The 72,089-nt window shown below is 32.3% G+C and overlaps 2 protein-coding genes and 2 pseudogenes across 2 annotated transcripts; 1 reads left to right on the plus strand and 3 right to left on the minus strand.

Annotated features, from left to right (window-relative positions):
• Positions 1–17,006: 17,006 nt before the first annotated feature.
• LOC148764273 (uncharacterized) lies at positions 17,007–20,195 on the minus strand (annotated as a pseudogene).
• An 8,562-nt stretch (positions 20,196–28,757) lies between these two features.
• Positions 28,758–30,750, plus strand: UGT74B1 (UDP-glucosyl transferase 74B1). The gene is made up of 2 exons (XM_007044452.3): positions 28,758–29,569; positions 29,759–30,750. Exons 1-2 carry the CDS (start codon positions 28,928–28,930, stop codon positions 30,503–30,505), a joined length of 1,389 nt encoding a protein of 462 aa, XP_007044514.2. The 5' UTR covers positions 28,758–28,927; the 3' UTR covers positions 30,506–30,750.
• A 2,436-nt stretch (positions 30,751–33,186) lies between these two features.
• EMB3108 (DEA(D/H)-box RNA helicase family protein) lies at positions 33,187–38,584 on the minus strand. Its single transcript, XM_007044453.3, has 8 exons — positions 38,114–38,584; positions 37,217–37,501; positions 36,930–37,043; positions 36,388–36,833; positions 34,844–35,168; positions 33,925–34,077; positions 33,608–33,659; positions 33,187–33,471 (listed from the first exon to the last, which is right to left on the minus strand). The coding sequence occupies exons 1-8, from the start codon at positions 38,447–38,449 to the stop codon at positions 33,425–33,427; spliced, it is 1,758 nt and encodes a 585-aa protein (XP_007044515.2). The 5' UTR covers positions 38,450–38,584; the 3' UTR covers positions 33,187–33,424.
• Positions 38,585–40,640: 2,056 nt separating this feature from the next.
• On the minus strand, positions 40,641–51,822 carry LOC148764274 (uncharacterized; annotated as a pseudogene).
• Positions 51,823–72,089: the final 20,267 nt, after the last annotated feature.

The raw sequence follows: 72,089 nt of genomic DNA on the forward strand, positions 1-72,089 counted from the left end.
AGTGATTAGGTGTTTCAAGAATATTTAAATACCTTTGAGGAAGAATTATACATTATACAAGATGGGTATAAAATGTGTGATTTTAAAACTTGTTGAGGAGCCTAACGACTAAGTCACGAGTTAAGTAATCATCTGTTGTGAGACATAAGTTTAAGATAGATATTTCCAAGGAAATACTTAAGGGAAGTTTTGCTCTGGATCTCGTGAAAGCAAATACTAAGTTATGTGATTATAAAAAGGAATCTGTAAGCTGAAAGTAATATTCATATTAATATTGAAAAATACTTGAGGAGAATCTAGTTTCAAGTTTTACAATTTCAGGTACAATTTGTAAATTGGTTAAGGAAGAATGATGTTATATTTATATGAAAGAATAGAACAAAGGATGATAGAAGTTAACCTTGAAAATGAAGTTAGATAATGAAATTTTCCTAATACATTATGGAAATTGGAATTCGAAAATGCTTGAGGCATATGTGATTCAAATGAGTTTGAGTCTTAAGTGACAAATCAATATCGTAATGCAAGAAAGATACAAGGTAATGTAGAAGTATGACGGATAATTAAGGAAAAATGATGACTTTTAAGAATTATGGTATTGCATATGATGTAATGATCAAGTCAAGATAAATTTTTGAAGCACCAATGGGATTATGAGGCATATACACATGTGTAGAGACTGATATTATGATCAGTTCAAGTGAAAAATGGTTATTGGTGGTTCAAGATTTAAACTTAAGATATGATGAAAAGATAATACCCCTATTAGTTCTTTGAGATTGATAAATGAAATTTTGAGGTCAAAATTTTTATTTTAAGGGGGGTAGTGCTGTAACATCCGACCCTAAATTATCTGTGATATATCATTCACATGCTTTGGATAGCATAATTGTATATTGAATTGCCCCGAAAAACAAGTTAAATGACTGTATTACCCCTAATGGTACGATTCAGTCAAATAAGTCTCGAACTAGTTTAAATAGAGAATCAAGGATGAATTTGAGAAAACTAAAACCCATGCGTTGATTTAAAATGAGGATTCAGAGTTTGAGGTCCGATATGGAGTTAATCCGGACTTTAAGTATTCCAGGGGTAAAATGGTAATTTGCCACCTGAGGACGAATATGAAATTGTTTTTTAATCCCGTTTGATTAAGATTGATTATATTAAACTTATTGGAGTATAATTTGAGGGTTTGGCAGTGAAAAAGGTTAATTTCGGTTATTTCTGGAGTGTAGGGGTAAAATCGTAATTTTTCCATTCACGGACAAAATTTGAGATTTTGAGAGAATTCAGATCAAATTTGACAAATTGGAGAATGGTATGAGTATAAGGGATGAAAAATATGTTTATGGGCAATTTTTTAGTTTTTGGGGCAAAAATGTAATTTTTGATTTTTACAGGGGCAAAAGTGTAAATTTTAAAAAATTTCTCCACCAAGACTTTGGATAAGTCTGAGAATTTTATCTAAACTATGGATATGTGGGACAAGTGTATGGTGAAAATTTAGAAATAAATGGATGGCTAGAATTTAAGGAATTAATAAAACAAAAAAATGAATAAAATAATATTATATTATTTTAGCCTTTAAAAATGTCAAAATTCCAGAATTCTCATCTTCTTCAGCTGTCCAAACCAGGAGAGAAAAAGGGGGAAAAGAAATAAGAACCCTAGATAAAAAATTTTGGGGAAAATCAAGAGAAATCAAGAAATCAAGCATTAAAAAGGTAAATTTCATTGATTTTCCTTGTGATTTTCACTACCCATGCATTTTTTTGTCATTTCCATGCAAAATTAAAAAGTGGGTATAGACACCCATGCTGGCCAAACCTCCATGGATGAGTTTTGAACTTGAGTTTTGGTTGATTTTAATTGAATTAAGTGATTTTAGTTAGGTTATATTGAAATATAGCAAAAATAAGTTAGAGAAATAATTATCTCCCATTGAAACCCATTATGCTGAATTTTCTAGGGGAATATTGGCTGCTGATCTTGATGTTTATTTGAGGAATTATGATGAGTAATGATGAATTATGAGCCTAGAAAAGTAATGGGAATTTTCGGAGCAAAAATACGAATTTTTACCTACTAGGGGTATTTTCGTAATTTGCTATCAGGACTGATAATTTGCACCACATTGAGGAACATTAAGTCAATTTGGGTGCAATTGAGGTATAGAAATTGAAAAAAATTAATTTGGAGTTTAAACGGACGCGTATATTGATTTATCGGGTAAAAGACCGAAATAGGCTAACATCTCGTTTAGGCAAAATTTAGACATTTTACACTTCATATCATGCATTAGTAGTATAAATTAGTTTATTTTGGTTTAGTACCAAAGTAGTGAACCTCTTAATTGTACAATTTGTCAAGGTGGCGAATCCTCTAGCAAGGGCAAAGAAATTGCACTCGAGGAGTAATAGTTGGAGTGCCCGAATTTAGTTTTCAGAAATTGTGAGTAAACTTATTATCGTCTTAATTATCTAGAGTAGTTTTATACAATTGTGTGATTTTATGGAAAATGGGTTTAAATGGTAAATTGTAATGTTTTAAGAGAAATTGTGATTTTATAAAATGATTTTATAAATTTTTTGAAAAATTGAATACTGGTCTTGAAAATAGAGTAATTGGAGACTGCCTGCTTGTGTTGTAAATTTATGGTTTTAAATTGAATGGCTTATGATAATAAATGAGCATGAATGGCTAAACTGATTTTGGTGTTAGAATTATTTGTACTATGTATTTAGCCTTGAGAGGCTAGGTTGCGATAAATTGCCATGGCATGCAGAAAAAGATTTTATAAATCAGGTGGTAGATAAAAGATTAGCTACTGCAGTAGTGGGGGGTTCCGTGGGCCAGCCTATTAGAGGGGCACGGTAAACTCCTTTATATTCTCACCTCGGTCGTAGAGGCGTGTAGGGTATCTCTTGAGGTGGGCTTTTTAAGTGCACTTCACGTGGACCACCGCGTGAGAGTGAGACTCAGCCAACGCCAAGGAACGACTATGTTTCAAAATAAAAATATGATTTATGCGAAATATGAATTTTTAACAGCCTTGGCGGGCTCGGTTGGATACCCCTGGTCCAGGTGTCACCGAGTATCGGATTTGGCATGAGCCAAGTTTTGAGTAATTCACGAGCCATATTGATTATTTGGTTGAAATGAATATTCGTGATGTGAAAAATTTACTAAAGTTAATTATTTTTAATTGTCTCCATTTACTCGCCTTTAGATAGTTTAGGATGGTGTTTGTTTTCTCATTGGGATTTTATAATCTCACCACCCTCAATTCCCCACATTTCAGGTTCGGGATAGCCGGTAGATAGCCGATTGCATCAAGGACTTCAGTTAGCCTTGCATTGACAAAATTATAGGTTCACAGACTCGCATCTTATTGGTTAGTTGGGGGCCCACGTGTCATTGTAAAAGTAATGTTATACTTTCGTTATTTGATTTAAAATATGTATGAACATATTTAGATTTTACACCATGTTTTTGGCGGGTTTTGGAAATTTCAAAGAAAAATAACGAAAATGCCCCTATGAGCCAGAAAATAATATTTTATTGATTTGATTTGGAAATGAATTATGATTTCTTGAAATGCAAGATTTAATAACTGTCGCTCACCGGGGATATGCGAAAGCTGATGCTAAGGCTTACGGGGTTTTGATCGGCATTTGGGGTAATGAGTACCTATCGGGACATCGCGACGATTGTCACGGGCCCGATGGGAGTTTCGGGTCGTGACAGTAATGGTCTAATTGGATATGCTATTACTACCTAGTTAAAAACCTTAAGCCGAAAGAACCTGGTGGGACAAAAATTAGATAAAAGGGAAAAAGAGTACAATGCACTAAGTCGATAATTATTACCCCTTAATTAAGCTATATTGCCACTTCTGGGGACTACCGCTTTTGGGGCTTACTACTTTTTGGGTAATCGATACTTTACCTCTCCAAGAGTAAATCAATCTTTCACCATATTCTAATGTCATATACTAATTTCTCAAATGTTGACGTTGATAATGACTTGGTAAAATGATCTATAAGATTATTGGTGGAGTGAATCTGTTTAACGTCAACTTATCAACTTTCTTGGAGTTCGTGAGTATAGAAAAATTTTGGTAAGATCTGTTTGGTCTTATCATCGTTAATATATCCCCCCTTGACTTGTGCAACACAAGCAGCATTATCTTCATAAATTATGGTGAGAGAATTTGTAAACAGTGTTAAACAACAATAATTATAAATATGCATTATAACGGATTTAAACCAAACACACTCTCTTTTAGCTTCATATAGAGCGCCAAGAAATGGCAATGCTGTTATAACAAAATAAATAATCAATTTAAGAGCGAGCCTTGTGCAAATCATATTTATATTCCACATTAGTGTATTCAACTAAACTAGAGTTAATGGAATCCTTAGAATAATATAATCCCAAATCTAAGGTTTCTCGGAGATAACTAAAGATATGTTTTATCCTATTCCAATGTCTTCGAGTTGGCTCAAAACTAAAACGTGCCAACAAATCTATCACAAAAGTGATATCTGGTCTCGTACATTGTGTCAAGTACATCACAGCCCTAATGGCGTTGACATATAGTACTTAAGAACCAAATATCTCCTCATTAAGTTCTCTAGGACAAAACAAATCCTTTTAGGGATCAAGAGACCTCACAACCATAGGGATGCTCAATGGGTGAGCCTTGTCCATGTTAAAAAGTCTAAGCAATCTCTCAATGTATGATGACTAATGGACAAGTATTCCATTTGCTTTGTGCTTAAGCTCTAAACCAAGACAAAGTTTGGTTTTACCCACATCTTGAACTTCAAACTCCTTTTTCAAATATTCAGTAGTTTTAGATAAATCTTCCGAAGTTCTAATCAAATTCATATCATCGACATAAACTGCTACCATAGCAAATCTAGTTTTCGATTTCTTAATAAACAAACCAAGGCAAATAGGATCATTCTTTTACCCCTCCTTAATTAGGTACTCGCTTAAGTGTTAATACCACATGCAATTGGATTGTTTTAACTGGTATAAAAATCTTGGCAACTTTATTGAGAATAAGTTACGGGGAGTGTATGCTTCAAGCATTTTGAACCCCTTAAGAATTTTCATATAAATATTGGAGTTTAATAAACCATATAGATATACCGTCACAACGTCTATAAAATGCATTTTCAGTTTTTTAGAAATAGCTAGACTAATATGGAAATGAAAGGTAATCGTATCCATCACAGGTGAATACATCTCATCATAATCAATCCCAAGTTTGAAAGAAAAGCGTTGGACTACAAGTCGGGTGTTATACCTCACAACCTCGTTTTTCTCATTTCATTTCTAGACAAAGACCCACTTTTATCCAACATGCTTTAAATTGTTGAGGGGCTCAAGCTATAGGTTCGAAAACCTCTTGTTTATCTAGGGAAGCCAATTTAATCCGAATTGCTTCCTCCCACTTGGGCTAATCTTGCCTTTGATGACATTTGCTAATAAATCACAGTGCATAATCGTTGTTCATAATCTCATGAGCAACTGAGAGTGCAAAAACATCATCAATGATTATCTCATTCTTATCTCAAATCTCATTACAATATGTAATAGAGATCTCAATATTCATGGGGTCAGTGATTTTTTTCATGGGTTCATGCCTCTTCAGAGGCATTTGGCTCTTCTGGAGCAAGCTTAATACCAAGCTCTTCTGTAGTGGATTCTTGATTCCTCTCCCTTCGTTTTTGAGGGGCAGTGTCTTTTGATCTTATTGATCTTCCATGTTTCTAGTATGGGCTATTTTGATCCCTTTCAACTTGTCCTTCAGGAACAATAATCTTAACTGAAGCATTCAAAGCTAAAATATGAGACCTCATGACCTTGCCAATGTCATTAAATGCATCAAAAAGTCATTGGCAATAGCCTGTAAATGGATTATACGTTGCACTGCATTTTCACATTCAAGAAATCTTGGATCTAAATACAATAGATTTTTCTCATTTCAAGAGAAATTCTCAATTGGTTTCTGCTTCTCAACCATGGAAGCCTTAGGTATCTCAATTGATGGAAACACTATCTCATCAAAATGACAATTCGTGAATCTGGCAAGAAAAACATCACCATCGTTGGTTCCAATAACTTAATAATGGACGGTGAATCAAACCCAATGTAAATGCCCAAACGACGTTTGGGACTTATTTAGTCCTTTTTGGCGGTGCTACAGGCACTTGTACAATGTAACCAAAGGTGCGTAAATGTGTAATGTTTGATTCATAGCCTAAAATCAACTGCATGAGAGATTACAAGAGGTTAACAATGGGGTGTAATCTAATTAATGCCGCCACATGCAAAACAGCATGGCCCCACGCTGAAGAGTTGAGCTTTATCCTCAATAAAAGAGTACGAGTGATAATTTGGATGTGTTTAATCAAGGATTCTGCCAATCTGTTCTAAGTATGAATATGTGGAAGCGGGTGCTCAACCTTAATTCTTAGTGAAGCATAATACATATCAAAGCTCTTTGATGTAAATTTACCAAGATCATCCATCCTTATGCTTTTAATTGGATAATCAGGGAAGTGTGGCCGTAGCTATATAATCTGCGCAAGTAAATGTGCAAAGGCGACGTTACGTGTAGATAACAAGTAAACATGGGACCATCTGCAAGATGCATCCACTAATATCGTAAAATATCAGAATGACCCACTTGTCGGTTGTATTGGTCCACAAATATCACATTGAATTCTTTTCAAGAATGAAAGGGATTCAAGATCAACCTTTGTTCTAGAAGGTTTAGCAATGAGCTTTCCTTATGAACAAGTTTCACAAATATAATCCCTAGGCAATAAAACCTTTTTAACATTTAAAGCGTGTCTTCTAGTATTTTGGATTATCCAACCCATCATTGTAGCTCCCAAGTGACCTAGGCGATATGCCAAAGTCTGAACTCATAGGGATTTACTAGTTTCCAAGACATGGTAGCGTAGGATTCAATAGCTCTAATAGTGACACAATACAATCTTATAGTTGAATCTTCCAACTTCTCATGGATGGTCTTTTGGCCTATCTTATAAGAGGTAATGCAAATACATTCCTTATTTTGCTCATAAATTGTCTCAATATGGTACCCATTATGGCGTACATCTTTGAAGCTAAGTAAATTCCTTTTCGATCTACTACTTAGCAATGCATCCTCGATATGCAAGGTGGTGCCATTTGGCAAAACAACTGTGGCATTCCCAAAACCATCAATAATCTCAATGGGACCTAATATTATATGGACATTTGCCTTATGCAATGTCACACTCGAGGAAAAGTGATTGCCATAAAGTATGGTATGTGTCATTAAACTATCAAGCAAATAGACATCTTCTTTTTTCTCGATGGCTCCCATGTACACTTGTATTAATAACTTCAAGTGTCAAGTATCATAAAATTTTACAAATTAGTCATTGGATTGAAAATTTTCAAATAATAAATATGGAATGAATTTCAAAATAATGATATTAAATGACCATATTGTTCTTCCTTGAGAATAATCAACCAAGGGTAATATTTTCAAAAAAAGAGAAAAAAACAAAGAAAACAATAAAATCCTTAGATCCTAATTATAGGTTGTCCTCCACTATTCTGATGCCTTATCTTAGTTATCAGGGTCTTTGAAGAAATGAGAGACTTTTAAAGATGTTCTTGCTTCTACAAGAGTAAGAGGAGTTATCTTAATTGAGGCATAGTTAGCTTCAACGTTGGTTATAGTAGTAGAATTCTCAATGGCGTGAGTTTCAACACGCTTGCCTTTGTCCTTCAAGGATGCCTTGTATAGATCAACAAAGTGTTTTGGTGTACAACAGGTATGCAACTAGTGTCTAGCCATGCCACAGTGATGGTAGATACTTTCATCATGCTTCTTCATGAGCTTTTTGTCCTTGCCATGATTTGGGCCAAGGTTGGATTGCTTAAGATAGCTAAATTTTTCGCCACCCTTATGTAGGTTATGCCTTTGCCTGTGTTCACAACCGTTAAATCAACCTATACTCTTACTAGAGCTAGAATTTGCTTTAGACATTACTTTCGATCCAACAGGTTTAAGATCCTGGTTCTTGAGCAGCAGTTCATTAATCTACTTTGTAGTCAAGAAGATAGAAATTAACTCCGAGTACATCTTAAATTAACACCGTCGGTATTGCTATTGCAATACAATATTTAAAGCATGAAAGGTGAAAAAAGTTTTCTCTAATAGCTCTGATTCAATGAGCTTAACACCACATAACTCCAATTGAGAAACAATACCAAATAAGGCTGAGTTGTAGTCAGACATTGATTTGAAGTTTTGCACCTTAAGATGCTACTAGTTATTCTATGCTTGAGGAAGGATAATTGTCTTGATATGATCATACACCTCTCTCAACCTTATCCATAGGATCTTAAGGTCTTGAACGAATAAATATTGCGTCTTCAGGCTCTTATGAAAATGGCGGCGAATGAAGATCAATGCATTCACCTTCTTATCTTGGCCATTTGCTTTCTGGTCTATAATAATTGCATTAGCAAGACCTTGCCCTTGGAGATGTACCCCACATCAAGGTACCAGTATAGATAATTGCTTTTCACTCACTTCTAGGATGTGGAACTTTAGGCTTTTCGATATTTGCCATAACTGAATCTAGGAGTCATATAAGTGATGTGATCAATCAGCTAAGTTATCCACCTAACTAGACTTACCATGGCTTTTTGAGCAAACTCAAGGTCATGGTAGGTTGAACGAGGTCCTAGCCCACTAGAGAAATCCTAGTAAAAACTTTCTAAAATGACTTATAGGGTTGTCATTTTGAATAAAATAGTAAGAGAGCTATTTAAAATATTAAATTCTTGTTTTCAATAGTCTATGCATAATATTTACAAATCTCTTATTTAGACTTAATTATATACATTGCTATGGCTAACAACCTATTACACCAGAGCATCTTGGATGCAAAACAAACCCACTAGATCAAACCTACTGGAAAGTTACTAAGACTTGAGAATTGTTTTCAAGAAAAAGGTTGTCTATATATAGTAAACTTTGCCATAAGCCTATGTTGAGGTCAATGGAAATGAAGCATGGGATGCTCTTTATACTTATTAAGCCACATATATGATATTGGCTTCTATGACTCCTAAGCTTCAAAAACAGCATAAGAACATGTATGTTAAATGTATGACTTTTTAGGCAAAAGAATTGTTCTATAAGCAAGGTCATACATAAAGGTATGAGATAACATAGAAATTGTGAAAAAGACAAAAGATAGTTCTGTTAGAACTATGATTTGAGGTTTCTAAGCTTTGTAGCAAAGTTAGAGCAATGAGATTTGGTCATGTGTAATGAACTAATTTTCGACTTAGTTCTATAATCTCTATCAAATCTATTCATAGTTAAGAATGAATTTCCATTTAATGGAACTCTCATTACCTTAATTATTGAATATGAAAGACAACTACAATAAAAACACAAGCTTGGGAAATATTTTCAAGTGTCTTTATGGTAAAGATGGACAAATGAGGAACTAAAGATGTTTCCTTGATAAAGTTAAAGAAAAACAAACTTATGGAAGTTTCTAATTTAACCAAATTTATGAGCTGTTACTATTATACCAACATCATAAGTATTTAATACTTAATGTGGGATGCATTTAAGTAATGACTAAAGCACTAAACAATAGTAGTAAATCAATGCTTAATATAAATGTTAAGAAAAACTTATAATTGCATGTGATCTCGATTATGGTATTGGAGTCTTTGTCATTAAAGTAAGAATTAAAGTATGAAGATATTTAGATCCTTTCTATTTGGAATCACAAAGGAGCTAGTATTTCTTATATACATGACTAAATCATTTTTCCTATAAAAGTGAATGACTTGATATGTTTTAAAGGTCTCATACATATAGCTGTATATGAACCATTAAACATAAAATGCTATGGGAAATGTTCCTACTTCATTAAGTTTACATGACAAGACCAAATTAAGATTTTGTCTTGTATATTTAAAGAAATATAATTTGGATATGATGAAATGTTCATAAAATTTAAATATAAGATCATATGAACTATATAGTATGAAGTACTCTTATTAAGATATGATCTTAATGAAGTCTACTCTTACTTGTAGTTAATTGATTGATCAAGGATGAATATAGATTCATAATAGATGGAACGTTCTTATGAATAGAACACAAAGATGTTAGTTCAAAGAAGAAAGTGAATTCATATAGAGATATGATTTGGTCCATACTTCTCTAATACATAAAGCTCATTATAACATTCCAAACCAATAGGATTCCAAGCATACATTAAGATGTATATATATGTAACTTCATGGAATATTCAAGATGTTTTTAATGTTACTCTCACTAGGAATCTTGGATTTGATGGGAACATGATGATACTTAGAAAAAGTTTCTAAAGTATCACTTGGTTACAAAGGAATCTAACATTTAAGATTTTACATAAAGATGTATAATCTAGACGCTTTTGATGTATAAGAACTCCATGGATTTTGTAGGACACATTGAAGATATGTTATTCATATTAGATGAATTTACTAAAAATGACTTTGTCATTAGAATTATACACTTCATTCTGTTAAAAAGAATCTAAAAGAGTTGGATTTAAAAGAATGTTCAAATGTATTTGTCTCAAACACATAAAGGGATTAGTGGAAGTGAATCTAATTATTTGATAAGACAATTGCATGGGATGCAATCTGTATACAAAGAAACTGTCAAAATCTACAAGGATTGAGTGGCACAACGCAAAGTGACATATGCATATGATGCATATAGCATAGTCCAATTAGAATAGTTTCAGGGTATTAAAGGGACTGTACATGTATATAAAGTCATATACATCCTATTCCAAAAGGCTCTAATAGAAAGATATTTAAATCATTATTAGTGTAACAATAGAGCCATTTTAATAAAACCAAAGTCTCATTAGATCTAAATATAGTAACGTGACAAGATACTCAGGCATTGACTAGATGGATAAAAGCGATTAGCCACATTAAATGGAATAAGTAAGTCTCCATAGAGACAAGATTGCTAGATGGATTGGATCCACATACGGTGAGCTAGTGATTAGCTTTATGCTAGTGGAAGATGCTAAAATAAGCCTTGTAGCCAATCGGATTGGTTAAGACTTAGATATAATAATGCAATCATATCATTTATGCTAAATGATTAGAAGTTTTTCTTTATCAATATGACTATGCTTATAAGTGTATAAAATGAAGCCCATGAGATTAACATGCCTCACAAGGGAATTGTAAAGTGTTACAATTATGATATCCTTATGCATTAAAGTATAATCTCTAAATAGTTCCTAGTCAATGTATCATTAAGACTGGACATCAATGACGATTAAAGACTAGTACATTCTATGTTCTTTACTTTGGAAGTAAACAATCAATCGCATAGGTTGAAGTATAAGGATACTTGGAATTAAAATGTAGGTGCTTGTTCTAGGAACAAGTTCACTGAACATGACCCGACATAAGGATTCCATTGTATTTCACTCTAGTGTCAATGAAGTATATCCTCATGTGACAGTCGTGCAAGTGATCCTCAAACTTGAGACACCAAGTTGTTTTATGTGTAGAGTATTATGCTTTGACTTCATCTTTCTATGTCCTAACCAAGGATGCCTTAAAAGGATGAACATTTGGTATAACATGAAGTGCATGAAGGCAAATGAGTGGTCAAAATAGGATTCATCACTCCGAGTGATTAAAGAGATGTATATTGATTGTTCATGCCCTAAGTTAGCTTATGTGAAGGCTTTGGCCAAAGCACAAAGGATTTTAGGAAATGAGTTTCATATAATCCATGATAGCTAATCAGTTTTATGATTGAAATTGAAGGTTTAAGAGTTGACACTGCACCATGCTCATAAGCTTTTTGAGATACATGATGAAATGATTGAATTACATTGAGAAACAAATCACTGAAAGATTGAGTCAACCATCTTGACTCTTCTAACATTTGGGTGGCCATGATGGATTGCTAGATCCCACTCATGGTCTATGATAATAAAGTGGTTAATCAAATCAATGATAATTCAAAGTAAGTTTGAATTTATCTAATCCTAAATTTAATTTATGAATTAAATTGTAAGGTCATTGCCAACATGTTGAAAGCCTAATGGGTCACAAACAAGAGGTGAATATTGAGATTAAATTGGCAAAGGTGATTAAGTTGGACTTAATCAAAACTAGAAGTCATGAACTTCTATTGAACTTAATTAAAAGGTTTAGTTAAGTGTAAGGACCAATTAGCAATTACATAGAAAAGTAATTAGGGCTGAAATTGGTTCATGGTATATATACCTTGCTTAAGCTACTCATCTAAGTAACCTAGCCACCACTCCACATCAATGAGTAGTGCAACCACCCCATATGAGGTTGCGAAGAGAAAAATCAATTTTTTTCTTGTTTTTTTAGCTAGGGTGAAAGGAATGAAATAGTGTTTTAGAACACATCCTTCCTAGCACATTGAAGGCTTAGCAATCTCACCCTTTTGTAGGGATTTCTCCATTCACCATGTGGACTTTCGTTAGAAATTGTATAAGAATTTCTTGGACAGTTTTGGTCTGCAACAATCGAGCTTGGTGTGAGGTCTCTTAAAGGGGCTGTTTTGGTAGAGTTTGTACAAGGAATCAAGCTTTCCTTTGTACCCAAGGTAATGACTAGATCACATGTGTGTTTTGTTGCACTACATATCATCCAAAAACCATGAAAGTTACCTTGGGTGGAAAAGTCAGTTTTAATTGTTATTCCACTATGTTTCAAATTTTGGTTTTATTTTTGTTATTTGCATTGTCATGCATGGCCGAGCCTTTCTATATAAATACACACACATACACACACACACACACATATAATGTTAACATATTCTATTGCTATGATTATATTTTGTACACATAAAATAAACTAATATATTTTAAATATTATATATATTAATAAGTTAATTCACTATATATAATAGTCTTCTTAATTTATATTAACTATAGTGTTAGTAACTAAAGTATTATTAGTTTTTGTATAATTATATATTAGATTTTATCATCTATATTTATAAAATTAAAAGTTTATTATCTTATTTTTAAAAACTTTTTATAAATAACATTATTGAATTTGGAACTAGCATATAATAATTTATGATTCTATTATGTTTTCACAATATATAAAAAATAATAAGTAAAAGAAAACATATTTAAATTTTTAATATTACAAAACTCACTATGTATATATTTAATTTTCTTAATATATTTCCTATAAAGGATTAATAAAATTTAAAATAATTATTAATATATTTTGAATAAAAAATTAAAAAAATAGTAATGCCGATGAAATTTTCTTACAAAATATTCTATTAGAAAATTTTCGTTGATAATAGCTTTTTTTATGGAAAATTCCACTGAAAAATTTAACGGGTTTTAATTTTTTTGGCGTCCAAAACTTTGCAATGAATTTCTGATGAAATAATTTTCATTCGAAAATTTTGTGGGAATAAATTTATTTTGTGCTAAAACTATTTTCAACAAATTTCTGATGAAATTTTCTCCGTTGGAAAAATCTGTCAAAAATCCGTCGAAACAAGTTAAAATAAATTTTTGTTGGAATTTTCTAATGAAAAATTTCCAACGGAAAAAGTCAATTTTTTGTAGTGACTACTTATAGAACATGCCCAAGGTTTTATTTCTAAGCAATTTTCTAATCATGTTTGTCAATTGAAGAAAGCATTATATGGTTTAAAACAAGCACTACATGCTTATATGGTAAAGTAGCTCAATACTTCATCTTTTGTGGATTTAAAGTTTCTTATTCAGATTCTAGTTTATTCAAAAATTTAGAATCAAATATAGAATTCTTGATTTTATTATACATGGATGAAACACTACAAAAAATTTGGCTATTTTCAACGGAAAAGTCCGTTGAAAATTCCATCGGTACAAGCCTTGTGGGTAATACTTTCCGTTGAAAATCCATTGAAAATTCATTGAAAATTTTCAACCGAAATTTCGTTGGAAATTTGAAATTTTGCCCACTTTTTTTAGAAATCCGTTGGAAATTTCCAAGGGATTTCCAACGGAAATTCCGTTGGAAAATAATTCTATTGAAAATTTCCAACGGAATTTTCATTGGAAAAGGCAATTCCAACGGAAAATTCCATTGGAAAGCCTATTTCCAACGGAAAAAACAATTGGAACAATTCCCGTTGGAAATCCTATTTCCAACGGAAAAATCAGTTGGAATTTTTTCCTTCAGAAAAATTATTTCCAACGGAAAAACATTTAGCATTTCCAACGGAAATTTCCGTTGGAAATATTTTGACTTATTATTTTTATAATAAATTTTTAGAAAAAATTACCAGTTTTCATTCCGATACTAAATTTAATTCCGCATTTGAACTGTAAAATATATAAAAGAAATACACATTACAAAATTGAGATTCAAGTCCTAACATCTAATTAAAAATTATCCTTAACACACAATATATAAAATAGTTTGATACATATGAATATTAAACATAACTAAATTAAAAAGTATCTAAGTGTTTGCACTGAAAATTATACATCATGTAAGGGAATTTTTTTTTCTTACTTGTCAAGTCTTGAAGGTCCCGCATCGCCAAGGGTTGAACGTGCATTACTCATGAACATGGTTTTCATACGTGCCATAAATTCACTCATGCCTTCTGCCATCACATTTCTCATTTCTTCATGTATTTCCCCACGTATTTTCTCACGTATCTTATTCAAGTGTTGTGCAAGATTTTCCACTTTTTATTCCAATGCATTTGCAAAACTGTTAAAGTTTGAGTTGATAGGGCCACACGCAGACTCAAATGTTGCTACATTGGATTGTGTTCCAGTAAGTAAATTTGTAGCTGGGACACGAGTGCCAAACCCATACACGTGAGTGCATGTAGTCTCTTTCCCTCCAATTGCTTCAGTCCAAGCATGCTGATCGAATTTTGGCTAAGAAGATGACTCATCGCCATACTTTTGCGATAGTATAGAATTATACATTTTCTACATAAAAATCATAATTAATTATTAATATTGAAGTAGAACATCAACTTAGAAGAAATAGTAAAAATTAAAGAATTTTTCCTTGCACTCGTAGACTTAGACTTGTTATCAATAAAATCACCATGACCCCCTGAGCGCTTATGAGTACTATTGAATACTTCCAAGAAGGTAACATCTCGTTTCAGCTCAATTGCCTGAATTTATTAACAATTATATTTAGTCAATCATAATCGATATATATATATATATATATATATATATATATATATATATATATCCTGATATATATAACATGTAAAGCAAAACCGAAATCCAACTACTAAACTTACAATTTAAATGAAATTGATGGGAAAATATACATATTAATTCTGAGTAACATTAATTCATATCATCCTTTTGCATGAACCACAAATGCAACTGAACAACCAGTGTGCTTTGGAATGCTTCTTTTTTTTGGCGTTAAAAGATTTTGCCTTACTTTTTGCGATTTGTTTTGCCACTCTTTTGTACCCTATACTGTATCAATCAGGGTGTCCCATATTTCATTTGTGATCCATTCCCTCGACATACCTCTGCATTCTGTAATGTTGTTAGTTTTGACTTCAGTCATTGCTTTATGCCTTTCTTCTGAAAGCATGTCTCTTAATCGATCGGAACAAATTTTTTTCCATATGCGTCGAATTAAAACATCTTGATGTGCAGACCAAACACATTTTTCCTATAACATAATGTAATACAATAATTTAACAAAGTTATACAAATTAATGGAAAAGAAAACGCTTAATAAATAAATAACAAACATAGTACTTGAAATTTTTGAAACATTAAGTCTTTGATATCATTAGGGACTTTCCTCCATGTTGACCATGGACCATGAAAGTGATTTTTGATGATCCTTGTTATTGTAGATGTGACCCCTCTCTCAAAAAAAGTACTTGTAAAATATTTCAAATAATTGTATATATTAAAATTAAAAAAATTAAAAATTTCGTTGAAAAATATAACAAGTTTAACAAGATAACATACATATCCCCAATAGAAGTTATACACAATCTGTCTGATGGATCTATAGGAGTTTGTAATCCTACACTAGGTCCCTTACCTCTTGATCTTGACGATGCCTCATTTGCATTTACACCTAAATCAATAGATGGGGATCTTGTAATATCATGTGTAGATGTCTCATTTTCTACTTGCTCTGCAAATGCATCGTACAAAGACTGTGTCTCAAATGGCACATCATTATTCTCCTGCTGCACCTGTTGTGGAATGGATATATCATTACACGCTTGGGAACTTGTAGGCATAGCCATACTTGCAGATGCATATGAAGACCTAGGTCTCAATTTTGATTGTTTTCCTTTAACCATCGTTCCTACAATATTGTATTGTTAAAATCCCATTAGCAATTATTATTAATATGATTATTATTATAACAGAATAAAACACATCAATTCATAGTAATGACACATATAATTCTTAATTATTAGAAGCAAAGCAGCAATTATATATTAACTAATTTCAACATTTATATATTGATTTTAACTCAAACGTTATAATTTTACATCATGTCAAAATACTTTAATATTATAAATTAAAGTTAAACAATACCGTAAAAAGAAAATATGAAACCAATATCGTACGTGCCTACCGTCATCATTCATTTCCTGAATAATCAAACTCATGTTCTGCATCATTATCATTATCATCATTATAAGTTTCACAATCGTCGTGCTCCACATGATCTTCATCTTCATCTTCATCTTTATCTTCATCTTCATCTTTATCTTCATCTTCATCATCATCTTCATTATCTTCTCCTTCCATGTCATCTTCTTCATCTTCATCTTTATCGATATCATCTTCTTCATCCTCAATCGATAGATTAACCTTTTCATAATCACCACTCGCTAACTCTGTTAAATCAACTTCTTCTAATTAAGTACTAGTAATTGAATTGGACACATCTTCTTGGTATACTCCTTCATTCAAATCATTTTCATTTTCTTTATCACCACTAATAGGAATTTGAAATTTAATCTTAGCTTTTGTTTTAAATACTGCCCACCTATCACGTCGATCTCTTCTTCTTGATGGATAACTACTATAATAAACTTGGTGAGCTTGGGCAGCTAAAACAAATGGTTCATTACTGGCCAGTATTGAGTTGTAGTTCACATCAATAAGACCATGCAATCGATATACCTTTATTCCTTTTTCAGTATTAAACCAAAGACACTTGAATAGAACAACTCTGTTTCCTATACCAAAATACTCTAACTCGATTATATCCACTAAGATGCCATAAAAGTCACGCTCATGATCATTGTAAAAACTCCCTTTTATGCAAACCCCACTATTCATTGTCTTACGATTTTTATTGTAATCTAAGGTGTGAAACTTGAAACCATTTACGAAATATCCACTGTAACACCTTATCATACGTCCGGGACCATAAGAGATTTCAATTATACGTTGGTCTATTTCCTTATTATGCTTTGCAACCTACGAACATGAGATACAAGAGAATAAAATAATAAATTACATAATTTATTCGTCAATGATTAATTAAAAGTTCACTTGTAGGTTAAGGAAACTTACATAATTTTTAAGCCATTTAACGAATCTCGCATCACGTACTTTCTCCAATTCATCTTTCGAAATTTTCACAACATCTCCTTTCACAATTTCATCAAATATCCTATCATAATATCCACGACTACGTGATTAACTTCAATCTTATTATAGGGTATTAACAAGTTAAAAAAGTAATGGTACTTACTTTATATATGGGAGCATCTTTTCACAATTCATTAAAACATATAACTCAGCAGCATAAAACTCATCCTCATCTAAAAATCGAGATTTATCACATAAACCAAAAGCTCACCCTAGGTGAGTGAAAATTGAAAGACGACCCATAGAGTCCACCTCTCCCCCATCATCATTATGTGGCACTCTATTTACTCGTGTTCGCACAACAGGTTCAAAATACCATGAGCAGAACGAGGAAACTTCCTCGATAACATAAGCCTCACATATAGATCCTTCAACAGAGGCACGATTTTTTACTTCTTCAGCTGTTGCAAAAACCTAACAACCACAATATTCATCAATCTTATGATGTACTTTAAACTCTTCAAAAGAAATATATGAAAACAAATAACAATTATTTTACCTTTCAAATGGATACATCCATCGATACTAGATGGGTCTACCAACCTTGGCCTCGTAAGGTAAATAATTGGCCAATGCTTCATAGAGTCAAAGAAACCCGGAGGAAATATCTTCTCTAGTTTGCATATAGTTTCACATATTTTTCCTTGCAACGTTTCCATATGATCAATAGGTATTTCAGTTGTGCACAAATCCCTAAAAAAATTGAGATATCTCAGTAATTGCATCCCAAATTGTTTGAGGCAGCATATCACGGAATACAATTGGGAGCAATCGTTGCATAAAAACATGACAATCATGACTTTTCATCCCATAAAAGTTTCCATCAATCTCATTAACACACTGAGAAATGTTCGACGCAAAACCATCTAGTAATCTCAATTGTTTAACCCAAGCACAGACATTTCTTATTTCCTCCTTATTAATGTGTACGCAACCTTAGGCTTGTACAATTTTCCATTATTTTCCACTAATTCCAATTCTGGCCGCTTGCAATACACCTTTAAATCTTGTCATGCCTTTATGTTGTCTTTTGTCCTTCCTTTAACATCCATCACTGTGTTGAGTATATTCTCAAAAAAATTATGCTCAATATGCATAACATCTAAATTGTGACGAAGAAGAAGCGTATGCCAATAAGGCAAAGCCCAAAATATACTCTTCTTCACCCAATTATGACAAACACCATATCCTGAACTCTTTTGCTCACCACATTTTGTTCTGAATGGGAGATGTGGAAGCAAATTCAAACGTGTCAATATTTCTTCACTTGATAATCGAGGAAATGGTAAGTCATGTTCAACTTTTTTTTTAATAAATTTGTCTCTCTGCCTCCTAAAAGGATGATTAGTTGGCAAAAATTGCCGATTACAATAAAAAAAACAAGGTTTCTTACCATGTTCCAATATGAAAGATTTAGAATGTTCCATGCAATATGGACATGATAATCATCCATGTACTCCACCCTGACAACATACCATAAGCAGGAAAATCATTAATTCTCCACAATGATGCTGCCCTCATATGAAAATTTTGTTTCCTATATGCATCATAGGTCACAACACCTTCTCTCCATAATAAAGTCAACTCATCTATCAAAGGCCTCAAGAAAACATCTATATTTTGACTTGGACTTTTCTTACCCGGAATAACCATGTTAAGAAATATATATTGTTGTTTCATACACATCCATGGGGGTAAATTATACACACAAAGCATTACTGGCCAAATAGAATAAGGCTTGGCAGTCAATCCAAAAGGGTTAAAACCATCAGCACATAACCTGAGTCTTACATTTCGAGGTTCCATTGCAAAGAATTCATGTGTGCAGTTGAAGTGTTGCCAAGCCTCACCATCAATAGGGTGTCTAAGGAGTCCATCATCACTTTGGTGTTGCGCATGCCACGTCATATGTTCAACAATTTTACATGACATATAAAGCCTTTGAAGCCTTGGTATAAGTGGCAAGTAACACAAAATCTTGTAAGGAATTTTCTTCTGCCTTCTCACACTTGAATTCCTTTGTTTATACCGAGGATGTCCACATACCTGACAATGCGCAAATGTAGCAAATCGCTCATAAAATAACATGCAATTGTTCTTGCAAGCATCAATTTTGATATATCCCAAACCAAGCTTTGCTACCTTCTTTTTCATCCTATAAAAGTCGATAGGTAAATTCTCATCAGATGGCAACATATTCTTTATTATCTCCACCAGTCTATCAAAACATGATTCACTCAAATTGTACTCTGCCTTAACATTTAAAAGTTGAGACACAGCTGAAAGCGTTGTGCGCTTTGTGCAACCTACCCACAAAGGTTCCTCTGCATTGCTTAACAAAGAGTAAAAGGTAGATGTGTTTGGATTGGGATCTTCTTCCACAAAGCTCGACTCATTTTTAGAACCATGGTTGAAAGCAACTTCGGGACGCATAGCATCCTTAACCATTCTAATATATGGATTTTCTATTTCATCTTCATATGTAGGTTCTCGAAAAGCAGCATCTCCCTCAAATCTAAGGGATGGTTCAACTCTAAATCTACTTCTTGATGATTGTCCAACATCATCTTCCCCATGTAAACTCCAAATTGTGTAAGCCCTAGTAAAACCTCAGTTTAGGATGTGTTCTGTGACTTTATCTTTATCCAAGAACTTGTTGTTACTACATCATGTGCAAGGGCATCTAATTTTATTCTTCCACATAAATGTAGTCTTCGAACATGCAAAATTAATAAATTCAGTAACTCCATTTACAAATTCAGCTGTAATGAATCCATTCTGTAATCGACAGTACATCCAAGAACGATCTCCCGACATTCTGTAATCCTAAGTGTCATAGAATATCATTATCAAGACTAATTTGTATTGATGGTAACAAAACAATTTGTTAAACCCTACATTCCAATATGTATTTTATATATATTATATTGAAAATTACATTGTAAGATGCAAAGTAACCCTTATAGTATAAATTATTGCATACATGAATTATCAAAACACCTAGGAAGATGGTTTATATTTATTAGGATAAAATCAGATTGAACAGCATGAGTATTGTCGACGGGTCAAAATATATGTACTATTATCTGTTGGAAAGGCTAGTATCATTATTTATAAAATTGAATAAAAACAGGGGTGGTCAATTCTCAAATACCAACATTTAATTGCTTGTGTGTTTCTCTTACTCACCTACAAAATTAGACCAAAACCCAATCTCGTTTTGAAACAGACCGAACACTACTTTGATGCTTCCAGAGCTAACCTTAGCCTTCGACTGAAATTAAAGCAATGAAACGTTTAAGCTTGTCACCCTAAATCAAATAATTAAAACACAATAACATCATTAAAAATACCTAGGGTGCATCAATTGATAAAAATCAAATAAACAAGATATACAAATTAACCCCTAGGGCTAGATTTGTGGAAAGGATCGGACGGTGAGTAAGGCAGCACTAGGGGAACTAAGGCGATGGGGACAGATTCATTCAAAGAGTCTTTTGGTCACGATAGGAAAGGTTCAAACCGAAGAATATGGCAGTACGACGATGGGGCCAAAAGCGACGGAGGGAGATCAATTGCTGTTAAAATAGGACAACGCTCGAACCGGAGTCAAGCCACCGAAAACGCCGTGGAAGTCGGGCAAAGGTTTTAGAGAGAGGGGAGAGAGCCGCGGGTAGAGAGAGAAAATGGCATCTCAAAAGTCGAGTTTGGGGAGAAATTTGGGACTTTATAGTTAGGGTTTAATAATCAAAACTACGTTGTTTTGACGTAGGGTTAAGGGAACCGAACATGGCAGAATGACGACGTTTTGCATCATGCAACTAATATTCATTTTGATTTAATAATAAATTAAGTTTGGGAGATTTCATTCAAGTTTGGGTTGGTGGAAGAAATGGTTATCTTTTAACTCTTTTAACATGTGGGCAAAGGTTCAAGTCTTGATAATAACAGTACTTTTAGATATTTTTTATTTTCGTACAACAAGTTTTTTTTTTAATATTACTTAATATAAACCATAGTGAGATATGACTAAATTTTTTATATACATATATAATGACCACAACTTATAGGTTATACATTGATATGTATTAACCAAATTTGTATAATTAATTATCAATATGATTTTTATAAAATGTATGATTTGGATCCTATTACATTAATAATTATAATCATCTAAATGAAATTTACTATAATCTTACATAAATTATATATTAATATATATATGTAGACTCTTATTTAATATATCTCATATATATATATATATATATTCAGTTATAAAGTTATATCAATTAAAAAATATAACTTGTACTTTAATTTTGATACAATTATATATTAATTTTTTTCTTAAATCATACTTGTTTATATATATATATATATATTTTTCTATAGCTCTCGATCAAATTTGCATGAATGCATAGGTATAATAAAATGATATTTTTTAAGCACAAATATTAATAAGTTTATTATAAAACTTCAATCTTAATTTACATATATTAGCTAATTACAATTAAAACATAAATAAAGTAATATATATATTTTTATATGATTTTTATATCTTATCATGGTTTTTTATAAAATATAAAATTTTACATAGTTATTTTTTTCAATTTTGGAATAATATAACATTACCCTAATTTGGTATTATTAATCAATATTGTATGATTCATTAAAGTTAAAAAAATTATACAAAATTACTCAAAGGAAAACATATTTAAACTTTAAAAAAATTTTACTTCAATAACTATGTATTTGCTTTTAGTAATATCTAATTTTTTAAAAATAATTAATAAAATTTTAAATTTTATTATTGAAAAAATTATGATTATTTCAAACGAAAAATTCCGTTGAAAAGTTTAAATAGTCATAAACACTTTGATGCATTAAAAAGTTACTTTTCAACGGATTTTCAACGGAAAATTTCGTTAGAAATTCCGTTGGAAAGTTGCTTTTTTCAATACATCATTGACTCTTTACATTTTTCAACGGATTTTCAACGGAATTTTTCGTTGAAAATAATAAACAGTAAAAAGTGTGTTCTGAAAATGAAATTTCCAACGAAAAATTTCGTTGAAAATTTTATAAATTACACTCGGTTAGTTTGATGAGTTTACGGTTCCAACGAAAAATTCCGTTGGAAATATTAAACAGTACATAGTGTTCTGAAAACTGTCAAGATTACACCTGCTTTTTTTTTTTAAGTTTAAAGTTTCAACGGATTTCCAACGAAATTTTCCATTGGAAATCCGTTGGAAATATTAAACAGTAATATGTGTGTATTGTACAAGTCAAATTTTCAACAAAATTTCCAACAAAATTTTTCGTTGAAAATCCGTCGGAACAAATATTTAAAAATTTTAATTAAATTTTATTGAAAATCCGTTGCAAATCCGTTGGAAATTCATTAGAAATACAATGATTTTTTGTAGTGAAATGATCATTACTAAAGATAATGAAGATGAAATTTCTTGTCTGGAAAATGATTTGTTAGTTTGATTTGAGATGAAAATATGAGGGAAAATGGATGTTTTCTTAGTCTAGAAGTGGAAAAATCATATCAAGGATATTTTATACCTCAAAGAGGATATGCAAAGGGTCTCTTAGAGCGTTTTGGCATTGGGAGTCAAAAGAAATGGCCACTCCATGGAGCCATATTTTAAATTAAAGAAAGATGGAGGGAATTAGTTGAAGGATGCCCGAAAGTTTCGACAACTTGTATTTAGTTCAATTTATTTAACTATCACAAGAGTAGATATTGCATTTTTTGTTTTTGTTTCCCAGTTCATGCAAAATCCAAGAACTCTTCATTTAGATGCAGCAAAAAGAATTTTGCATTATATAAAGGGATCTCCAAATCATGGTCTTAAGTAAAAGAGATGTGATGAATTTCAGTTGAGTGGATTTACTGACGTAGATTGGGTAGGCGATGCAAATGATCGATGATCAACTTAAGGTTACTGTTTTAGCACGGGTTCAGTTGTGATTTCCAGTAGCAAAAAGCAACCTATCGTTGCCATATCCAACATTGAGCTGAATACGTGGCAGCGACAATAGCTGCACAAGAATGCAAATGGTTGAAACGTTTAATAGGAGATATATAATGCAAAGTCAAGTATGCTGTCCAGATCAAATCTGACAATAAAAGTGTTATTAGACTTGCATCAAATCCAATTTTTCAAAGACGGACAAAACATATCGAAGTTCGTCACCATTATGTTTGAGAGAATGGTGCTGAATCAAGAAATTGAGCTCAAGGGAGTTCATACAAATGATCACGTTGCGGACATATTTACGAAAGCTCTTGCAAAGTCAAAGTTTGAGTGTTTTAGAGTTTCTCTTGGTGTCATTGATCGTAAGCATGCGCTTAAAGGGAGTATTACAAATTACATCATCTTACAATGCATATTTCTTTTTAGTTTATTTATTATTTGCTGAGTCAATATTTAGTTTCTTCTTGATTTGGTTAGATTAAGTCAAAGATTAGGTGTCAATGAAATAATGTTTTACTTGATTATTGATATGATTTTATGGAAGTAGGTTGATATATTTTAAGAGAGTGACGTTATCCTACTACTTTGAATGCAAGCAATCTAACGTAATTTTGTCAAGCGACACACATGCCAAAGCAATGCACAAAGTTCATTTCTCTAGAATCTTCTTTGCTTCCTACTTTGAATAAGTATTTTCTTCCTCTCTATTTTGTTTTGCTTACAATGTTTTGTTATCATGATATTCTCAGGCCAAAAATTCCCCCATAGTGGTAACCAAATGAACCAGAAATGCAAACAAGTATTTACAATGAATGCTAGTTTTTGGTGGTTTTTATGTGATGCTGATGTGATGATGTGATGTCGGCAAGGTGGATCTAGAGTTAGGGGAGACTCTTACTTACTTGGGAATTACCAACGGCGAGAACCAATTGCGATGGGGCTTTATCCGAAAGGTTTACGGCATCTTGGCGACATAGTTGGTTCTCACCACCATGGTCTTCACCTTCGTGGTGTTGTTGGCTTCGGTCGACGAGCTCATCGATGGAAATTCTAACCTCATAATCTTCCTCTATTTAATCCCCTTCATCTGTTATTTCCTATCCTTTATTTCGTAGCAACTATTGAATGGCGGCTTAGTGTTGCCCAAAAACGTTACAATCAAAGGCAAGATCATTTTGAAGGGTGAGGAGTTCAATAACAAAGAGTTTCCAATAAAAGGACTTTTCCTTGCTACCAATGAATAGATATTTCATTTTGAATTTAATTTGTACTAACAATATCAATATTCGAGAAGAATATAATTGATTCGATGACAAGGAAAAGATTTGAGATATAAGACAAGGGCATTTCTCTGGATTTTATTTAAGTTTCCTATCTTTATATTCTTAATTACTACCAAAACTAACATTCATGATATGTTAATTGCAAAAACCTCCATGTTAGTAACATATTACTGCCACATTAACATCACGTCATCATTTAAAATTTTTTTATGTTTGATCGATACCGTGTCAATATAGTAATTATATTATTTTAAAATATCACATCATTAAATTTAACATCACATCAATAAAAATATGTCACATTAATATCTCATGAATATAAATAATAAAAAAATTTAACATATTAATGATTAAATTGACATTATGAAGTTTGAAAAGTATAAGGATTTTATTTTTATAAATTATTATATAAGAATTAATTAAATTCATCACTTTGATGGATATAGAGACTAATTACATAATTTAATCAAAACTACAAGACCATAATTAAAAGATATTGTGATCAAAGACTCCAAAGTTCTATATTTAGTTGGACGAGGAACGTTAATTGATAGTTTATATTTTAAAATTCTACTATGGTTCATGTCCCTGTTCTATATATTCCCACTGAAATTAAGAAATTAAACAACTGCAAACAAAAAGTAATTATTTTAAGATGTGGTCAAACTTCTGCTCTTGCTGGACAGAAATTGAAAAGGTCTTGGATTTCATTTGCCTTTTACTTGTACAATCTCGTTTTTGATTCTATACAGCCAAAGCATCAATCCCACATGGTACCAATATGTACGAAGCATTATGGAACCATTAGCAGAAAAGGGCGAGCTCTGATGGGGAATCGATGCTATTCCCTGCATTGTCAGTTTACTTTTTTTTTTTATTTGGAATTTGTGCCCGTCATATCGTGTTTATATTTGGAAGAAAATCAGAAGATTCACACTCAAACTTTTAAATAAAAAATAAAAAAATAAAGTTTATATTTATTGTATTTATTATCACATTTATAAAAAGTGTTATTTCATAAAATATAAAAAATAAAAATTCAAAAAAAATTTAAATAAAGATTTTTAAAAATTATGATTACTTTTTTTTAAATTAATTAATTTATTAATAAGAAGATAACAGTTAATTAATTAACTGATAAATATAAATATTATATATGAATAATATATCAAATATAAATTTCAGAACATATACAAATTTGTCGATGAACAAAATATTTGCAAATAAATTTACAACCGTATGTGTCACGCATTCAACTTTATTTTGGAGATATTCGTCTCTCACGTGTAAAAGGATACGTATTCCCCCACCGTCTGCTTTTCCTCCACATGCTTTATGCTTAATGATAGTGTTGAAGGCTTAGATACGTCTTCAATCACAGTTCATGGATAACTATATGCCGCCTCTCACCTTCTCATTCGTCAGCTTGTACCATTGCCATTATTGCTTTCGAGGAAGATTAATTTTGGTTAAATACTTAAATAAGTTATTGAATTATATCAAAATAAATCAATTCAACCTCTATCTTTTTATTACGTTTAAATAAATCTTTAAATTATTTTTCAAATCAAATAAATCTTCTTCCCTGATCATTGACTAATTTTCATTAGTCAACGATACATGTGACACTTTTACACTATATCATCTGTCACGTGACAAATAACGTTATATTAAATATTATTGATTAAGATTTGTATGATTAGTTTTTTACTCATTTACTCAATCTTAATCAATAATATTTAGTACCGCATCATCTATCACGTGACAGGTGATATGATATAAAAATACCACATGTACCATTGATTAATAAAAGTTAATTAATAATTAAGGAGAATGACTTATTTGACTTGAAATAACAGTTCAGTGATTTATTTGAATGTAATAAAAAAGATTAAATTGATTTTTTTACATAATTCGAGAACTTATTTGAATATTTAATCATTAATTTTCTATCATATTACATTTCAAGCGATCTTGAATCATCGAAAAGAGTGTTTGATCTGTTGACCACGTATATACATATATATAATAAATATATAAAGTTGAAAACAGGTGTTGCAAGGTATTTGCTATACCAAACTTTATTCATTCTTTGCGATCACATGCACTTGATGATTGCTATTTAGTTTGATGACAATAAAAATGCATGAGAGTTGAGAAACATATCTAAGTTTGTTTTTTAGAGCTCTTATTTACGCACCTTAACTGGTAAATAAATTAATTATTATATATATTGACAATTTCATTTTAATTACATGTCAGAAGAACTCATAATCTTAATTAGGCGTCCAAGATTTCATAAGCTAGACATTTGGGATAAAATAAAAGTAGAAGTATCACTCGTATTTTCCATGTGTTATGAGGGAAGATCTTGACATGGGACCCAGGTTGAGTTATCAACTCTTGCCGGCATGAGAATATGTTGTTTTTTTAAGTGCTGTTGATCATGCAGAAATATTTTAAAGTCCATCTTATAGAATATAGAAGAAATTAAAGATAAAAGTATATATTCCCTCCCATTTTCGAATAAAAGGTCAAATTAACGCTTGCTTTTCGCTTCTCGGTTCAACTAATTTTTAGTAGTTTTTCTTTGATTTATATAATCTAAAATTAGAGGAATGGAAATAAAGAAAATTGAATAATATATATATATATATAGTGGGCCTAATGGTTGCCATTGGCCGACATGAACTCTCCAAACTCCAGACTTAAAAGGGCAAACAGACAGGTAGCCAAACTACTAGTCTCCTTTCCAGCATGGTTCTTAGACTTCGTGCAAAAAGGAAAACAAATAATATTTGGCAACTTTTACTGACTCATAGTATTTGCGAGGGACATCGAGTGTGGGGCCAATAGATGTAAATTAATCATGGCATGGCCTGGCACCTATGTTGATGGGACAAATTTTGTGGTGGTGGTAACGATGCCAGCAGCGAGCAGATAAGGGAAGAGAAGGAACCATGTGCGTAAGCCATTAGCGAATCATGTTGACGTTGCATTGCTTAGCTAATAGCTTTATCACATCCAATATTTCATCATTCTCATATCTTGGATTAAAGATCAATAAAAACAAGTAAAGAAACCCAACCCTCCCCAAATCAGTTACTACTAAAATTTCAAACTTTTACGTTTCTTTTCTATCACCGATTATTACGGGGTAATTGTCTTCACGACTCAACTTTTTGTTTTGAATTTGAAAAAAAAAATCAAAATTTATTCTCTAAATAAGAGATCATGCATTAATAATGTTCAAATGTAAACAATTTAAAATTTTAATGAAAACAATTTTTTTGGGGTGAATAAAAACAATTATTTATTCTCCCAAAATTTAAAATATTAAATTTTTTATAATGAGAATAATACTTTTACCCCTTGAGAATATGCCTTTCTTAAGATAACCATCCGATAAAGTTAGACTTTAATTATTGTATAAAACATTCAAAGCAAAGAAGTATAATATAATTAGGTATGTGGATGCTAGAGAACTGTAGCATTTCATCAGAATTTGGAAGGATTCACTTTCATAAACTAATTACACTTTTAGGAAATAGTAATTTTGCCCTCTCTTTGATTGGAAACCAAATTCGAAATTCAATACCATTGTTTCAACTTACGAAATCACAAACCTAAACATAAACATACAATAGTTTTATTTATCTAGTCAAAAACATTTTACACCAGAAAGTCAGCGTCGGACACAAAAGGCCTTTGTCTTTATTTTTCCCGGTGCTGCGCCAGTAGAATTATGATCCACTTGACCTGTCAAAATACCTCTGTTCACACTAGATCCTTCTCTACCGACATAGATTTTGCTTCCTCTGGCCTATAAAAGACACCATCACTAGCACCCTTGAACACATCATCACAAAGAGTCCTTAAGAGAGAAAAAGAAAAAGAAAAGAAAGAAGAAATGGAAGACAAAGAGATTAAAGGGCACGTAGTAGTGCTGCCATACCCAAGCCAAGGCCACATAAACCCTCTTCTCCAATTTGCAAAACGCCTAGCCTCTAAAGGTGTCAAGGCAACACTAGCCACAACCCATTACACTGTCGAGTCCATATGTGCAGCTCACATTGGTGTCGAGCCAATCTCTGATGGGTTCGATCAAGGTGGGTTTTCTCAAGCAGGGAATGTAGACTTTTACCTTAAGTCATTCAGGGAGAATGGCTCCCGAACTCTGTCTCAACTCATCCAAAAGTTCCAAAACTCTACCACCCCAGTTAATTGTGTTGTGTATGACTCGTTTCTGCCATGGGCTCTCGATGTGGGAAAGCAGCATGGGATTTATGGAGCTCCATTCTTTACTAACTCTGCCACGGTGTGTAGCATCTTTTCTCATATTCACCGTGGCCTGCTTCCTCTGCCACTGATGCCCGAAAGCACACCCGTAAAGTTACCAGGGCTTCCTCCACTGAACTATCCTGACTTGCCCACTTTTCTTAGGTTTCCAGATAGTTATCCCGCATACTTGGCCATGAAATTAAGTCAATATTCAAATTTGGATGAAGCCGATTGGATTTTTGATAACACCTTTGAAGACTTGGAAGGGAAGGTATGTAAATAGAGTTCTAACTACTTACAAGCATCAGCATCATCCAAGCTGCTTAATTTTGTTATATCTTATGCATTTGAAAAGATTGTAGAACAATTATATTAACGGTGGTCGAAGTTAAATTGATTTGATTCTCAATAGGCTCACTGCAAATTTTGTGCTGATATTTTACGTTACATGTTCTTATAGGAAGCAAGAGGCGTATCAGAAATCTGGCCAGCGAAGTTGATTGGTCCCATGGTACCATCTGCTTACTTGGATGAAAGAATCAAGGGTGACAGAGGCTATGGCTCAAGTTTATGGAAGCCACTTAGCGAAGAGTGCATGGAATGGCTTGAAACAAAGCCGTTTCAGTCTGTGGTCTATGCTTCTTTTGGAAGCATGGTTTCATTAACAGAAGAACAAATGGAAGAGATTGCATGGGGCTTAAAGGAAAGCAATTTGCATTTCCTGTGGGTGGTCAGAGAGTCAGAACAGAAAAAACTGCCCAAATGGTTGGTAGACTCAACTAAAGAAAAGGGCATGGTCGTGACATGGTGTAACCAACTAGAAATGCTGGCACATCCAGCCGTAGGCTGCTTTGTGACGCACTGTGGGTGGAACTCAACGCTGGAAGGGCTGAGCCTTGGAGTGCCAATGATTGGTGTGCCCAAATGGACTGATCAACTGACCGATGCAAAGTTTGTTGAGGAGATTTGGGAGATAGGAGTGAGAGCCAAAGAGGATGAGGAGGGAGTTGTGAGAAGAGAAGAACTAATGAAGTGCTTGAAGGAAGTAATGGAAGGGAAGAAAGGCAAAAAGATGAGGAAAAACGCTAAGAAATGGAGGGAATCGGCTAAGAAAGCAATCAGTGAAGGAGGGAGCTCAGATGATTGTATTAATGAGTTTGTGGAACATTTGATGGCTTCTTATAAAAGCTTGAACGGACATTATTAAAGAAATTACTCATTAAGATTGTGCTAGTTGATTTCTCTAGTGTTGTAGAGATTGAGATTCCAGGGTGCATGGTTTATTGGTAGTTGTGGTGGGATCTTTTATTTTTTTTTTTTTGATGTGTCCATTTAAGAAAAACATTGTGTTGTTTGCACCATCTCATTTGTGATGGTCTAGCATTTATTCTGGTTGAAAAGCAGTGTTTAATTGTTTAATAAAAAGTTGTATTCATTTAGCTTTTTAATTAATCAATGGAACTGAATATATATTTATATATATATATATATATATATATATATATATATATCAGTATGCAATGATTTTATTCTATATATATTGTTAATGTTTATAAATGTTTTGAAATTATATTTTTATAATAATTAATTAATATCAAGAGAATTTCAAGTTAAAATATCTATGTAAATCAAAGATTTTAAAGTTGGACTGCGTCTCTCTTGAGTTGTTGTCATTTGCAACTTACTATATCAAACTTAGAGGCCCTTCTTTTTCAGAAACGTAAAACAATATCCAGTTGATGGGATGGGACGGCACGGCGAGGCGAAAGATAAATGCAAATGCAAGTACAAATGCATGGACAACTAATAAATTAATTTAACTATGGTTTTTCTTCTCAATCATCATCAACTACTCCTCCTATGACGCAATTCTAAAACGTAATTATGTGGCGTCACTACAATCACTAGCATCATGACCTCTAAGCCGGCTCCTCTCAAGTCAATAGTAACTCTTTACACGCAAATTTTGTTTTCTTTAATTTTATCCTTATGTTTACAAAATTGACAAAATGGACCGTAATGTGAAAAAGTTTTTAAATTATTTTTAAAAAATTTTAAATAAGTTACTATTTTTTTTATTATATTTAATCAAATTTTCATATTTTTATTTTATACATTAAATCTTTATATTTAACATTTAATTAATTATTATTAATTTAAATATCACTTATCATTTTATACATATATGACACTTACATAAAGATTGATAATTTTCAATTAATATATCATATCATCTTTTATTATAATATGTCCACATATCATACCAATATCATATAAAATAGAGTGACAAGTAATATTTTAATTAGTAATAATTAGTCAACCATTATAACAACTTATTTGACTTAAAATAAAAATAAAAACATTTGATTTAGTGCAATAACAAAGTAAAAATTTATTTAAATTTTTTTGAATAATTCATAGGTTTTTTTAAGCATTATATCTAAAATCTCAACACATGATTGGGTCTTATACTAAGATTGGTCTAGGTAATATAAACTAAATTTAAAGATATACAATTAACAAAATTATAATATAAACAAAAGTTTTAAAACACAAGATTATAATATATAACCCATTGAAAAGTTTATTTAAAACATTTTATGAAACTAGTGGGGTCAAAAATTTATGGTTGTGTAGAAAACTGGTGAGATAGTCATTTCCTTTTCTCTTATCAATTATTAGTTAGATATTGGCACATGCAAAGCAAAGTGGCAATGGGGAACGGTGATGGGCAGGCTGCCAACGAAGTAGTGACCACAAACTTAGGCAGTCGAGGGAGAGCCGCTTACATTCAGAAGGAAGGTATTATTGGAGACAAACCGCCAGTCGACTTAAAACTTTCGTACCATCACACTCGTATCTCTTGAAATCCTGTCTCACAACAAACAGTGTGAAATGGATGACATGGCTATCGTCTCAATCAAACAACATCTGTTCCTATTTTTGTCTATGCCATGGTCCATGGAGGATTATTAAATGAATAAAAGCAATGTCAAAGATTTTGTTAAAAGGAAATAATAAAAATTTACTGAGTAAGATGTTATGATTACCAGATCTAGTCTTGCCATGCCTTTCCCTCCTTGGTGGTTTCATGGCTGGGTTGTCTCTCTCAACTGAAATTGGCAAAATAATTATTCAAAATTGCAATTTCCATCGCAAATATTAATATCGAAATTACATTTCCCTTTTGAATAATCAACAAATATTTCTGCTTCATAACCTTCCAAGTTACCAGTTATTATGCTCCTTTTAGTCTCCATCTCAGCGAGAATATCAACGCTTGTAGTTGGCTTTGTCAGGTTTGATGGCCACGATTCAAAGAGAGCTCACCATCGTTCTAGAATAAACTCCCACGCGCAGAATTAGATTCTTAATCGACATGTCTTTCAATGCTAGGACTCGCGTACAGAAAAGAAGCTTCCATAACTCACTCTCCAATCCATTCCAACACACTTATTTACAAACCGTCGGTTGCGAGAAATGTTCCAAGTGCAAGTGGCTTTTAACGTCTAAATGTGTCGACATGCACAATTACAAGCCAACTAGGCCAAGACAACATTTGGGACTTTAATACATTCCAATGCAATATCAAAACAAGGGAATTCTCTTTCCAGCACCGAATCAAAAGTGACAACCCAAAAAGATGTTATTCTATGTGTCCCCTAAGGGCAAAAGGCCATGTTTGGTGGATAGAAATCATTAGAGAACGGCTGTATCCACTTTACACCGGATGAATTGAGAGGCATAGTCAGTGATCCTATTTCCTTTAAACAACATCAAACTTAGTATTGGACAAAACTTATCTTTTCCGTTCCATCCAATACGCTACACGCAAATGCACAACAAGATAAACTAGTCCTAACAAAAATTGACAACCAGATAGACTGGTTGTGGAAACAGAGAATGCAATCAGTCTTTTCTTTCTCTCTTTTTGGCTTGTGTGTGTGTGAACAGAGAGATGGGGAAGGCGGTAGAAGGGATCTTTCGGATATTGCATGTATTTACTACAATATCTAATACTACTTAAGGAGACCATAATTCACGTTGATGATAATGCTACAAGCTAAGTGAGTGCAATAATTTAAAAAATCAATGGCTATCTATTCTCCATAATGTACCATGTTTCTTACACCATCAATTCACAAGTTGATCCATCTCTGGCATTGTTTGAACCTGTTAAAATTAAGACAATTTTATCAACATTTTAATATTTCATATGTAACATATAAAGTGAAAATTTTGGCAAGTAGATATCCAAAGAAAAGACAAAACTAAATTATTGGCAAGTATTTTCAAACAATAACTCTACCTCTCTTCTTAAGCTTGTTTCGGAAACTTCTTTTCCTGCTAAAGGCCGCTTCCTGTAACCAACCAAAAACATTTGTCATTGCTCAAGAAAGTACAACTCACTAATCTATATACAAGCACATGCAATTTATTTGTATAACAACATTTTAAGTCCTAAGACTTCCTAATCAATGAATCACTGTCTTACACATTCATTCAAGGAAAAGAAAGAGAATGCTAAAGGGGGGAGCCAGAGGAGAGATATTATCTCTTCATCTGGGATTAAGGAATGTAAAACTGTCAACTCAGCTAATGGAAACTGCAAGCTTTTGGAATTACCACAGGCTGACCCAGCTTCCCAGCTGTACGAATTGCATTAACAAGATCCCGGTTGGATTCAGTGTAGAGGTTTGTAACAACTCCAAATTGACCAGCCCGTGCTGTGCGACCAACCCTATGCAAGAAATCTACAGCAGAAGTGGCAAAGTCTGCCTGAAAGAACACAATACTTCAGATGATTAGCTCCCCTATATAATTTTAGATAATTTGCTAGTCATAAACTTGTAACAATATCAGAGCTCAATGATCAACAAACAGAAACAGAAATAATTTACAATGTATCATGAATTAAGAGTTCAAGACTATAGATACTTGACTCAGATTATTCTCTACAAATATTTATATATGTACTTCTCTTCTAACTGGACTTACTTTCTAATGGTCTATATCATTCCTCAGAGGTGATTGCACAGAAGTATGAAGAAATTAACAATGCTTTTTTCTTCCTCATCTTCCATTTTACCAGACTGCTTCAAAATTTATATTTATGGATTGCTGATGCTCATATGACATATTTGTATGCTTATATACATTTAGATTTTTGTTGGCATTGTCTGTTCCAGAAAGTCTAACCAGGAAAGAACAGTATATTGATAACAAACTTGAAAAAGGCAGAGTTGCCAAATTCAGGACTGCAGCCAGATCATCCATCTAGGAACCTGCTTTGGGAAACCAAAACTTAATAACGGTGTTATTATCTACAATACATATACAAAAGTGATCTTTTTTATCAATCTTTTATCCTATAAATCTATATCAGTTATTAGCTACTAGCTTTAGTGAAATTATTATTCTCTGGGCACTTTAATTATTATTGCTACAGAGTTTACATATAGCAAGACCCACATTTTACAAGATTATCAATATATCTTGAGCAACTTTTTCCCACTATAAAATTGATTTAGTAAAAAAGAAGCACCTGGATGACATGCGAGACATTTGGAATGTCAACACCACGTGCAGCAGCATCTGTGCACACAAAAATTCCACCTTTCTCTCGGAAATCATCTAAGGTCTCAGCACGCTCTTCCAAAGAGAGGTCCTTATGGTAACAGTAACACTCAATCCCAGCCCTCTGGAGTATATTAGCCACTGCTTGAACAGCCTCAACAGTGTTACCAAAAACCATGGTTCGACTAACACCAGTACCATGATCCAATGCTTTTGAGTTAAATTGCTTTACAGCCTCTATTAGTGCATCGACCTGTGTATCAGTTGTGACTTCAATCCATTTCTCCTTCAATCTGAAATTGAAAAAGGAAAACAAATTACCAACAAAGAAGTTGGCACTAAAGACGACATAACTTAAGGGATTGAAATAGCGATCTGTTACACGAGGCAGATACATGATAATTCAAAAGGTGTATGGGAACTGAAATTCATGTCACAGTACAGACCGACTGTGAAGAGGTTGAATTCTGTAAGGCTAACTATTACACCACATATCAAAACATCAAGATATTGGACCATCAAGAATTATTTGGATCAGTATTTTCTTCCCACAACAGATATAGCAATATGACCCATTTTCAAATTAATAAGTTATGTCTTGAACCTTTATTATAAGAAACAATGCAAGCACACCACATCTAAACTAATAAGTCCTGTAAAACTTAACTGTTTCAGCATAGCTTTCCCAAAATTTCTATAACTCCAATCCTCCCCTACCTGCCCCCCCCCCTCCCTCTCCTTCCCCTCTTGAAATAAGAAAAGTAAAAAGACACACAAATTAACTCATCAAGTTAACACATAAATAATTATATTTTTATAGTGGTTCAAAATTAGTCATCTTTAAGCACCAAACAGGTGAAACAGGAGGATGCTAGTTGACTGAGACATTGCTTTAAATGTCTAAGTCTAAGGACTACAATAGATCAAGGAAACATAAAACAATAGCAGTTTGTTTCATCTATATATCCATTATTTGAATTACCAGCATTTCCTGTGTGCAAAGCCAATTAAATGCATCCTGTTGGCAATCAAGATCCAAGCATAAGAAGCCTTTAAATACATGATAAGAGAAATGGAAATAAATGTTTTCTTTTAAATTTTCATAGTGGTTTCTATTGTATGGTTGGACCTTAAACAACTGCACTGTATTCAAGGTAAATTTGTAAAAGATCATCAGTATAGCCATCTAAGTTGAAAAGAAGTATCACAGATATACGAGTTCTTAACATATACTAAATGTTCTTAAAATATCCTAAATCTCTATGCATGATAAACAGGATATCCTAAATCTCCAAGCTTTTTCCTTAGTCATGACAAGCATAGATGATTTTGGAACAAAATGGATCGCCATGAGCAGCAACAAGCTTAAAAAGTAAATTATCCGCAAGAGATATACCTTAGCCTCTAAACAATTTTAATGACAATGACTAAATGCAGCACCATTTATCCATGGAAGAGAGGTTGAAAAAAAAAAGAAGAAAAAGAAAAGAAAAGAGTGAAAGAATTTGGCACCTAGGGTTGTGATAATGTAGGTAGTTTCCACTAACCCAGTTGGCATCTGGAAACATCTTTTTCAACACTGCACCAGCAGTTTTCTTTCCATTAACTGGAAGGGTGGCAGCAACAAATATGTACTGCTTACTGCGTTCATAATTTTTTCTCACTCTCCTCCAGTCTTTTTTCTTGACAGGCCAAGTTTTAGTTTCATCCTTCAAGTCCTCAGCATCAACATCATCCTCAGAAATTTCCTCTGCTTCGGAGAAAGATTCGTTTTGTATGTCTTTCTCACCCTCAAAGTCAAAGTGTGACAGAGAATCAGAATTCAGTTCTGCAGGGTTCTCAGATCCAGATTTATTCATCCGAGACAAAAGCTTTTCATCAAAACGGAGCATGTGCATAAGACGGATAACATGATTATGAAAGCCCCCAGAGAGAAGCATATCTGCCTCATCAAAAACCTGCCAATTATTGTAAAAAAATTAAAATAAAATAAAAAAGCCTCATGTTTTATCAATAACCAAAATGAATATAAAGTCATGGGTAAGAAAACATACCACGTATTTTATACCACGAATAAAATCCGAACGATGAATTTCTTTGGGGTCTATATTGTTCAGAAGAGCAGCTGGGGTTGACACAATAATATCTGGTTTGTTCACTGGCCAACCCTGTAGTCAAGGATCTTATTTGAGACAACCAGATTTTATCAATGTAAAAGGAACAATACAAAATATATACATGCATGACAAAATGCAAAAGCACCCTTTCAAGATCCAATAACATAGAAAACCATGAATGCTACCAATCCCAAAGAGATATATTTGGTTGTTCATAAATATACCTGACGACCACAGACCGCTGCAACTCTGAGAAGTGGTTCACCATTATCTCCAGAAAGACCATTAGCCATTCGAACCACTTGTTCGCAAAGCAATACATTTGGGCAAAGAACAATAGAAAAGCTATGTGAAGAAGCAGATGCTGCCTTGGAATCATTATTCCCATTGTGGCGAGCACAGCAGAGCTTATCAATCAGGGGAACTAGATAACCATGTGTTTTACCACTACCAGTTTCTGCTGCAATTACCACATCTTTTCCAGAGAGTATAGATGGTACACAGGCAGCCTATAATGCAAATGGAAAACTCTTCAACAAACATCAAAACCCATTAACAGCAAGCACACATGATGGAAGAATAAAAAAAAATTCAAGAGTTGATAAACTAACTATTTACCTCAATCTAATAAAAAAATCCATCTTGAATTCAAAATAATGGGTACCAATTGATATATGCATTTGCTTGTTGCTTTTGGTAATATCTTTGGAATAGTTGAAAATTGGTAAATTTCTTGTTCTATTGGTTGTCGATTTTGCTCTTTGCTTTTTGGTACTAGTTTTTTTTTTCTTTTTTGCTTCCTAAAAAGTTGTTAAAAATTAAAGGTAAATAACAGACAACATAATCATAATTGATTAAGCATTAACAAATGAATAAAGCACCACACCAATTCGAAAATAATTGTTCTATATTGAAGTAAGATCATCATTGTGTTCTTCAAAAAAAAAAAAGAAAATTCTAATTAGCAATTATTAATTGTTTGATTTGTATACAAGACGCACTTTTTCTTTTATTATTTTTGCTTCCAGAACCCAAAAAATAAAAGTAGAAAAAGTAACAAAGAAACGATGCTTAAATAAAACTACAAATGTAAATGAATTCATCAAAAGAAGGGACAGCACCTGAACGAGAGAGGGTCTGTCGAAACCGGCATTAGAGAGAGCTTGAGAGATCCGATGAGATAACCCTAGAGACTTCCACGAAACACTCTCTTCAGCAAAGAAGGTACCCGTCCCACTTTTCTTCGGAACAGCGAAAGCAACAGCGGCGCTACTGAAGGCCCTGGTTCGGCGCCTGCTGGACTGATTGAGCCAAACTAAACGGATTGGAGGGGACGAAGACAGAGAAGATGGCGAAGAAGTAGAGAGAAAAGAACATTGCCTGAAATGAGAGAGGAGTTTTGGGGTGGTTGATAAACTGTAGAAATGGAGCATTGAAGCTGAGCGGCATATGATCATTGCCTCTGTTAACAGACTTAAGGTTTTCTTCTCTGGGGGTTTGAAACTCTGTTTGGGTTCAAGGGGCAGAAGAAGGAGATGAGGGTTTAGGGTTTAAGCAGATAAAAACCCCCCCACTTGGCGCTATTTTGTGGTCTTCCAATCATCCCTGCTGCTTTTCTATTTTTTGATTGTCCCTTTCTAACAGTGTAGAAGCCGCATTTCAAAACGGCATGTCGTTTTACATGATAAATCTAACACGTATTTAAGGAGTTCTTTTTCCCAAAGTAAGGTATTTATAAATTTTTAGTCCCGTACCATGTTGGGCTTAATTTTTTTTAACTTAAAAATTATTATAAAATTTTTATAAAAATAAATAATTTTTAAAATTAAACTAAAATTATTTGGTTAATTTACATTTTATAAGCTCTTTTTTATAGATAAGTTATTTGACAAAATAATTTATATAAACTATAATTTTAGTTAAAATTATCATAAAAAGTATTTAATAAATAACTTTTTATTAATCACGAATTTTTTGTTTAAAATAAAAATTAATTTTATTTTTTATCTATTTAAAATAAATTTTTAAAAATATTAAAAAGATTTTTATATAACATAAAGTTTATAATTAATAATAAATCATAAAAAAAGAGTTCTATAAATAATTTATAAGTAACACATAATTCATAAATAATTTTTATTGAATAATAATAAATAAATAAAATCAAGAGAAAAAAATTGAATTAAATAAAAAAAAATGAAAGATAAAAGAAAACAGTGAGTCAACTACTATAACTCTTAACCCTAACAATGGAGGAGAATCCAAAAAAGAAGAAGAGAAGTTTAAGGTGGTAATAATAATTCAGAAAAATCACGTTTAGTTATTTATGTCCTTAATAACAAAATTCACCTCCATAAACAATATTATCTCAACAACCATAATTAACAAATATTATCTCAATTTTCATTTAATTTATCTCAACAACTATTGACCTATTTAATTAATTATTTCAATCATAATCGTCAAAAAGAAAAAAAAATAATACCTGAATGCAGATTTAAATTTTGGATCTTCATTTTTCTTTATTTTTGTAAGAACACAAAAAACCTTAAAATGATGATTTACAAAAAGTGAGAGAGGAGAGGAATATCTATAAGGAGAGAGGGAGGGAGTATTTTTTGAGAGGAGGATCTTTTTGGAAAAAAATAGCACTCCTAATAAACTGACGTGTTTTTAATAATAAAAAAGAGAGAAGAGAAAGCTTCTAATTGAAGTTTTTTTTTTAACTTTTTTTTTTCAGATTTTATTTTTTAAAAAAAAGTTACTTTTTTTAAGAGATTTTAAAGAAATCCTATTTGACTCAATTTTTTATTTTAAGCAGTAAATAAGCTAAAAATAAGTTAGGTCAAACGGTTACTAAGATACTTTATATTATATTTTGGCATAATATTCAAAAACTTTTACGAACTATTTAAAAAAATTTAAATAAATTTTTATATTTTTATTAGTTTAATCAATCTTTATGTTAAGTTATTATGATTAATGGTTGATTAATTATTATTAATTAAAATACTATTTATCATTTTATTTTATATTCACATGAAAGGTAAAAATGTCACGTGATTATTTTATTATATCACATCAATATGTCATATCATCATTCATTATGATATGTTAGCATTATATCAACATCAAGGAACATAACATAACAATTGATATTTTGACTAAATCAATAATAAATCATATTTAAAAAAAAACTAATAATAAAATTTATTTGATTTAAAATAAAATTACAAGAACTTATTTAAGGATTTGATTGAATGCAATAAAAAAATAAAAATTTATTTAAATTTTACTAAATATGTTAAGAGGAGATTTTATAGATATTATGCCTTGTATTTTCTTCCAAATTAGGAAGATATCAATTTCTTTTCTTTTCTTTTTTTTTTTCACCCACGTCAGCCTAAAATAGTACTAATTATTTTTTTTCCTTTATTTCAGAAGTATCCTCTACTTTTTCTCTTCATCCCTCTGTGGCTCTATCTTCACCAGCCCAGTATTGTTCCTTTCATTGTGTGATCGGTCAATAGACCGCGACAATGGCCAGACATCAATGCCGCACCCCCTTCCCCCTAATTCACTTTCACATCAGTATATTCTAATAACCGCTTGGTCTCCTTGATCTCAATGTTTCCGTAGAGGAAGCTTTCAGGTTTTGCTCTTCGAAATCGTTTGAACATTGAGATCAAGGAGACCAAACGGGAGCACGTTATCATGCACCTTGCTTAGTCCTCTGGTGTTTGATGGTAACCAGGATATCATTCGATCGTATGGGTACTGAGAATTCTTTGTTTTTGATTTTGAAATCGTCTAATCCATGGTGAACGGTTGTTTATAGACCTTGGTGGAAATTCGCTATTGTTGATGATCTTGACTATTTTCAGTCTCCATGGAAATTTGGGTTAATTGTATCTCAAGATTCAAGCTTTTACTTGCTTCCGAATGTGGTTCTTTGTAGTTCTTAGCTTTCTGCTGATCAAGGAACAACTTCTTACTCTCTATATCCTTTTTCAGTGACTGGTTGCGCTAAGTAAAGTCCATCTCCAATAAGTGTTCTTCCTTCCTTTTAAGACTATTAACAGAGGCTTTTCCTTGGAAGGCGGAGGCTTCTCATCAGATTCACTTGGAGAAAAAGAAAACGGTGTAACGGGACTTGAAGTCAAGAGCTTTTCTACCTGTCTCTCGGTTTCATAGGTAGTCTTTTAAATAATTGGTAATATTTGGGTTTACTAGAAATCTCACATTGGAAGTCAATTAATTATTCAAATGTGATTGTTCAATTTACGACATAACTCTTGAAATAAATAGATTCTTTTTCAAAGTTTTTCAATAGACACAACTGTTGAAACACATTGATTAATTGTTCAATGTTTTCAATAGACATAATTGTTAAAATGCATTAGTTCAATGTTTATAGAAAAGAACATATTTCTAAAACAAGACTTTCACTTTTAATAGAATTCTTCAATAAGCTTGTTGATCTTAGAGAGAATTTGTCTGTAAATCCCAATAGTAGGCAACAACCTTTTAAAGATTGTATGTTACAACATGTCTCAAGCTTTCTTTCTTCTTTTCTTAAATTACTTTTCTAGCAATATTAAAGAGTTGTTTTCAATTGAGTCTAATCCAAATTCGAGGTTTCAAATTATGAATCAAGAATTCATCAAACTTGATCGATTTGATGAAAACAATTTCACCCACTAGAGGGATAAGATGGTGTTTTGCTCATAGCCTCGAAGATTTATTATATCCTAGATCCGAGTCTTACTACACTTTTAGAACCAACTGATGAAGATTCTGATGCATGAAAGGCAGAGATAAAAAAAATGAAGAAGATGAATTGATATGTTGTTGACATTATCCTAAACACATTGACAAATCGTTTATATAATCTCTATTCCAATCTGAAGACTCCAAAAGAAATTTAGACAACCTTGGAGACTACCTACAAGAATGAAAAATGAGGTACTAACAAATTTTTGTCTTTAAAATATTTCAAGTTTAAGATAAGTGACAATCTGTCTATCATGGATCAAGTGCATGAACTACAAGTTTTAGTTTCAAAACTAAAAGACCTTGAGGTTAAGGTTCCTGATGCGCTATAAGTAGGTGCAATTCTTTCTAAATTGCCTCAGTCGTGGAATAATTACAAAAAAAAAAAAAAGGATTTTGCATTTTATTGATTCTCTATCATTAGAACAATTCATAACTCAAATGCCTATTTCAGGCCTCTAATTCTAATGTGAATCATATGAGTCAAAATTCCAATAATTTTCAAAAGAATTAAAACTCTAACAATTTTATGAAAATTTTAGTCATTTGCATTTAAGTTTCAAGACAAGCCTTCAAGAAAAATGATAAGAAAAATATAAATTATTTTCATTGTGGAAAGAAAAGTCATATGATTTGTGAGTGTGGGTTAATGAAGGTAGGAAAGAATTTTGATTATGAAAATCTTGTAAAAGCAAACATAGTAGAAGAGGGTATCAAGGAATTGGTTGCTATGGTTTCTACAATGCATATTGAAATGATAATAGAATTGAATATGACTATTGGTTCCAATAAAAGTAAAGATTGGTGAATGCATTCTAATGCTATAATTCATGTATGTAATGACAAAAACTTTTCAAGACTTACATGAAAGTTAATAAACTGTAAGATGTTTTGATGGGAAATCATGTTACAACCAAAGTTGAAGGAAAAAGGATTGTCAAGTTGAATTTCATTTCTGGACAGAAACCGACATTACTCAATGTATTTCATGTTCCTGAAATTCAAAAGAGTTTAGTTTCTGCTAATTTACTTGTAAAGAAAGGGTTTAAAGCTGTAATAGAATTTAATATGTAATAGTATCCAAGGGTGGCTTATTTGTAGAAAAATGATACTTTTGTGATGGCATGTACAAGTTCAGTATTGAAGAAATAAATATTATTTTTTACTTATATTTTTGAGTCTAATTCTTTATTCTGGCATGCTAGACTAAGACATATTTTGGTTTAATGAGATTTATGCCTAACAATGGTTATATTGCACGCAAAAATTAACACTTAAAAAAAATGTGAAATATGCATACAAGCAAAAATGACAAAGAAACCTTTTCGTGGTATAGAAAGAAAGTCACAATTATTAGATCTTGTACATTCTTATATATGTGAATTAAATGGAAAATTAATTAGAGGAGGAAAGAGATATTTTATAACTTTCATAAATAATTATTCTAGATTCACTTATATCTATTTAACTAAAACAAAACATGAAGCTTTTCAAAAATTTAATAAATATAAATTTGTTATGGACAAGGGCAGAGCCCTAAAATTTTTAAAATTTTTATTTAAGATATATATATTTTAATTAAAGGCAGAGGGTAGTATATTTATAGGGTCATGGTCCCTAAAATTTTTAAAATTATTTATTTATTATATATATATATATTTTTAATGGCCCATCAAAATAATTTTTTTAATAATTAATATAAATAAAAAATAATAAAATGACCCCACAAGTCTTACTCAATTTTACCTTAATTCTTAAGTTTCTCCACACCTCTTTCTTCTCTTCTCTTTTGTCCTTTTATGTTTACTTTACTCTCTTCTTTGTAACTCACCACTGAAGCACACTTCATTCTTCAAAAGAAATTTATAAGCTTGTGAGCTTGGACAAGGAAGGATAAAGACCACTCACCATCATTGTGAAAATTAGACAGCAACTATAGAGAGAGTCTTTTTAGCAATGAAAATTGTGAAAACAAGACTTCAGAATAAAATGGATGATGAGTTTCTTGCAGATAATTTAGTTGTTTATATTGAGAAAGACATTGCTAGCATTTTAGTACAAAGTCAATAATTGATGAATTTAAATTAAGGAAACATCGTCGAACACAGCCTTCTTAAAAGACTATTGTAATTTTTTTTATTCTTTTTGATTTACATGTTCTATAAAAGGGTAACATCCCTACCCCCTAAGTTTTAATTGAAATTACACGGAGGTCCATTAGTTTTTAAAGTAGACATTTCATCCCAAAACAATATTTTTCGCTAGACACATAGGTTCAGCCATTAATCAACCGTTAGTATTTCCGTCAACTTGCTAACATGGCAAGAGTAAAAAGATAATTTTACCCTTGATTAATTTTTATAATTATTATTATATAATTTTATTATTTTATTATTAATTAAAAAAAACCTCCCCAAGGGGGAGCACTGATTAGTGCTCCCCTCCCTTGAGAGCACTAGCTAGTGCTCCTCTTTCTTAGTGAGCTGGGGAGCACCACTATTTTTTTATGTTTTTATTTTTCAAAACATATAATAATAATAATTTTTTAAATTAATAAAAAAGGGTATTTTAGTCTTTTCATAACTTCTGTTAACGGTGTTTGTACTCTTTGGGTGGAGTGTCCATTTTAAAAAATAAAGAACTTTCATATAATTTCGATCAAAACTTAGAGAGGTAAGGGTATTTTACCTTATATAAAATTATTGTCTATTACAATCTTTTGATTATTGGTTAAGTTCAACGTATTAATTTTTAAAATTTTTTACCGTTATTCCTCTTTGTCTTTAGTCCCCTAACAAAAGTTGGCTAGCTACTCCCCTGATTGTAGAAAATTTAAATTCTAAGAAGTAATAAAGGAAGAGAATATTTTCCTATAGAATTTAATAATATCTGAAAAGAACACAGTTTGATACATAAAAAAAATGCTCTTTATTCACCACAAAAAAATTGATTAGCTGAAAGAAAAAATAGAACTTTGGTTGACATGACAAATGCCATGTTATTGAATACACATCTACCTTATGATTTATCAGTTGAAACTTTATTAACAGTATGTCATATACATTATAGAGTTTTTTTTTATAATTGGGGGAAGGGGGATTCGAATCTTGCTCTTTAGGCAAGGGGTTCATGCACCAACCAATGAGCTAAATGCTTGGGTGCCATATACATTATAGAGTTCCTTCCAAGAGTATTAAAATTTTACTATATGAATTTTGGAATAGAAGAAAACCAAACTTGAAATATCTTAAAGTGTGGGGGTGCCTAGTGATAACTCCATGATATAGAGTTATTTAGGCTTAATTTTAATAGTAATTTAGCTTAGTTCTTGTGGTAATGTATGAACATAAGTAGGTCTTATTTAAATTATTTTAAATTAAGTAATTTAGGTGAGTCAATCTAATCTTAGTTAATTTTATGCTTAATTTGGTGTTAATATGATTAAGAGAGGTTGTTATTGATTTATTCATGCTTTTGTAAGTGCTTAATAAAGGAAGAACTTTAATGGAAGAAGGAGAGCAATTTCAAGGTGTAGACTTTAATGCACATGTTTTGGTATTTCGATCATAACTCTCTATACAAAGCTCCAAATGAAATGATTCTTAGACCATTAGAAATTTAAGAGAAAAATCTACAACTTTCATATATACCACTTTGCCCAGTTCAGCCTTGGAGATAGTAAAAAATATGTCAAACTTGAAGCATTGTAGTAGTCCTAGAGTAATTATGATTTCTGCTAATTAATTGGTCGAGGCTGCGGACTTGATAGAGGTAGGCCATGGCTCACGTATGAGCAAATCCTAGCTGAAATTGACTTCTTTCTTTACCCAACTTGGCCTAACTTCAAAACTTTATAAAAACAACCTTTCGAAAGACTTTTAAAAGGAACGAAGCACCCGATTAAGAGTTGAAATCAAGCCACAAAGTCATTGAAGTGAAGAAGAATTTGAAGGATTCAAGAAGATTTGAAAGATCAAGATTACAGTTCTTGGGTTCGATTATGTTTTTTTATTCTTTTATTTTCTTAGTTTGATTTTATTGTTTAAACTTAATTTGATGATAATGTGTGAGTTGAAGGGGAACTAAAATTTTTATCTAAGATTATGATTGAACTCAATACATAATCTGATTTATTTATCTCTCTTTTGCTTATGTTTTATAGATTTAAGTTGTTTATTTTATTTGTTCTTAATGCTTCTAGTTGCCTGATCACTAATTAGATTGAATTGGAAATTTAAGTTAAACCTTGACGAAGGAGATTTAGGTAGACTTTGCATAGAATAGCATATGATCAAATACACTTAGTTGATTAAGTGGTTTGATTTGAATATGAGGTAGACATACTCTTCTAAGCCATATGTAGCCAGGGTTAGAGCACGAACTTAATGAATCTTTCTTCAATTTAATTTGCATAGACATATAGTAAGTTAATTGGGAGAGATATTTTTATTAGAAACTCGATAGAGGCTTGTAAATAATTTAAGACTCTAGGTTAGCAACTTAATCTATTAAACTAAGTTAAAAGAGAGAAACAAAAATCAGATGAAGTATTGAAGGACATCATAATCCTAGGTCTAAAAGTCATTCGAATTTAATAAAATTATTTTGCTGATTAATTTAGATTAGTTTTAGTCTTTAGTTTGTTAAAATAAAATTTTCTTTTTAATTTAATTTTTAGTTGTTTGAATAAGATTATAGTGTGATAATTTTAGTAGTTAGCAAGTAAGATTAATTCAATTTTCTATGGGAACGAATTCTACTTTCTGTTATATTACTTGTTAACGATACGTGCACTTCTGTCAGAAATCAACAACACCTAGCCTTTTATAAAATTCCTGAACCAAAGAGAACAAAGCTTGGATCTAAAGCAATGAAAGGTATTTTTGTTGGCTATGCCCAACATTCTAAAACATATAGAATTTTATATTTACAATTCAATGTTATTGTAAAGTCTACATATGTTAAGTTTATTGAAAACAAATTTCTATATAACTTTAATAATAAATTTGATTGTGAGTAAAATGTCTTAATTCCAAGTTGTGACCAAAGTGGTACAACTTCGAATGGTACATCCAGTAAAAGAAAAAGGAACGATACCTAAATAGAGCCTAGAAAAAGTCAAAGAGCTATAAAACGAAAGCACTTATATCCATATTTCATTTACTCTCAAGTTTTAGCATTCTTTATAGAAGAAAGTAGAACCAAAGTGTATAAAAAGATATCTATTTTATTAAACGTTGAAGATTATCCAAAAACATTCAAATAAGCTATGTCTTCAAAAGATGTAGCTTTTTGAAAAAAGCAATAAATGATAAAATGGATTCAATCTTATGAAACAGAACATAGATTTAGTTTATCTTCCTCTTAGATAAAAACTCATATGTTATAAATGGGTATTTAGAAGGAAATATAGCACAAATGATTTGGTACAAATCTTTAAGGCTAGATTAATTGCTAAAGGTTTTATGGAAAAGAAAGAGATTGATTATTTCTTATACTTATGCTCTAGTAGCAAGAATAACGTCTATAAGAGCACTTTTGGTTTTGGTGTCTATTTATAAATTATATGTATATCAAATGGATGTTAAAACTGCCTCCCTAAATTGAGTTCTAAATGAATATTTAGTGTGAATTTGGAAGGAAAAACTCAACTCATTTTATTCATAATACAATATATATATATATATATATATATATATTTATATATATATATTTATATAGCATAAACCCTTTAAAATAGGAAAAGAATAAAATCTTTATGTAACATCTCGTACCCTCGTATAAAAGTTAATAAGACCCTACCGATGAGACAAAAGGTCAATTGACATAAATTTAAGTATCAAAAAGCGGTAACGGGTGAAAAGAATATTTTAGAATAAAATAATATTAAAATATTAATATTTTATCTATTATTGAAATTAGTAATGAAGGAGGATTATATGACTAATCTAAGTGGGGGAAAAGAAGTAAGAAAGAATTTCGAAGAAAAACGATGTTAGTGGGGCCCTCATGCCTTTATTAAATAAAGTTAGAGCGGGTAAGTAAATATTTAAATATTATGGTGATATCTTGGTGAAGTGCAACTTTTAAATCCTATTTGTACAAGTGTAAAGGAAGGAAGATAGAAGGAAATTGGAATTAAATAAATGTTGCAAGGACCAAATTGTGACAGATGAAAGTTTGGAGGGTCACATGGTAAATAAGGAAAAGTTTGAGCATTCATTTGCAATTTCAATATTTGAAGTTAAAAGGGGAATTTCCTAACCAATGAAAGTTAGATTATGAGGAATATGAGATATACATATGAAAGTTACTATTACATGCAAACTATGATGTGCAAAAAGGAAAAGTTAGTTGGGGACATGTGAGACCCTCACTATGTGAAGTAAAAAAAAGAATGACTAAAATTTATTTGCATGTAATGTAATTGGTGCATTGGTGGTCAAATGAAGAAAGTGGGTTGCATGTGATTTGAATGGGTCAAAGAGTGACTAAATAAAATATGAATTAAATGTATTGCATGGAATAAAAAAATGAAAAGAAAGAATGGAAATGCAAGTGGAGGGTGGAAAGATCTCAAAGGCTTTGCTTTGTGATTTTACCACATAAAATACAAGAAAAAGATGCCAAAAAGCCATTAAGCCTTGGGCAATCCACCCATGCAAGGAAAATAAAGAGAAAAGAAAAGAAACATAATGGGAAAATGGTGGCTTTGGGCAATCCGCCCATGTGTGGGCAAAAAATAAAAAAATGGAAACCATTTTCAAGGCTTGGCCTTAAGGAGTTCGCCCATAACCAAGAAGAAAAGAGAAAGAAGAAGAAAGAAAGAAGAAAAGAGGAAAGAGAGGAAAGAAAGAAAGAAAGAAAAAGAGAGAAAGGAAATAAGGTTCGGTTGGAGAACCTAAAGAAAAACCCAGAGGTTTTTCATCCCACCCACATGCCATTGTTGAAATTTAAGGAGAGTTTCGTGGTTTGGCTAAAGATTTCAAGGTAAGGAAGGTAAAAGTTGTTAGTTTGATTGAATGTATGCTTTTTGAACCGATTATAATGTGTGAAAATGTTTGTGGCAGCAAAAGAATACCTTATGGGTGCTAAGAAAACCATGCATGTTGGTGAATCACAAAGAATGTGAGATTTTGCTACCAAGGAGCTTGAGATTTCTTGGTTTTAGATCAAGTTGAATTGTCAAGGAAAGGTAAGACAATTGTGGCCTAATCCTTGATTGTTTATGCTAAATGATTAAGGGTTAGAAAGAATGTCTCTGTTGGTTATGAGATTTGATGTTGTGAGAATGTAATGACAAGGATTATGTATGCAAAGATTTAAGATTTCTTTGGTAAAATTGGTGCCATATATGATTGTGTAAGCATGGAATTAACTATGAAATTTGGTTAAGAATTTATTAGTTGATTAGCTGCCATGCATAAGTACAATTAAGTGAATTTGGTTTGAATGGTTGCTGGGAAGCGTATAAGTAGAGGAAGTGTGCTATGGTGGCGTGCCAGATGAGGTAATAGGTGATCGACAAGTAGGATTAGTTATATACGTACTCAAATCAATAGCGATGTAGTGTCCCACTATTGTGAGGTGAGTAAGGGGTGTCCATTTTAAAATTCCCATAAATATATATATATATATATATATATATATATATATATATATATATATATATATATACACGTATTGATTTACTTTAAATGCAAAATTGTGGAAAGCATGAATTGGTAGAAATCCTAGGTATTTTGTGAATGCTTGAATGTTTGAAAGTATTTTGATTATGTATGTATATATAAGCTATATACGTAAAGGATTTTTAAACCAGGAAACAAGCTTTTTAATATGTTTCATATCAAAATGTGCCTTATAGTTTGTGTGGTGTGCATTCATGAATAAAACACGCATTCACCATGCAGATTGATGTTTCAAACTCATGCAAAGGTTTTATGTTATAAAGTTTTATAAAGAATTTCATCATAATACCATGTTAAATGTTTCGAAATGGTTCGACATGAGCTTTTGAGAACTCAACTCGATTTTTAAATAGTTTTACTAAACCGAGAGATTCGAGAGTAGGTTGGATGTCACATCGGTAAAGTGTGACCCTTGTGCATAAGTGAGCTCTAGCTAGAGGACCTTTGGGTTGCCGACGGGCTGTTAGACATGGCTAAGGCCATGGTCTATGATATATATGTGGCAAGGCCACGGGATATGTACGCGGTTGCAACTGCTTGATTCTTTGATGTCGGCCAACATCGTTAAAACTGCCATGGCTATGGGATCCGGTGGAGTGAGGCTCCCGGATGTTATTACGTGGAAGCGGGTCCACGAGTTTTTATTTTTATTACCTACTCGAGAGTGAAATCTCTTTGGGTTTTCAAACTCGTATTTCTACGCATGGTGAGAACTATAAGATTTTCGGCAACTCCCCTATTTATATGATGATATGGATTTAATTCCTCGCGTACAAGGTGATTTGTGGATTTGCCTATAAGCTTTCAAAATGTTTAAGTTTACGAGAGCATGCATGTATTTACGGATTTGATTTGAGTAAAGTTATAAAAAAGGTTTCAATGGTAGAAACTTTTATTCGTGTTGGATTTGATATTTATATATGGTATAAAATAATTATCTTGTATTAAAAATTCTCAATTTTACACGAAAGGCACACATCCCTTTTTTAAGTTAAATTGTTTATATATTCTTATATTTTTAACATTCAAATTCTCTGCTTTTAGCTTATTTCCCATCTACGCCCTATTCACGAAGTTGATGATCACTGAGTCTGTGAGACTCACCCTTTTATTTCTTTTTGCAGATAAGTAATCAGTTCGAGTGCATCGCTCAGCACAGCGAGACTTACTGCAACATAGGTAATGGCATCTCTTAGACTTCCACTCCAAGTCGCCCCGCTGCATAGAGGTCGTGTAATGCAAATAGCTAGACTTGTAAAATAGTTAATCCAACGTATATGTGTTTGCTAAAGACTTTGTGGTTGTGTAATGAACATTAAGTGTGTTGTTAAATTGTTGGAAGTTTATTTACATTTGGATATTGTCATTTAGTAACGAAGTATAAAATTTCAAATGTTTATCTGGTTTGAGTAAAGGATAGTATCATGATCATTAGTCGATTATATACATAAAAGAATATTTGATGAAATTAATAGGAATCTCAACTTAAGCTTGTTCGGGATTTGGCGGGTTTACTCACAAGTCTTGAACACCAGTAACGATCGGGATAAAGGTCGTTACACCCCATAACTGTGTGAATTTCTAATTCCTAAATTACGTTATTTATAGATCAACTTCCTATTCTATAACACTCCCCCTCAAGCAGAGCATAGATGTTAATCATGCCTAGCTTGTTACAAATATAATCAACTCAAGCTCCATTCAGAGCTTTTGTGAAGATATCTCTTAGTTGGTCTTTAGTTATAACATATCTTGTAGAGATGAATTTTTGCTGAATCGTTTCACAAACAAAATGAGAATCAATTTCAATATGTTTAGTTCGTTCATGAAACACGAGATTAGAGGCAATATGAAAAGCAACTTGATTATCACACCACAGCTTTGCCGGCACTAAGGACTTAAGACCAACTTCACCTACTAGCTGATACATCCATACTATTTCACACACAGATTGTGCCATAGCTCTGTATTCTGATTCTGCACTAAGCCGAGATATTACAGTCTGTTTCTTACTTTTCCATGAAACTAGATTCCCTCTAATAAAAACACAATGTCCTATATTGCATCTCCTATTAATCTTGGATCTTGGCCAATCTGCATCTGAAAAACATTCAATATTAGTTCCCCATGATTTCCATAAAATAAACCACGTCTTGGAGCCCTTTTAAATAACATAAGATTTGTTTTAAAGCTGCTCAATGATTAACTATTGGATAAGACGTAAATTGACTTACAACACTAACAATGTATGCAATATCAAGATGAGTCATTGTAAGATAATTTAATTTTCCAACGAGTTTTCCATACTTTTTAGGATCTTCAAACAAGTCGCCATCTTCTTTTGCAAGTTGCAAATTAAGAGTCATTGGTGCACTACACGACTTAGCACCCAATTTTCTTGTCTCCGCCAACAAGTCCAAAACATATTTCCTTTGAGACAAGAAGATACCTTTCTTACTCCTTGTCACCATAACACCCAAGAAAAACTTCAACACCCCTAAATCTTTTGTCTGAAACTAGGTGTGAAGAAAAGATTTGAGAGATGAAATACCTGCAGTGTCACTCCTAGTAATAACAATATCATCGACGTACACAACTAAAAAGATTATGCCAGCCTCAGACTATTTATAAAACACTGAGTGATCACATTTACTCTTTTTCATCCCAAACTCTTAAATTACTTGACTACATCTGCCAAACCAAGCACGATGACTTTGTTTCAGGCCATACAAGGATTTACGAAGATGATAGACTTTCCCATACTCCTCTTGAGTAACAAACCCAAATGGTTGCTCTATATAAATTCCCTTCTAAAGGTCACCATGTAGAAAAGTATTCTTGATATCTAACTGATATAAAGGCCAGTTATAAGTAGCCACCATAGAGATGAATAAGCGAATAGAGGTAAGTTTAGTTATTGGAGAGAAAGTATCAAAATAATCAACATTGTAAATTCGAGCATACTCTGTAGCAACAAGATCGGCTTTAAGACAAGCCACCGATCCATCAAGATTTACTTTTACTGCAAACACCCATTTGCATCCAATAGCTTTCTTTCCTGTAAGCAAAGTTACCAAATCTCAAGTACCATTACTATCTAAAGCTACCATTTCCTTTACCATACCAGCAAGCCAACTAAGGTGAGACAAGGCTTCATGAACAATTTCAGGGATGGAAATAAAATCTAAATATGCAATAAAGGAGTTAGAAAAAGAGAACAGGTGATTAAAAGAAAAAAAAAGGATGAAATAGGATAAGTACACTAACGTCTACATTTTTGAAAAGTAATAGGAAGATGAAGACTAGGATCATGATCATTGAAGAATGGATCCGATGGCGAAGTGGTTGCTAAAAGGCATGTGTTTTGAGTCTTTGGTCATCTAGAATAGACATGGACAATAGGCGATCGAGCAAGTGAAGGATCAAGTGCAAGAATATCGAGGCTACTAACAGAATGGATTGCAACATAAACTAATAGATCATCTTCCTTCCTCTAACTATCATAAAAAAAAAAGATACGAAAAAAGGAGTATTTTCAAGGAAAATGACATCTGCAAAGACAAGATAACAGTTAAGAGTAGAAGAATAACACTTGTATCCTTTTTTAAGACAAGAGTACCTAAAAAAAACACACTTGAGAGATTTTGGATCTACTTTGGTGACTTGGGGGCGATCATCACGAACAAAACAAGTACTACAATATATCTTGGGTTCAATAGGAAACAAAGACTTGGAAGGGAAAAAGACAATAAAAGGAATATCACCACTAAAAACAGAAAAGGGCATTCGATTAATCAGAAAACAAGCTATGGAGATAATATTGGCCTAAAACTATTTAAGAACTTGCATTTGAAACAAAAGTGCTTAGGCTACCTTTAGGAGATGTCTGTTTTTTTCTCTTAGGAACCCAATTTTAAAAGGGTGTATCAATACAAGAAGATTGATGGAGAATGCCATTCTAAATCATATAAGATTGAAACTTATCTAAAAAATATTCTTTAGCATTATCATTTCACAATGTGTGTATAGAAACATTAAATTGTGTTTTTATTTCAGCACAAAAGGTACAAAAAAATAGAGAAAAACTCAAAACAATTTTTCATTAAATATAGCCAAGTGACATGTGAATAATCATCAAGAAAAGTAATAAAATATTAAAAACCAGACATAGACATAATAAGACAAAGACCCTAAACATCATAATGAACTAACTCAAAAAGGAATTTAGCCCTGTTTATTGACTTTAGGTATTGAAAGAAGACAATGATGTTTGGCAAACTAACATGGCTAACAATCTAATGATGACACATTTTGAAATTGAGGAAATAGTTTCTTCAAAGAAGATAGAGAAGGATGCCTCAACCGATAATGCATTTCAAAAGAGGTAAATTTATTAGAACAAGCAATGGATCTTGGCACCTATGTCTCAAGGATGTAAAGACCTCTAGATTCATGACCTTTACCAATAATCCGTTTCGTCATAAGATCCTAAAATAAACAAAAATCAGAAAAAAATGAGATACAACAATTCAAGGCAAAAGTGAGTTTACTAGCAGAAATTAAAATAAAAGAAAACTTAGGTAGATGTAACATAGAGGAAAAAGATATTGGTCCTAAGTAAATGTGCTAGAGGGGGTGAATAGCACTTTTTGGCTTTTGGCAAGATGAGGAACTAATTTAAAAAGCAATGAAAATAAAAACAGAGTAGACAATCTGTAGGAATTTAGAGTGGTTCGATCCAAGACCTACATCCACTACCTTGATTATTCAACTAAGGATTTTCCAAACTAATCCACTACGAATGGTGAAATTCACAAGCTTTCACCAAGCTTTACAATGACTTTTACTAGGCTCAACCAAAACCTTTCACAATAGTTTTTACCGAGATCAACTAAAACGCAACACCTAACTTTTCAAAGTTAAGTTAGAACCTATACTTAATCAAGCAATCCTAGCCTGAATCAATATCTTAGAGTGACTTGCTCACTCTAAGAATACAAAGAGAAAAGTGATAAGAGTGTACCTATGATCACAAGGTTGATCTAAGTGATAAAAAGTGAAGTGCATATCACAATTACAAAAATAAGAGTTAAGTGCAGTAAAATGAGCAGAGAGTATTTGCAGGTTTTTAAGCTCTTTTTTTTTTGTTTTTGGAAGCCTTCATTTGCATTTCTAGCCGTTGGAAGTCTCTTTTATACTTGGAAAATTAGATTTGACGTGTGTTAGATAGTTTTTGACTGTTGGAAATAGTTTGTTACAGTTCTGGCCGTTAATCTGTCTTCTAGTGCATAATTTAAATTTTTTGGCAGAATGCTCTTAGTCGACTAACCGATATCTTAGTCGACTAAGTCGTCTTTATCTTCTGATCCCAGTTTCTGGCAGTAGCTTTTTAGTCGACTAACCCATTTCATGGTCGACTAAGTCTTTTCTGTTTTTCAATATTCTTGAGCCCGCCAACTTTTGATTTGAATTTTAGCTGACTAACCCTTCATTATTCAACTAAGGAGCTTCTGTTTTGTTGATTAGTTGTGGCTTCTTATTCATATGCCGTTTTGATATGTCCTATGGAATAATTTATTTATCATTGACATACAATTCTTGTCCTGCACACTCAAGTAGAAATATTAAACACAAATGAATGGGAATGTTTTATTATCATCAAAAACTAATAAAGCCAACAAAAGAAATTGACGAAGTTGGATTAATAGTTACAGAACCAAGAACACAAGAGGTTGACCCATTTGCTAAAATGACATTAGAAGAGGATGTATGTGATTGGAAAGTGGAAAAAAGACTTTAATTACCTATCATATGATCTGAGGCACTAGAATCAATGACCCATTTGGATTATAAGGAAGCAAGACATGTAGTGGATTTACCTCACTCGACGATAACAATGATAGGAAGAGTAATGGATTTTAACGATTCTTGGTATTGAGAGAATTGGGCAAATTCATTTATAGAAACTAGAATAGTCTTCTCAAAAGTTGAATGGCTACAGTATTAGAGGCTGTAACATTTGCTGACTGAACTCATTGAGACTTATTTTGAAGTTTCCTACAATAACGCTTTATGTGGCCTGGTTCATGACAATAATAACACATAACTCCTCTTGACCCTTGACTGCGACTATTAACATCTTTGTCATGATTACTCATTCCCGCTCCTTTGTTACCACTTTTATTGTTTTGATGTCTAGCCTCATTCCAAGTACAAGAGCACCATTATTAGTTTGAGGTGAATGGGAGCTTTCTATATCAAGTACTCTTGTAAAAGTGTCATGCAGAGAAGGGATTTCAAAACCAAAAAGAATATGAGATTTGACAATCTCAAGCTCTGGAAGAAGACTAGCAAGGAAACTCATAATAGCCATTTGCTCCCATTAAGTCTACTGAAGTTTCACATCAAGACTAAAAGGTAACAAAACATTAACTTTCTCATAAATTCTTTTAAAATCCATAAAATAAGTTGTGAGATACCTATCTTGTTTCTGTACACAATAAAATACTTTACACACCTTATAAATACGAGAGATATCCCTTTTGCCCAAATATAAAAAATCTAAATAATCCATCAACTCTTTAACAAACTCACAAAGATTAATTAAGTTAATTATTTCACCGTTAATGGAATTTTGAATATGCAAGAACAACCGTGAATCTTTCCTTATCCAATTTTCCTTGTATTATTAGTAGGAGGACCGTTAGTAGTATGATCATCCTTATTGATGCTTCTTAAATAGACCTGAATTGTCTTATTCTAATTCAAATAATTAAATCCCTTAAGCTTATGCTTTGTAACCTTCATCATTATAAGAATCACATCAACCATTACGCTTGATTGATTTTCTGTCATAGACTTGTCTTTTATCATCTTGAAGATCTATTATAACCTTAACAAAGCTTCAACGAGAGCACCACCTGCCAATCACCCTTTCCTAGAATCTAACCACTAACGTCCCCACAAGTGACTATCATGCTTTATTTTTGTATCTTAGCTCTGATACCATGTGAATTTGGGAGAAAAACTTAACTCATTTCTTCATAATACAATATATATATACAACATAGACCCTCTAAAATAGGAAAAGAATAAAATCCCCATAATTGTGCTAATTCCTGATTCTTATAATTACTTTATTTACAAATTAACTTCCTATTCTATAACATTGGGAAAAAGAAAAGAAAAAGGGAAGAAAAAGAAGAAGAAAAAATGAAGTGTTGAACAAAAGAAAAAATTTTTATGAAAAAGGGATGTTTTTGGTGAAAGAAAATAAAGCTCTTTATAGGTCTTAGAATGACTATGTGCTTAGGGTGATTTAAGCTACATAGTATTTTGTATCCTATCTTGACCTTAACAATACATTACAAGCTTGATAAAGCCCTATTGATCATTGACTTAATATTAATCTACATTAGTGGAGAGAGAGATGAAAAACAAACTTATGATATTTCAATACTAATTTGATTTTGTATGCATATAAACTTATCCAAACTATATAATGTTTTAGAAGAAAAAATTACACACACATGTTATTCAATTTTCTACCCACGCAAGTGTACGTATCGCAAAGATAATATAGTAATGAGTAGAGTGTCAATCCCATAGAGAATTGAATTAATTCTTGCTGCTAACTACTAAAATTGTAACACATTAATCTTATCCAAACAATTAAATTTAAAATTATTAAAAAGAAATATTAAAACTAATAAATTGAAACTCAAATTAAATAGTAAATTTGTTTTATAAAATTCACTTAACTACCAAATCTAAGATTATGATGTCCCTTAATACTTCATCTGATTATTGTCTTTCTCTCTTAATTTAGTTTAATGGATTAAGTTGCTAAGCTAGAGTCCTAAATTATTTACAAGTCTATGTTGAGTTTATCATAAAAATACCTCTCCTAATTAATTTTCTGTATGTCTATAAAAATTATATTGAAGAAAGATTAATTAAGTCCGTGCTCTAATTTAGGCTACGTATGGCTTATAGGTGCTCTAATTAAATTATATATGCAAATCAAACCACTTAATCAACTAAGTGTATTCGATCATACGCTATTTTATTCAAGGTCTACCTAAATTTCCTTTGTCAAGGTTTAACCTAGGTTTCTAATTCAATCTAATTGGTGATCGATCAACTAGGAGCATTAAGAACAGAATAAAATAAACAATTTAAATCCGTCAAACATAAGTAAAGGAGAGATAAATAATTCAGACAATATATTGAGTTCAATTATAATCTTAGATTAATGAATTAGTTCCCCATTAAGTCGCACATCATCATTGAATAAAGTTTAAACATTAAAAATCAAGACCAAAAGAATAAAAGAATAAAAAAGATAGAAAAACTCAAGAATTGTATTCTTGATTTTCAAATCTCCTTGAATCCTTCAAATTCTTCTTAGCTTTCAATGACTTTATGGCTTGACTTTTCAACTGTCAATCTGGTGTTTGTTTTTTTTTTTCTAATTTTAAAAGTCTTTCGAAAAGTTATTTTTATAGGCTTTGAAATTAGGCCAAATTGGGTGAAGAAAGAAGTCAATTCTAATCAAGATTACCTCATTAGACTACGTGGGTCGCAACCTTGCCCAATTAATTAAAAGAAATCGTAATTGCTCTAGGACTGCTGCAGTGCATTAAATTCAACAAGAGTTTTAATCACTTTTCACGTTTAACTGGATGAAGTGGTGAACATGAAAGTTGTATCTTTTCTCTTATCTTTCCAATAGTTCAAGAATCATTTCATTTAGAGCTTTGTAGAGAAAGTTATGGCCAAAATACCAAAATATATGCAGTGCAAGTTTGCACCTTGAAATTGCTTTCCTTCTTTCACTAAAATCCTTCTTTCATCAACACCTACAAAAGCACAAATAAATTGGTAACAACCTATCTTAATCACATTAACACCAATTTAAGTATAAAATTAACTAAGATTAGATTGACTCACCTAAATTAACTAATTTAAAATAATTTGAATAAAATCTACTAATTTTTATGCATTATTACAAGAACTATGCTAAATTATTATCAAAATTAAGCCCAAATAATTCTATATCATACAGTTATCACTATCACAACCCAAATACTAGGCCATGACCGGCGCATGGGCCCAATGGGCATAGCCCACTAAGCTCAAGCAAGTTTTTTTATGCAAACGCGATCATCATTCCCAACCATCATTTCTAAAACCACATATTGAAATTCTGAACTAAAAATATTTCAGTAATATTCTATAGTGACCCAAAACTCACAATTTTATTATGTCAAAATAATGTCACCCGTTTGCCAACTCATAGTGGCATCGGTAATCAAATATACACAATTGACTTATAATATGGATCCTAGCGAATTACATTACATATACGCGTTCACAGGTAACAGACCCTTGACCGTCAGCGGAGTGACCGTGGGTGAAGGTACAGCTACTAATATGCCATAGTACCTACCAAGAAGGTGAGCATATATGGACAACTCAATCTAGGTCTCAACTACCTCTAAATCTGAAAACATGAAGTTTAAAAACGTGAGTATAAAACTCAGTGAGTGAACATGAGAAGGGAACAAGCAATCGATAAAAAGAATTTGGAAATCATGATGTACCTGTTTAAAAAACAATGCAATTGATTTAATTTCTTACTAAAAACCCCTCATTTCAAACTTTGATCAATAACCTCATAGTGTTGCAAAAATCCATGATCAATTCATGAAGTTAAATGGATGAAAAATAGGTCAAAATCAAGCAAGGTAGAAAGCATGGCAGCAAGTTTCTCGCTGCAGCGAGAAATAGTCTTAGTTTGCATATATTTTAGTTTTTCTATTATATCTCCCACTACAAAAGTCCAATTGATCTTATTTTTGAACCATTAGAAAGATAAGAGGTCGGGCTACAACTTTTGTGTTTACCACTTTTCCCATTTCAGACGGGAAGGTGGTTAAAATCTTCGTCAAAGTGAAAGCACTGCACTAGAACCCGAGAGTTTCTCGCTGCAGCGAAAATGAATCTCGCTGCAGCGAGAAACAGAGCATTTTAATTGAAATGGGTCTTGTTACATCAAAAGCCATTTTCTTGTTGAAATGAAAAGCAATTTGAGAGCAATTAACAATGCCAACTTGCAACACAATCACAAATAATTTCATAACTTTCTATAACACACACATATATATACATATGCATTCATCATCATGTGTGCACTCCCTACTCGCACACTTCAACATCATCATGTGTGCACTCCCACTCCCTACTCGCACACTCTAACATCATCATGTGTGCACTCCCTACTCGCATAGTTCAACATCCTCACACAACATTATTCATCAATGCATAATGTATATTCATATACATATGTACCAACATAACATAGGAGCACATGGATTCATCCTTTTACACATTTCACATTTTCACAACATCAAAGCATTTTATCAAGGGCTTGTTCCCCGACACACATTTTTAAACAAAGGTTGGATAAAATCATTCAAATGTTTCATCTAAATACATTTACATTTCTCAAAGAAAATTTTGAAATGCAAGTTCACTCACTAGTCTTGTTGATTCTTTTGCTTGACTCTAACCTCAACTAATACTCCAAATGGACATGTGAGGCATTGTTGGAACCTATACACACACAACATCACAACCAACCCAAATTGGCATTAATATAATCCAAAAGCTCTTTCCTAATCAAGTTCCACTAGTTATTCCTAACTAGCTTCCAATTGCCATTAAACGGCTAGTTATTCACACTACTCTTGTCACCCTAAGAGTGAATAAACAATGTCAATGATAAAACACTCACAAACCCCATTGTTAGCCATTATCAACAACTAAAGAAATTTAACCCTAACTTATACTCACCTTGATGGTCTTTGTAGTTAAATTCTCTTTTAAAATTCTTCAAGCTAACAAGGGAAATCACTCTCTCTCTCTACATGTCCAGCTAGTGAGAGGAAGATGAAAGTAAGACTTTTTAAGGGTTTTAAGATGAAAGAGTGAAAGAGCACAAAAAGTTCTATGAAAAGTGCTTAAAGCATTGAAGCTAGTGAGAGAAAGTTATGAAAGCTTTAAGGGAGGCTCCCATGGAGATGAAGAAACGTGAGATGGGAAGGGAAAAAGAAATGGCTGGAAGCTGCTGGAAATTGTTGGAGCTTTAGATATTTATATCTAAAGTTTATCCATTTCTCACATAAATTACCAAAATGCCCTTAACATGATGACTTTGTCTTCCTCCCATCTTTTATGCAACCTTTTACTCTTTTGACACTGGGGCAAGGTCCATAATAGTCTAGAAATACTCAAGTTCACAAAAAAATAAAAATTTAGACCCGAGATGCAAAATGACCATTTTGCCCTTATTGTGGAAATTATCATTATTTTTATCTTCTTCATTTATCTACCATCATAAACATCATTTATTCATTCCTTAGGCCTATTTAGACCTTAATAGCATAAAAAAAACTCACTCGTAGGAGCTCACCAAGAGAAATTATGAAATTACCCCTGGTCAACATTATCGCATCTACTTCTAATTATGTGTCTATGAAGATCGAGATTTCCATAGGTTCACTTCTGAATTACCCTTTTTAACTTGGTAATTAACCTCAATTGGCATCTGTAAACTTTATTAGCTACTGTATCAAAATACGGGGTACTACAATCACACCCCCAAACTTAATATTCTACTAGTCCTCGAGCAAAATATAGAAAAAAAATCAACTTATGAAAATCAAACTCAATTAATGAAAACTAAAATAAATATAGTTACTACTACTACTACTATTACTTTACTACTGCTATTAGAGATAAAGTGAACCAGCTCAATGATTCCCTATAATTTTCTCAAAAAAATGTCTATCAATCATTAGCTTAAGGAAAAATATAGGCATCATTTAAATTCATATTTCAATTCCAATGCAAGCACATTCTCGAATGGATTTTCGTGTTTGTGTGAAGTCTTTTACCAAGAATATCATGACATCTAGATGAGTTTATGTCAACACAAATTTTAAATTAGTACTAGAACTCCATATATTTATTTTTCATCTCTCTCTTCACTGATGTAGACTAATACAAAGCTAGAGATCAATAGGACTTTAATAGGCTTGTTATGTATGGTTAGGGTCAAGGTATGGTAAAAGATATTAATATAGCTCAAATCACCTTAAGCACATAATTAGTCTAGGACCTATTTATAGAGCTTTATTCTCCTTCTACAAGTACACCTTTTCTTCCACATTTGAACTTTTTTTTTTTCAACACATTTTTTTTCACAATTTCACACCCCCAAACTTATTTTCTTTGTATTGTAGGTAATGGGGTTAGTTTTCATGTTTTGAACTCTTTTTCTTTTTTTATATCAACGTCACCTTTCCACCTTTTTCAACATATAGCTCAATTTAAATTGCCTAAAACAATATACATGCTTAGGAGTGAGGCTTGCAAAATTGAAAATTTTTATTTTAAGACTAGGCTCAATTAGTTAAACAAATAAAAGGGAAATTAGGCTCAAAAGTGGTATACTAAGGATAAAGATTTAACAAGGCTAACTTTTTAGGCTCAAACAGTCCAAAGATGGACTAAATCTTCTCCCTAACTATGTATTGCCTAGAATTTCACCTCAAGAGAAAATCGAGCACATAATTATTCTAGGACCTATTTATAGAGCTCTATTTTCCTTCTACAAGTACACATTTTCTTCCACATTTAAACTTTTTTTTTCTTTTTTTTCTTTCAACACATTTTTTTTCACAATTTCACACCCCCAAACTTATTTTCTTTGTATTGTAGGTAATGGGGTTAGTTTTCATGTTTTGAACTCTTTTTCTTTTTTTACATCAATGTCATCTTTCCACCTTTTTCAACATTTAGCTCAATTTAAATTGCCTAAAACAATATACATGCTTAGGAGTGAGGCTTCCAAAATTGAAAATTTTTATTTTAAGGCTAGGCTCAATTATTTAAACAAATAAAAGGGAAATTAGGCTCAAAAGTGGTATACTAGGGATAAAGATTTAATAAGGCTAGCTTTTTAAGCTCAAACAGTCCAAAGATGGCCTAAATCTTATCCCTAACTAACTATTGCTTAGGATTTTACCTCAAGAGAAAATCGAGCAAATTCTAGAATTATGACATAATCTAAAATTTACATCAATATAAACATTATTTAGATATTTAGAATAATTCAAAACAAAATATATAGTGCTCAAAATTGTGGAAATCACATCCTAACAATTATACTTAACAACAAAATTTAGCATGAATCCAAACAAAAACTTTATTCACCAAAAACTAAGAATTCAAGACAACCAGTTATCATCATTGGATAGAGAAATCATAGAAAAAAATGGGCAAAACTTTACTATAGATCTTACAATTCAAACAAAGAATAAATTCATTTGCCAACTAATCCTAAATTATTTATAAATCTAGATAAACATGCAAATAAAATTAAATTTAAAACTTCTGTAGAATATTCTCCACCAGAAAAATAAATTCACCCCCTAAACTTAAACTAACAATTGTCCTTAATGTTAGAAAAATAAAGGAAAGGTAAAGAATATTCCCCTAATGATTGGATGAATCTGGTGAAGCACTAGTCCTCACCTTCGTCCTCATCATCCTCATTGTCAATTGTAGGAGAAATTTTTTTTACTGAAAAAAATAAATAGAGATTAATGAAAATAAATATTAAATAAAATAAAAATAACTAAAAAATAAGAGTTTCGAAAACTTGGGTTGACTTCAAAGAAGCACTTTTTTCTAGTTAATAGGTTGACTTTGGTTGAGGTTTGAGTTTGCATGGAAAAAGCTTGAGGTGTGAAAATAGCTTCCTTCTAAGATGAGGTTGTAGTGCCTTTAACTCAAGATTTGATGCTTGCTTAACTCAAGGTGGTGGAATAGACTAACTTTTATCCAACTTCTCAAATTGAGTTCTTCTTGAATGATGTGCTTTTGCTATAACCTCATTGGCAACTCATCAACTATATCTAGAAAAGGAATGAAAGACACATATGGCTTGACTTGTGGTGATGTAGATATTTCCTCTTATTGCTTAATTTCTTCATCTTGAACTTGATTGCTAGAAGTATTTCCTTGATCTACTTTATCTTCATCATCTTGAGGTTTATTATAGATGGCACTAGCTACTTGACCCACTTGTGTCTTAAGATTTCGAATTTATTCTGCTTGACTTTGAATGATGGCATCAGTTTTTGTCATGAAGGCATCTGATTTTGTTATGAAGGCATCTGTCTTTGTCATGAATTGCATGAACATATCCCTTATTGAAGGCTTTTTCTCTAGCATAGTAGCTCTAACTTGTGATTGAAAACCATTATGGAAAATAAGCTGTGATGAATATATAGGACCGTGATAATTACTCCATCAAAAATTTTCATGATTCCACCCTGAGTTGTAATTGTTGGAGTATGACTTATTTTACTACCCATCAAAGATTCCATCAAATTACATTGATTCATAATAAGTTGGACAACAGTCATTTGAATGCCTATCTCCATAAATCTCACATGTCACAAAAGGACTTTGAAAAGTATTAACACCCCAAGTGTTAATTTTTTAAAACAAAGTATCTACTTGGGTGGTTAAAACACTGATTGCATCTAATGCATAATCACTAGCAATCCTCCTAGGCACAAATTGTTCAGATAGCCACAAATAGTTCATCACCTCAATCAAAAGTATCTGAAAATAAAAAAAAAGTTTGAAGTAAGATTATGAATGCTTGGTATTAATATTAACTAGAAAGAATTAAAAATCAATTCTCCCAGCAACGGCACCAAAAACTTGTTCAATTTTCTACCCACACAAGTGTACATATTGCAAAGATAATATAGTAATGAGTAGAGTGTCGATCCTACAAAGAATTGAATTAATTCTTATTATTAACTACTAAAATTGTAACACCTTAATGTCATCCAAACAATTAAATTTAAAATTATTGAAAAAAATTAAAACTAATAAACTGAAACTAAAATTAAATAATAAATTTGTTTTATAAAACTCACTTAACTACAAAACCTAAGATTACGATGTCCCTTAATACTTTATCTGATTATTGTCTTTCTCTTTTAACTTAGTTTAATGGATTAAATTGCTAACCTAGAGTCCTAAATTATTTACAAGTCTCTATCGAGTTTCTCATAACAATACCTTTCCTAATTAATTTACTATATATTTATGCAAATTATATTGAAGAAAGATTTATTAAGTTCGTGTTCTAATTTAAGCTACTATAGCTTATAGGTGTATGTCTACCCTATATGCAAATCAAACCACTTAATCAACTAAGTGCATTTGATCATACGCTCTTCTATTCAAGGTTTACCTAAATCTCCTTTGTCAAGGTTTAACCTAGGTTTCCAATTCAATCTAATTGGTGATTAGTCAACTAGAAGCATTAAGAACAAAATAAAATAAACAACTTAAATCCATCAAATATAAGTAAACAAGAGATAAATAATTCAGAGTACATATTGAGTTCAATTATAATCTTAGATTAATGAATTAGTTCCTCATCAAGTCACACATCATCATTGAATAAAGTTTAAACATTAAAAATCAAAACCAAAAGAATAAAAGAATAAAAAAGATAAAAAAACTCAAGAATTGTATTCTTGATCTCCAAATCTCCATGAATCCTTCAAATTCTTCTTAGCTTTCAATGACTTTGTGGCTTGATTCTCAACTGTTAATCTGATGTTTTGTTTTTCTTTTCTCCTTTTAAAAGTCCTCAAAAAGGTTGTTTTTATAGGGTTTGAAGTTAGGCCAAGTTATGTGAAGAAAGAAGTCAATTTCAATCAGGATTTCCTTATCACACTACGTGGGTTGCAGCCTTGCCCAATTAATTAACAAAAATCATAATTGCTCTAGGACTGCTATAATATGTTAACTTCAATAGGATTTTTGACCACCTTTCAAGTTGAAATGGATGCAGTCATAAACATGAAAGTTGTGTCTTTTTGTTTTATTTTCCATTAGTTCAAGAATCACTTAATTTGAAGCTTTGTAAGAAAGTTATGGCCAAAATACCAAAATATGTGCATTACAAGTCTGCATCTTGAAATTGCCCTCATTCTTTCACTAAAATCTTTTTTTCATCAAACACCTACAAAAGCACAAATAAATTAGTAACAACCTATTTTAATCACATTAACACCAATTTAAACATAAAATTAACTAAGATTAGATTGACTCACTTAAATTAACTAATTTAAAATAATTTGAATAAAACCTACTAATTTCTATGTATTACTATATGAACTACACTAAATTCTTATCAAAATTAAGCCTAAATAAGTCTATATCATAAGGTTATCAACACACATGGAAAACCATTTTGTTGGTCCCTATAATATGTGTTAGAGGGGGGTGAATAGCACAATTTGGTTCTTAACAATATTGGAAACTAATTTCCAAAACTTAAGAAAATAAAAACAAAGTATAAGATGCACAACAATTTAGAGTGGTTCGGTCCAAAACCTACATCCACTACCTTGATTATCCAACCAAGGATTTTTCCACAAATTCACTAAACACCGGTGAAATTCACAAGCTTTCACCAAGCTTTACAATGGCTTTTATCGGGCTCAGCCACAACCTTTTACACTAGTTTTCCACGGGTTCAACTAAAACCCAAAATAGTTTTCCAAGGCTCAACCACAACCTTCAACAATCAAGCTATCCCAAGCTTGAACAACCCCCTAGAGTGACTCTCTCACTCTAAGAATACAAGAGAAGTAGTAAAATAAGGTACCTATGATCACTGGTTGATCTGGGTGGTACAAGATTAAGTGTTAAATACAATTGTAAAGAGTAGGCGTTTAAGTGCAGACAAGTGCAGTGAAGCTTTTCTAGTTTTTTCTACTTTATATAGCTCAAATTTTATTCAAGGCTTCTCAAAAACTTGTTTCTCATTGTTGGAAAACCCTTTTATACTTGAAGATGCACCTCTGATGGCAGTTTGACAGTTTATATCCGTTGGAAACAGTTGAGGATGAGTTCTAGCCGTTAATCTGTCTTGCAGTGCTTTGGTTCAAATTGCAGACAGAGAGCTCTTAGTCGACTGACTTGGTTGACTAAGTTGATTTTGTTTCTAGTTTGCAAATCTTGGCAAAGAGCAGTTAGTCGATTGACTCAGTTGACTAAGTTGATTCTGTTTCTCAAACTCTTCAGCTCGTCATTTCTTCAATTTGAAACTTTGATCAACCAACATTCTTCCTTGTTTCACCAATAAGCTTCCTCTATGTTATTCAGTTACATCTTGTTGATTTTATCCCTCTTTTTCTATCAAAAATACTCTTTGAAGAGTTAATAAAGTAATTTCATATATTAATTTCCTGCACACTCAAGTAAAATGTTAGACACAAATAAATGCGAATGTTTTATTATCATAAAAAACTAATGGAGCCAACAATCTCCTCCTTTTTTATGATAACAAAACATTCCTTGATTAACAGTATAGTGTCATTTTAATTCTTTTTAGTTTTCTGCAGAAAATAAGGATTGCTCCCCTTAAGTATAAGCTCCCCCTTAGTGTGTGCATATTTTGTTTACTTTATTTCAGCCAATTTTATTCTCGTCATATAGAAATACATATGTTCAGCAACATAGAGTGATTTGCAACAAGTAAGTATTAGCATATCATCATTAAACTTTCAGCTTTACGTGTTGACAGATTTTCATCAATGTTCCAACAGCTGTCAATAGTTTACTGATTTCATATTTTGTTTAGATCATTCATGTTTCAATTGATATACTATTCACACCATTTATATCTATTTTCAAACAAAAATTATCCGCAATGCCATAACAAAATCATTTATCAGCATGTAAATCAATATCAGCATAGCACCAGCAGATTTTGTTCATGACAGTCAAAATACAAAAATAGCAAAATATCAGCAAACTTCAATTTTTAGCAATTAAGCAACATAGTCATATCAGCATTCATTTTTCACATACAACCACATAAATAACAGAATTAAAACAGAGTGTTTAAGTGCCACAATGGCACAAATAACAGTTAATCAACAAGTATTTTGAAACTGCCCCTAGACTATTTTTGCTTCTTATCTCCTATTTTTCTAAGTTCATTCACCCTTGATTCTGTCTTCTTTCCTTTCCTAGGTTCCTTCCTGGTTCCTCTACCCTAACATTTTTTTTTTTGGTTTATTCTCTGGTTCCTGCACTTTTACTTATTCTCTGGTTCCTGCAACCATTCTACTCCCCCTTTTTGTCAGCATCAAAGGGAGGGGCTTTTATTCATCTAATGTGTAAGAGGGTGAGGATTCAGTGCTGTAGAAAGGGTTGAGAGGAAAAAAAAAGGGCCATCGGAAAGGTAATGACTGTCTTGAGGAAGGTTCTAGTGAGGACTTGTCTGAGATAAGGATTGGAGAGAAGGCTGAAACTAGTCTGGATTTCTCTGCCAACTTGGAAGACTTTCTTATCTTGAGAAAAGTTGTCTTGGCTGCCATAGTCTTCCTACCTTTGGTTGGTGGTTTTGCCTCAATTGGTGGTGCTGCAGTGGCTTTGGCTTTCCCTATTTTTGCCTTTGCTCTAGCAGCTGATGCAGGTTTCTTTCATTTTCCTACACCTTCACCATCTTTCTTAGGTTCTGTCCTGGCAATGTCTTTTTCAGCTTGTCCCTCATTTACCATTTGATGGAAGATATCCATAATGGAAACTTCCTCTAAATTTAGAGGAGAGGCCTACTGTTTCTCTGTTCCTGAGCCAACCATTTATGTCCCTTGTTCTGAATCATTTTTGCTTTGAGGTTCAGGAGAAAGTGTCTTAGCTGGCTGATCATCCCCTTGGTGAGTGTCCTCAGTCTGCAGAGCAGGATTGGCAGATTTGTAGGTGGAACCTTCAGCTTAAATGCAAGAACTTCCAACATGAGGAGCAGATTTTTCTGCTGACTTAGTTGAACCTTCATCACTTTGTTGTGCAGGTGCAGTGCTGGATGTGGCAAAACTGTCTATAGCCACAAGTTCAGATGGTATGTTTTCCTTCTCCTTCAGCTTGTTTTCCAACTCAGTGATTTTCTCTTCAACTTTCTGTAGCTTTTCTCCTTAATCAGTCAGCTTACCATCAATCCTCATGAGCAAATTAAAAATTACTTCATTTGAGAATCTGGAAGAGGCTCCTTCAAATTGAGCAGGTAGGTTGTGTTCTTTTCTTGGACCAGTCTTGGAGGTTTTAATGAACCTTTCTCCATCAAGTACATACCCCATTTTAACTAAGCTACCATAATGAATAGCTTGATCTCTGGTTTTTACCAAGTCCATATCATACTGCTTTGCCCATATTCCCTTCTTTTGTACAAGGGATGTAATCACATTCCCATACGGTAGATTTACCTTATCAAGTCTGCAGGAAATACTCATTTTGTCAATCATAAATCTTCCTAGATTTAGAGATACCTCGTTAAAAACATGCTCCATCAGCCAGAGGTCCTGGAGGCTGATGTAGCTAAGGCTTCCACTTCTACCCTGCATATTTGCTATTATGAAATAGTGTAGAATTTGAATATGAGGACTGGTTATCAAACCATAATTACTCTTTAAGGAATATTTTTCTTTTCTCCTAGTGATGATCTCCCACAATGAGGGCAGATCATATTTTTCAGGAAGCTCAAATTCTCCTTCTTTACATTTTATTTTTAGTAGGTTCCCTAAATCTTCAGCAATCACAACAAACTCTTTTCCATTTAAAAATACATTCAATCCATCCTCCACATAGTCATCAGAATCTATTAATTCCTTTCCTTTCAAAGCAATTCCAGAATAAAACTCTTCGACCAGATTTAGACTATAAGATCTATTCTTAAAAGTGCTGTAAACTTTTAGTTCTAGTTCATCAAAGTACTCAGATAAACTAGTTTGGATTTCGACATTTTCCTCAAAACTCTTCCAATCAATAAATTTTTCACAAGAGATTGGTGCATTCTCGGTATTCTTGAACCTATATTCATGCAACTTATTCCTAAACTTTGAAGAAGAAGAACTAGTACCTTTGTGGAGTGAGGGTTCTGTATCTTTCTTTTTCTCAATTTTCTACTTCTTTTCTCTTAGTTTCTCGAATATTTCTTTCACTAAACCAGGCATGATTTTCAGTTTTTTCTTTAGACTTTTCGTTCCTATTCCTTCCTCCATTAGCCTTTTCCCTTTTTTCTTCTTTGATATCTCTTTACCCTGAGATGTTTTAGCCATATTGGTTTTAGAAATTTTTGAGGGTTTGAGTCGGTTTTAGAGGAAAACAGGAAGATTTAGGTTTTTGTTTTTAGAGCAACGGGTTTCAAGGGAGAGGAAAAAAGAGGTAGTCAGCAGTTATTACTTAGAAAAACTACTCACCTTCCCTTAAGTACTGCTCTACTTTTATTTCTTCATAATTTTAAATTTCCCTCTAAAAGTTTGGTTATTTACCTTTGGCAATATTTCTTCATTCTTTTTGCACCCGGTAAACCTAAATTTTTACCACTTTTTACTCTTCTTTCTCTAAACTCACTAAGTCTTATTATTTAAAGTTGTCAGGCCACTCTTAGTTGACTAAGAAATCCTTAGTCGACTGAATGTATTCTGTTTTCTATATGAGAGCCAAAGGTTTTCTTACAATTCCTTTACACTAATCATCCCTAAATTCTTCTAATCTCACAGAATCTATCCTCATTCAGAGGTTTGGTAAAAATGTCTGCTAATTGATGTAAAGTATTCACAAATTCGATCTTAATGTCATTTTTCACTACATGGTATCTAATAAAATAGTGTCTAATTTCAATGTACTTTGTCCTAGAGTGCTGCACAGGGTTTTTTGATATATTGATTGCACTTGTGTTATCACAGTATATTGGTACATTATGCATAGTTATTCCATAGTCTTTTAATTGTTGCTTGATCCAAAGGATTTGTGCACAGCAACTACCTACTGATACATATTCAGCCTCTACTGTAGACAGTGCCACTGAGTTTTGCTTTTTGCTGGACCAAGACACAAGCATCCTTCCTAAAAATTAGCATATTCCACTAGTGCTTTTCCTATCAGTTCTGCTACCAGCAAAGTCAGCATCTGAATATCCAACTAAGCTAAGAGTTGCGTCTCTAGAGTACCATATTCCTAGTTCTTGTGCAATAACCTCTCCCTGGTCATTGTCGTCATCCAAGACTTTCGAAAAAGACCCGCCAAGTCTAGAACAAGCCTGTCTAGAATTTGATCGTTAATCCACTACATTCAATCACCATATAATATTGATACTTTCATATACTAAATTGAACCATAAATATAAAAATAAATACAAACTTTTTCCTTTTATTCGTAAGTATATGCATTGAAATCTATAATCTCCAAATTAATGCTTATAAAAAAATTTAGAATTCGTTTACAACTTAATAAATAAAATGCTACGACTTGACCTCTACAGCGGAGTGACTTGGAATAAAATGCTAGGAGATGCCTTTACCTATTCACGGTGGACCGAACGCGTCACTAACTACACACTAGGCTGATCCCTATCTACAAAAGGGGAAATAAAGGGGTGTGAGTCTCATAGACTCAGTGATAATCATCGACTCAGCGAGTAGGGCGTAGATGGAAAAACAAACAAATGACAGATCAATTGAATATAAAAATGCTAGATTAAAAAAGCAATTCGTTTCAAACGAGGATTTGTGCCTTATATAGAAATCAAGAATTTCTTATAAAGTATAAATAATCGAGGTAATAAAATTTTTCGCATCAAAATATATTAATAATCATTTTCGAATCAAATCAATAAAATTTCGCAAGCTTCCGCGAAACCAAATAATATTTAAAATCATGCACAAATCATAACTCGCCCCATATGCGAGGAATTGCAGATTCATTTCACAGATAAACAAATAGGAGAGCTGCGAAAAACCGTTTAATTCCATTTTCACCATGTAGAGAAATATAATTCATAATATTAAAACTTATTTCAACTCATATAAAATCATTACATTTTTGTCAAAAATAAACAACATGGCTTATGACTTTCTTAAAAACTTGGCTTGTGCCAAAATCATTCTCATACTCGGTTCTTAGGGATACCCTGGCTTGGGGCTATCCCAACCGAGTCTGCCAAGGCTGTTAAAAATTTCGTATATACACGTAAACATATTTTTAGTTTGAAAAACACAGTCGTTCCTTGGCGTTGGCTGAGTTCACCCTCACGTGGTGGTTTGGCGTGAAGTGAACTCTAAAGTTGTACCTCAGGAGTTACCCTACACGCCTCTCATACTGAGGTAAGAATATACCAGGATTTCGTGCCCTTCAAAAAGGCTGGTCCACCCGCCCACTGCAACAAGCTAAACCTACCATACAATAAAATTTGCAATAGCATGACATGTCAATTATTTTATTTTACAGCCTCTCAAGGCAACTCAACAGTTCATACATTTTCAACACATTTACCAATCCAGCCAATCATGCCCACATTATCATAAGCCATTCGATTCAAAATACAATTTATAACACAACAAGTAGCAGTCTCCAATTACTCTTGAATTTCTTAGTTAAAATGAAAGCACATTTTAAAAGAGTTCAAATTTGATCTTCAAGGGGATATTTTAAATCCTTTTCAAGATATCGATCCCCACATCACATT

This window comes from Theobroma cacao, chromosome 2 (assembly GCF_053813885.1).
Source record: "Theobroma cacao isolate CCN51 chromosome 2, ASM5381388v1, whole genome shotgun sequence".
Taxonomy (NCBI): Eukaryota; Viridiplantae; Streptophyta; class Magnoliopsida; order Malvales; family Malvaceae; genus Theobroma; species Theobroma cacao.

What these genes read in the sequence shown, in the direction of transcription:
- EMB3108 (XM_007044453.3), bottom strand. Translation starts at nt 38,449, where the DNA reads ATGATCATATGCCGCTCAGCTTCAATGCTCCATTTCTACAGTTTATCA. An exon ending in CAGCGGTCTGTGGTCGTCAG is followed by an intron (nt 37,044 to 37,216) that starts GTATATTTATGA and finishes CCTTGACTACAG; the next exon opens with GGTTGGCCAGTGAACAAACC. An exon ending in ATGTCTCGCATGTCATCCAG is followed by an intron (nt 34,078 to 34,843) that starts GTGCTTCTTTTT and finishes GTGTTCTTTCAG; the next exon opens with GCAGACTTTGCCACTTCTGC.
- UGT74B1 (XM_007044452.3), top strand. Translation starts at nt 28,928, where the DNA reads ATGGAAGACAAAGAGATTAAAGGGCACGTAGTAGTGCTGCCATACCCA. An exon ending in TTGAAGACTTGGAAGGGAAG is followed by an intron (nt 29,570 to 29,758) that starts GTATGTAAATAG and finishes ATGTTCTTATAG; the next exon opens with GAAGCAAGAGGCGTATCAGA.